The sequence below is a fragment of the Acipenser ruthenus genome, chromosome 44, assembly GCF_902713425.1.
Source record: "Acipenser ruthenus chromosome 44, fAciRut3.2 maternal haplotype, whole genome shotgun sequence".
Lineage (NCBI taxonomy): Eukaryota > Metazoa > Chordata > Actinopteri > Acipenseriformes > Acipenseridae > Acipenser > Acipenser ruthenus.
Window position 1 is genome coordinate 6,130,808 of NC_081232.1, and position 70,814 is coordinate 6,201,621.

At 56.2% G+C, this 70,814-nt stretch overlaps 1 protein-coding gene across 3 annotated transcripts; it reads right to left on the reverse strand.

Annotated features, from left to right (window-relative positions):
* Positions 1–44,707: 44,707 nt before the first annotated feature.
* sgf29 (SAGA complex associated factor 29) lies at positions 44,708–57,049 on the reverse strand. Of its 3 annotated transcripts, XM_033998216.2 has the most exons (10): positions 56,915–57,038; positions 56,337–56,423; positions 55,681–55,756; positions 55,357–55,429; positions 55,181–55,245; positions 54,917–55,046; positions 52,260–52,406; positions 51,801–51,836; positions 45,000–45,162; positions 44,708–44,922 (listed from the first exon to the last, which is right to left on the reverse strand). In XM_033998216.2, the coding sequence occupies exons 2-10, from the start codon at positions 56,409–56,411 to the stop codon at positions 44,806–44,808; spliced, it is 882 nt and encodes a 293-aa protein (XP_033854107.1). In that variant the 5' UTR covers positions 56,412–56,423; positions 56,915–57,038; the 3' UTR covers positions 44,708–44,805. The 3 variants fall into 3 exon arrangements, with proteins under 3 accessions (XP_033854107.1, XP_058868441.1, XP_058868442.1); XM_059012458.1 differs by having other exon boundaries at positions 55,181–55,429; positions 56,915–57,042; XM_059012459.1 differs by lacking the exon at positions 44,708–44,922 and having other exon boundaries at positions 45,026–45,162; positions 51,785–51,836; positions 55,181–55,429; positions 56,915–57,049.
* Positions 57,050–70,814: the final 13,765 nt, after the last annotated feature.

The following is a 70,814-nucleotide window of genomic DNA, read 5'->3' on the forward strand; positions in this document are numbered from 1 at the left end:
GACCCCGCGCGGGGTCCGAGCGGCTCGCCAAAGGGACCCTGGCACCTCCCCAGCGCACGCACAGGCACCAGCGACCCAGTGGAAGGTCCGAAGGGCTCGCCAAAATGTCCCTGGCACCTCTCAAGCCCGCGCAGGGGGCCTAGCGACCCCGCGTGGGGTCCCAGCGGCTCGCCAAACGGTCCCTGGCAGCTCCCCAGCGCGTGCACGGGCAACAGCGACTTCGCGTCGTGTCCCAGCGGCTCGCAAATGGTCCCTGGAACACCCCCAGCACGCGCACGTGCTCCAGCGACTTCGCGCGGGGTCACAGCGGCTCGCCAAAATGTCTCTGGCACCTCTCAAGCCCATGCACGGGGCCCAGCCACCCCGCACGGGGTCCAAGCGGCTCGCCAAATGGTCACTGGCACCTCCCCAGCACGCGCACGGGCCCCGGAGACCCCGCGCGGGGTCCGAGCGGCTCGCCAAAATGTCCCTGGCACCTACCCAGCGCGCATACTGGGCTCAGCGACCCCGCATGGGGTCCCAGCGGCTCGCCAAATGGTCCCTGGCACCTCCCAAGCACGCCCACAGGCCCCAGCGACCCAGCGTGGGGTCCCAGCGGTTAGCCAAAATGTCACTGGCACCTACCCAGCACGCGTACTGGGCCCGGCGACCCCGCATGGGGTCCCAGCGGCTCGCCAAATGGTCCCTTGCACCTCCCAATCGCGCGCACGGGCACCAGCGACTGTGTGTGCGGTCTAAGCGGCTCGCTAAATGGTCCCTGGCACCTCCCCAGCACAAGCACGGGCCCGAGTGACTTCGCGTGGTGTCCAAGCGGATCGCCAAACGGTCCCTGGCATCTCCCCAACGAGCGCAGGGGCCCAAGCGACCTCGCGCAGGGTCCCAGCAGCTCACCAAACGGTCCCTGGCATTTCCCCAGCACGCACACGTGGCCCAGCGTCCCCGCGCGGTGTCCCATCGACTCGCCAAATACTCCCTGGCACCTCCCCAGCACGTGCACAGGCCCCAGTGACCATGCAGGTTCCAAGCGGCTCGCCAAAATGTCCCTGGCATCTCCCCAGCATGCGCACTGGGGCCATCCACCGCATGCGGGGTCCCAGCGGCTCGGCAAATCGCCCCTGGCACCTCCCCAGTGAGCGCACAGGGCCCAGCGACCCACGCGGGGTCCCAGCGGCTCGGCAAATGATCCCTCCACCTCCCCGGTGCTAACACGGGCGCAAGGAACTTCTAGTAGGGTCCCAGCGTCTCGCCAAACGATCCCTGGCACCTCCGCAGCGCGCGCACAGGGCCCAGCGACCCCGCGCGGGGTCCAGGCTCGCCAAATGGTCCCTGGCACCTCCCAAGAGTGCGCACGGGCACCAGCGACCACATGCGGGGTCTGAGCGGCTTGCCAGATGGTCCCTGGCACCTCCCCAGCGCACGCACTGGGCCCAGCGACCGCGTGCGGCGTCTGTGCAACTCGCCAAATATTGCCTGGCTAGCCAAACGGTCCCTGGCACCTCCACTGCACGCTCACTGGGCCAGCGACTTCGCGCGGGGTCCCAGCGGGTCGCAAATGGTCCCTGGCCCCTCCCAGCGAGCGCACGGGGCCCAGCGAACACCCGCGGTGTCCCACCGACTTGCCAAACGGTCCCTGACACCTCCCCAGCGCGCGCACGGGCCCCGGAGACCCAGCGCGGGGTCCGAGCGGCTTGAGAAAGGGTACTCGCCCCAGCGACCCAGCGTGGGGTCCCAGCGGCTCGCCAAAATGTCCCTGGCACCTCCCCAGCGCGCGCACAGGGCCCAGCGACCCCGCGCGGGGTCCCAGCGGCTCGCCAAATGGTCCCTGGGACTTCCCAAGTGCGCGCACAGGCACCAGCGACCGTGCGTAGGGTCTGAGCGTCTCACCAAATGGTCCCTGGCACCTCCCCAGGACGAGCACGGGCCACGGCTACTTCGCGTGTGGTCCCAGCGGCTCGCTAAACAGTCTCTGGCACATCCCCACCGAGCGCAGGGGCCCCAGCGACCTTGCGCAGTCTCCCAGAGGCACACCAAACAGTGCCTGGCACCTCTGCAGCACGCGCATGGGCTCCAGCTACCCCGTGCGGGGTCCCAGAGGGCTCGCCAAATATTCCCTGGCACCACCCCAGCACGCGCACTAGGCCCAGTGACCCCGCGCGGGGTCCCAGCGGCTCGCCAAATGTACCCTGGCCCCTCCCCGGCGTGCGCAAAGGAGGCCCAGTGACGCTGCGACCCCTCGCGGGGTACCAGCGGTTCGCCAAAAGGTCCCGGGCACATCTACAGCGCGAGCACGGGCCCCAGAGACCCCGCGCGGGGTCCGAGCGGCTCGCCAATTGTTCCTTGGCACCTCCCCAGCACACGCACGGGCCCAAGCAACTTTGCGTGTGGTCCCAGTGGCACGCCAAAATCCCCCTGGCACCTCCCCAGCATGCGCACGGGCTCCAGCGACTGCACGCTGGGTCCCAGTGGCTCTCCAAATGGTCCCTGGCACCTCCCTAGTGCACGCACGGGGCCCAGCAACCCTGCACGGAGTCCCAGCGGCTCGCCAAAAGGTCCCTGGCACCTCCACTGTGCACGCACGGGCCCCAGCGACCCCGCACAGGGTCAAAGCTGCTCGCCAAATGTTCCATGGCCCCTCCCCAGCGCACGCACTGAGCCCAGCGACCCCGTGCGAGGTCCCAGCAACTCGCCAAATGGTCACTGACACCTCCCCAGTGCGCACACAAGGCCCAACGACCCCGCACAGGGTCCCAGTGGCTCACCAAATGGTCCCTGGCTCCGCTGCAGCACGCGCATGGGCACCAGCGACCCCACGCGGGATTCCAGCAGCTCGCCAAACTATCCCTGGCGGCTCCCCAACGCTCGCACAGGCCCCAGCGACCCCGCACGAGGTCCCAGCTGCTTGACAATTGGTCCCTGGCACACAAGCACGCGCACGGGCCCCAGCGACCGCATGCGGGGTCCCAGCGGCTCGCCAATCCGTCCCTGGCACCTCCCCAGAGTGCGCATGGGCCCCAGAGACCCTGCACGGGGTCCCAGCTGCTCGCCAAATGGTCTCTGGCACCTCCCCAGCATGCGCACGGGCCCCAGTGACCCCGTGTGGGGTCCCAACAGCTCGCCAAACGGTCCCTGCCACCTCCCCAGCGCACACACATGGGGACCAGCGACCCCGCACAGGGTACCAGTGGCTCAACAAATGTTCCCTGGCTCCGCTGCAGCACGCGCATGGGCACCAGCGATCCCACGCGGGGCTCCAGCAGATCGGCAAATTATACTTGACGGCTCCCCAACGCTCGCACAGGCCCCAGCGACCGCGCACGAGGTCCCAGCTGCTCGACAATTGGTCCCTGGCACACCAGCACGCGCACGGGCCCCAGTGACCCCATGCGGGGTCCCAGAGGGTTCGCCAAATGCTCGCTGGCACCTCCCCCGCAGGCGCACTGGGCCCAGCGACCCCATGCGAGGTCCCAGCTGCTCGCCAAATGGTCTCTGGCACCTCCCCAGCACGCACACGGGCCCCAGTGACCCCATGCGAGGTCCCAGCTGCTCGCCAAATGGTCTCTGGCACCTCCCCAGCATGCGCACGGGCCCCAGTGACCCCGTGCGGGGTCCCAAAAGCTTGCCAAACGGTCCCGGGCTCCGCTGCAGCAGATCGCCAGCAGATCGCCAAACTATCCTTTGCGGCTCCCCAACGTTCGCACAGGCCCCAGCGACCGCGCACGAGGTCCCAGCTGCTCGACAATTGGTCCCTGGCAGACCAGCACGCGCACGAGCCCCAGCGACCCCATGCGGGGTCCCAGCGGCTTGCCAATCAGTCCCTGGCACCTCCCCAGCATGCACATGGGCCCCAGAGACCCTGCACAGGGTCCCAGCTGCTTGCCAAATGGCCTCTGGCTCCTCCCCAGCACCCGCATGGGCTCCAGCGACCCCGCGCGGGGTCGCAGAGGGCTCGCCAGATGCTCGCTGGCACCTCCCCCGCAGGCGCACTGGACCCAGCGACACCGAGCGCGGTCCCAGCGGCACGCCAAACGGTCCCTGGCACCTCCCCAGCACGCGCATGGGGCCCAGCGACGCCGCGCGGGGTCCAAGAGGGATCGCCAAATACTCCCTGGCACCTCCCCAGCATGCGCACTGGGCTCAGAGACCCCGCGCGGGGTCCCAGCGGCTCGCCAAATGTTCCCTGGCACCTCCCCGGCACTCGCAGGGAGCCCAGCGACCCCGCGACCCCGCGACTCCGCGCGGGGTACCAGCGGTTCGCCAAATGGCTCCTGGCGCCTCCCCAGCGCAAGCACAGGCCCCAGAGACCCCGCGTGGGGTCCGAGCAGCTTGCCAATTGTTCCATGGCACCTCCCGGGCACGCGCACGGGCCTCAGCAACTTCGCGTAGGGTCCCAGTGGCTCGGCAAAATCTCCCTGGCACCTCCCTAGTGCACGCACGGGTCCCAGCGACCCCGCACGGGGTCCCAGCGGCTCGCCAAATGCTCCCTGTCACCTCCCCAGCACGCGCACAGGCCCCAGCAACTTCGCGCGTGGTCCAAGCGCCTTACCAAACTGTCATAAACTGCCAAACCGCCGGGTTTAAAAGGCATGTCATATGCAGACAGGCTAAAAGAATTTAATCTATTCAGTCTTGAACAAAGAAGACTACACAGCGATCTGATTCAAACATTCAAAATCCTAAAAGGTATAGACAATGTAGACCCAGGGGACTTCTTTGACCTGAAAAAAGAAACAAGGACCATGGGTCACAAATGGAGATTAGATTAAGGGGCATTCAGAACAGAAAAGAGGAGGCACTTTTTTACACAGAGAATTGAGAGGGTCTGGAACCAACTCCCCAATAATGTTGTTGAAGCTGACACCCTGGGATCCTTCAAGAAGCTGCTTGATGAGATTCTGGGATCAATAAGCTACTAACAACCAAACGAGCAAGATGGGCTGAATGGCCTCCTCTCGTTTGTAAACTTTCTTATGTTCTTATGTTCTTATGTTTTTATGTTCTTATGTCCCTGGCACTTCCCCAGTGAGCGTACAGCTACCAGCAACCACGCATGCGGTACCAGCAGCTCGCAAATGGTCCCTGGCACCTCCCCAGCGTGCGCACGGGGCCCCACGACCCCACACGGCTTCCCAGTGACACGACAAACATTCCCTGGCACCTCCCCATCACGCGCACAGGGTCCAGCGAACCCAGGTCCCTGGCACCTCCCCAGGAAGCGCACGGGCCCCAACGACCCCGCGTGGGGTCCCAGCGGCTCGCCAAACGGTCCTGGCACCTCCCCAGCACACGCACTGGGCCCAGCGACCCCACGCGGGGTCCCAGCGGCACGCCAAACCTTCCCTGGCACATCCCCAGCGCGCGCACAGGCCCCAGCGACCCCACTCCTGGTCCCAGCGGCACACCAAATGATCCCTGGCCCCTCCCCAGCACGCGCACTAGGCCCAGCGACTACGCGCGGGGTCCCAGCGGCTCGCAAATGGTCCCTGGCACATCCCCAGCACGTGCACAGACCCCAGTGGCCACACTCGGGGTCCCAGCGCTACACCTAATGTTCCGTGGCCCCTCCCCAGCGCGCGCACGGGGACCAGCGACCATGCGATGGGTCCCAGCGGCTCGACAAATGGTCCCTGGCACCTCCCCAGCTCGCGCACAAGCCCCAGCGCCACCATATGGGATCCCAGTGGCTCGGCAAAATGTCCCTTTCACCTCCACAGCGCGCGCACTGGACCCAGCGACCGCAGACGGAGTACGAGCAGTTCGCCAAATGGTCCCTGGCACCTCCCCAGCATGCGCACGGGCCCCAGCCACCCCACTCGGGGTCCCAGCAGCTCACCAAATGGTCCCTGGCCCCTCCCCAGTGCGTGCACTGGGCCAGTGACCCTGCGTGGGGTCCCAGCGGCTCGCCAAATGGTCCCTGGCACCTCCCCAGCGCGCGCACGGGGCCCCGCGACCCCACACGGCTTCCCAGTGGCTCGCCAAATGATCACTGGTACCTTCCCCAGAGCACGCACTGGGCCCAGCAACCCTGCGCGGGGTCCCAGTGACACGACAAACATTCCCTGGCACCTCCCCATCACGCGCACAGGGTCCAGCGAACCCAGGTCCCTGGCACCTCATCAGCATGCGCACGGGCCACACTGACTTCGCGCGGGGTCCCAGCGGCTCACCAAATGGACCGTGGCCCATCCACAACACGTGCACGGGCCTCTGCGAGCCCGCACGGGGTCCCAGCAGCACACCAAACGGTCCCTGTCACCTCCCCAAGACACACATGGGGCCCAGCGATACCGCGCGGCGTCCCACCGGCTCGCAAATAGTCCCTGACCCCTCCCCAGTGCGCGCACTTGGCCCAGTGACCCCATGCGGGGTCCCAACAGCTCGCCAAACGGTCCCTGGCACCTCCCCAGCACGCGCACAGGCCCCAGCAACCCCGTGCGTGCGCTGGGGATGTGCCAGGGAACAATTGGTGATACTCTGGGACCCTATGCAAAGTCGCTGGGGCATGTGCGATCCCTGGGGAGGTGCCAGGGACCATTCGGCGAGCCGCTGGGATCCTGCGCGGGGTCGCTGGGCCCCATGCACACACTGGGGTGGAGCCAGGTACCATTTAGCAAGCCGCTGGGACCCCGCGCGAAGTTGCTGGGGCCCGTGCGCGCGCTGGGGATGTGCCAGGGAACAATTGGTGAGACTCTGGGACCCTATGCAAGGTCGCTGGGGCCTGTACGATCACTGGGGAGGTGCCAGAGACCGTCTGGTTGGCCGCTGGAACCCCACACAGTCGCTTGGGCCTGTGCGTGTGCTGAGGAGGTGCCAGGGACCATTTGGCTAGCCGCTGGGAGCCCGCGCCGGGTCGTTGGGCCCTTGTGCGCACTCTGGGGAGTGGACAGGGACCATTTGGCGAGCCGCTGTGACCCCGCGTGACGTCACTGGGCCCTGTGCGCGTGCTAGGAGGGGCCAGGGACCATTTGACGAGCAGCTGGGACGCCGCGCGTGGTTGCTGGGCCCTGTGCGCGCGTTGGGTAGGAGCCAGGGACCAGTTGGCGAGACGCTGGGACCACGCGCGAAGTCGCTGGGGCCCGTGCGAGCGCTGTGGAGGGGCCAGGGACCGTTTGGCGAGCCACTGGGACAAAGCGCGGGGTCGTTGGGCCCCGTGCGCGTGCTGGGGGCGGGTAGGGTCCATTTGGCGAGCCGCTGAAACCCCGCGCAGGGTGGCTGGGCTCCCTGCGCGCGCTGGGGAGGAGCCAGGTACCATTTGGTGAGCCGCTGGGACCCTGCGCGATGTCACTGGGGCCCGTGTGCGCACTGAGGATGTGCCAGGGACCAATTGGCGAGCCTCTGGGACCCTGCGCAAGGCCGCTGGGCCACGTGCGGGCGCTGGGCAGGTGCCAGGGTCCATTTGGTGAGCCGCTGGGACCCCATGCAGGGTGGCTGGGCCCCGTGCGCACGCTGGGTAGGAGCCAGGGACCATTTGGCGAGCCGCTGGGACCCCGCGCGAAGTACCTGAGCCCCGTGCGCATGCTAGGGAGGGGCCAGGGATTATTTGGCGAACCGCTGGGACACTGTACGAAATCTCTGGGGCCCGTGCACTCGCTGGGGAGGGGCCAGGGACTATTTGGCAATCCGCTGGGACTCCGCGCGGGGTCGTTGGGCCCAGTGCGCGCGCTGGGGAGGGGCCAGGGACCAATTGGTGAGCCTCTGGTACCCTGCGCAAGGTCGCTGGGCCACGTGCGGGCCCTTGGTAGGTGCCAGGGGTCATTTGGCGTGCCGCTGGGACCCCGCGCGGGGTCGTTGGACCCCGTGCGAGTGCTGGGGACGGGCCAGGGACCATTTGGCGAGCATCTGGGACCCCACGCGAAGTCGCTGGGCCCCATGCGCGCGCTGGGGAGGGGCCAGGGACCATTTGGCAAGCCGCTAGGACCCTGCGCAAAGTTGCTGGGGCCAGTGCACGCACTGGGGATGTGCGAGGACTATTTGGTGAGCTGCTGGAACCCCGCACGGGGTCGCTGGGGCCCGTGCGCGCGCTGGGGATGTGCCAGGGACCAATTGGGCCACGTGCTGGCTCTGGGTAGGTGCCAGGGGCCATTTGGTGAGCCTCTGGGACCCCGTGCAGGGTCGCTGGGCCCTGTGCGCGCTGGGGAGGTGCCAGGGACCATTTGGCAAGCCGCTGGGACCCTGCGTGAAGTCGCTGGGGTGCGCGCACTAGGGATGTGCCTGGAACCACTTGGTGAGCCTCGGGGACCCTGCGCAAGGTCGCTGGACCCCGTGCGAGTGCTGGGGACGGGCCAGGGACTATTTGGCGAGCCGCTGGGACCCCACGCGAAGTCGCTGGGCCCCATGCGCGCGCTGGGGAGGGGCCAGGGACCATTTGGCAAGCCGCTGGGACCCTGCGCAAAGTTGCTGGGGCCAGTGCACGCACTGGGGATGTGCGAGGACTATTTGGTGAGCTGCTGGAACCCTGCACGGGGTCGCTGGGGCCCGTGCGCGCGCTGGGGATGTGCCAGGGACCAATTGGGCCACGTGCTGGCTCTGGGTAGGTGCCAGGGGCCATTTGGTGAGCCTCTGGGACCCCGTGCAGGGTCGCTGGGCCCTGTGCGCGCTGGGGAGGTGCCAGGGACCATTTGGCAAGCCGCTGGGACCCTGCGTGAAGTCGCTGGGGTGCGCGCACTAGGGATGTGCCTGGAACCACTTGGTGAGCCTCGGGGACCCTGCGCAAGGTCGCTGGGGCCTGTGCGATCGCTGGGGAGGTGACAGGGACTATTTGGCGAGCCGCTGGGACCCAGCACGTGGTCGCTGGGGCCCGTGCGCATGCTGGTGAGATGCCAGGGACCATTCGACGAGCCACTGGGACCCCACGCGGGGTCGCTGGGCCACTTGCGCGTGCTGGGTAGGGGCAGGGACCATTTGGCAAGCCGCTGGGACCCCGCGCAAAGTTGCTGGGGCCCGTGCGCACGCTGGGGATGTACCAGGGACCATTTGCTAACCACTGGGACCCTGCGCGCGGTGTCGCTAGTCCTCGTGCGCGCGCTGGGGAGGAGCCAGGTATCATTTGGCCAGGGACCACTTGGCGAGCCTTTTGGACCTTGCGCCGGGTCGTTGGGCCCCTGTGCGCACGCTGGGGAGGGGCAAGGGACCATTTGGTGAGCCGCTGGGACCCCGCGCGAAGTTCCTGAGCCCCGTGTGCATGCTAGGGAGGGGCCAGGGATTATTTGGCGAGCCGCTGGGACCCCGCGCGAAGTTCCTGGGCCCCGTGCGCATGCTAGGGAGGGGCCAGGGACTATTTGGCAATCCGCTGGGACTCCGCGCGGGGTCGTTGGGCCCAGTGCGCGCGCTGGGGAGGGGCCAGGGACCAATTGGTGAGCCTCTGGTACCCTGCGCAAGGTCGCTGGGCCACGTGCGGGCCATTGGTAGGTGCCAGGGGTCATTTGGCGTGCCGCTGGGACCCCGCGCGGGGTCGTTGGACCCCGTGCGAGTGCTGGGGACGGGCCAGGGACCATCTGGCGAGCATCTGGGACCCCGCACGAAGTCGCTGGGCCCCATGCGCGCGCTGGGGAGGGGCCAGGGACCATTTGGCAAGCCGCTGGGACCCTGCGCAAAGTTGCTGGGGCCAGTGCACGCACTGGGGATGTGCGAGGGACTATTTGGTGAGCTGCTGGAACCCCGCACGGGGTCGCTGGGGCCCGTGCGCGCGCTGGGGATGTGCCAGGGACCAATTGGGCCACGTGCTGGCTCTGGGTAGGTGCCAGGGGCCATTTGGTGAGCCTCTGGGACCCCGTGCAGGGTCGCTGGGCCCCGTGCGAGCTGGGCAGGTGCCAGGGACCATTTGGCAAGCCGGTGGGACCCTGGCCGGTGGGACCCTGCGTGAAGTCGCTGGGGCCTGTGCGCACGCTGGGGAGGGGCAAGGAACCATTTGGTGAGCCGCTGGGACCCCGCACGGGGTCACGGGGGCCTGTGAGCTTGCTGATGACGTGCCAGGGACCATTTGGCGAGCCGCTGGGACCCCTCGCGGGGTCGCTGGGCCCCGTGCGCGCTGGGGATGTGCCAGGGACCATTTGCGAGCCGCTGGGACCCCACGCGAAGTCGCTGGGGACCGTGCGCGCGCTGGGGATTTGCCAGGGACCATTTGCAAGCCGCTGGGACCTCGCGCATGGTTGCTGGGCCCTGTGTGCGCACTGGGTAGGAGCCAGAGACCATTTGCCGAGCCACTGGGACCCCGAACGGGGTCGCTGGGGCCAGTGCGTGTGCTGGTGAGGTGCCAGGGACAATTTGGCGAGCCGCTGGGACCCCGTGCAGGGTCGCTGGGTCCCGTGTTCACGCTGGGGAGGGGCCAGGGACCATTTGGCTAGTCGCTGGTACCCCGTGCGAAGTCACTGGGCCTTCGTGCGCATGCTAGGGAGTGGCCAGGGACCATTTGGCGAGCCGCTCGGACCCCGCGCGGTGTCGCTGGGGCCAGTGCGATCGCTGGGGAGGTGCCAGGGAGTATTTGGCGAGCCGCTGGAACCCCGTACGGGGTCGCTGGGTCCCGTGCGCACGCTGGGGAGGGGCCAGGGACCATTTGGCAAGCCGCTGGGACCCTGCGTGAAGTCGCTGGGGTGCGCGCACTAGGGATGTGCCTGGAACCACTTGGTGAGCCTCTGGGACCCTGCGCAAGGTCGCTGGGGCCTGTGCGATCGCTGGGGAGGTGACAGGGACTATTTGGCGAGCCGCTGGGACCCAGCACGTGGTCGCTGGGGCCCGTGCGCATGCTGGTGAGATGCCAGGGACCATTCGACGAGCCACTGGGACCCCACGCGGGGTCGCTGGGCCACTTGCGCGTGCTGGGGATGAGCCAGGTACCGTTTGGAGAGCGGCTGGGACCCCACGCGAAGTCGCTGGGCCCTGTGCGCGCTCTGGGTAGGGGCAGGGACCATTTGGCAAGCCGCTGGGACCCCGCGCGAAGTTGCTGGGGCCCGTGCGCACGCTGGGGATGTACCAGGAACCATTTGCTAACCACTGGGACCCCGCACAGTGTCGCTAGTCCTCGTGTGCGCGCTGGGGAGGAGCCAGGCATCATTTGACAAACCGCTGGGATCCGCGCGAAGTCGCTGGGGCCTGTCCGCCCGCTGGGGATGTGCCAGGGACCAATTCGTGAGCCTCTGGGACCCTGCCTAAGGTCGCTGGGCCCCGTGCGGACGCTGGGGAGGGGTCAGGGACCACTTGGCGAGCCTTTTGGACCTTGCGCCGGGTCGTTGGGCCCCTGTGCGCACGCTGGGGAGGGGCAAGGAACCATTTGGTGAGCCGCTGGGACCCAGCCCGAAGTCAGTGGGCCCCGTACGCGCTGATGACGTGCCAGGGACCATTTGCGAGCCGCTGGGACCCCACGCGAAGTCGCTGGGGACCGTGCGCGCGCTGGGGATTTGCCAGGGACCATTTGCACGCCGCTGGGACCTCGCGCATGGTTGCTGGGCCCTGTGTGCGCACTGGGTAGGAGCCAGAGACCATTTGCCGAGCCACTGGGACCCCGAACGGGGTCGCTGGGTCCCGTGTTCACGCTGGGGAGGGGCCAGGGACCATTTGGCTAGTCGCTGGTACCCCGTGCAAAGTCACTGGGCCTTCGTGCGCATGCTAGGGAGTGGCCAGGGACCATTTGGCGAGCCGCTCGGACCCCGCGCGGTGTCGCTGGGGCCAGTGCGATCGCTGGGGAGGTGCCAGGGACTATTTGGCGAGCCGCTGGAACCCCGTACGGGGTCGCTGGGTCCCGTGCGCACGCTGGGGAGGGGCCAGGGACCATTTGGCTAGTCGCTGGGACCCAACATGAAGTCACTGGGCCTTGTGCGCGTGCTAGGGAGAGGCCAGGGACCATTTGGTGAGCAGCTGGTATCCTGCGAAAGGTCGTTGGGCCCCGTGCGCTCGCTGTGGAGGGGCCAGGGACCATTCGGCGAGCTGCTGGGATCCCGCGCGGGGTCGCCGGGCACCGTGCGCATGCTGGGGAGGAGCCAGGTGCCATTTGGCAAGCCGCTGGGACCCCGCGCGAAGCCGCTGCGGCCCGTGCGCCCGCTGGGGATGTGCCAGGGACCAATTGAGGAGCCTCTGGGACCCTGCGCCAGGTCGCTGGGGCCTGTGCGATGGCTGGGGAGGTGCCAGGGACCATTCGGCGTGGCACTGGGACCCAACGCGAAGTCTCTGGGGCCCGTGTGCGTGCTGGGGATCTGCCAGGGACCATTTGCGAGCAGCTGGGACCCCGCGCGTGGTTGCTGGGCCCTGTGCGCGCGTTGGGTAGGAGCCAGGGACCATTTGGCGAGACGCTGGGACCACGCGCGAAGTCGCTGGGGCCCGTGTGAGCGCTGTGGAGGGGCCAGGGACCGTTTGGCGAGCCACTGGGACAAAGCGCTGGGTCGTTGGGCCCCGTGCGCTTGCTGGGGGCGGGCAGGGTCCATTTGGCGAGCCTCTGAAACCCCGCACAGGGTGGCTGGGCTCCCTGCGCGCGCTGGGGAGGAGCCAGGTACCATTTGGCGAGCCGCAGGGACCCCGCGCAAAGACGCTGCGGCCCGTGCGCCCGCTGGGGATGTGCCAGGGACCAATTGGTGAGCCGCTGGGACCCCATGCAGGGTCGCTGGGGCCTGTGCGATCACTGGGGAGGTGCCAGGGACCATTCTGCGTGGCACTGGGACCCCACGCGAAGTCTCTGGGGCCCGTGTGCGTGCTGGGGATCTGCCAGGGACCATTTGCGAGCCACTGGGACTCCGCGCGAAGTCGCTGGGCCCCATGCGCGCGCTGGGGAGGGGCCAGGGACCATTTGGCAAGCCGCTGGGACCCTGCGCAAAGTTGCTGGGGCCAGTGCACGCACTGGGGATGTGCGAGGGACTATTTGGTGAGCCGCTGGAACCCCGCACGGGGTCGCTGGGGCCCGTGCGCACGCTGGGGATGTGCCAGGGACCAATTGGGCTACGTGCTGGCTCTGGGTAGGTGCCAGGGGCCATTTGGTGAGCCTCTGGGACCCCGTGCAGGGTCGCTGGGCCCCGTGCGTGCTGGGGAGGTGCCAGGGACCATTTGGGCTACGTGCTGGCTCTAGGTAGGTGCCAGGGGCCATTTGGTGAGCCTCTGGGACCCCGTGCAGGGTCGCTGGGCCCCGTGCGCTCTGGGGAGGTGCCAGGGACCATTTGGCAAGCCGGTGGGACCCTGCGTGAAGTCGCTGGGGTGCGCGCACTAGGGATGTGCCTGGAACCACTTGGTGAGCCTCGGGGACCCTGCGCAAGGTCGCTGGGGCCTGTGCGATCGCTGGGGAGGTGACAGGGACTATTTGGCGAGCCGCTGGGACCCAGCACGTGGTCGCTGGGGCCCGTGCGCATGCTGGTGAGATGCCAGGGACCATTCGATGAGCCACTGGGACCCCACGCGGGGTCGCTGGGCCACTTGCGCGTGCTGGGGAGGAGCCAGGTACCGTTTGGAGAGCGGCTGGGACCCCACGCGAAGTCGCTGGGCCCCGTGCGCGCTCTGGGTAGGGGCAGGGACCATTTGGCAAGCCGCTGGGACCCCGCGCGAAGTTGCTGGGGCCCGTGCGCACGCTGGGGATGTACCAGGGACCATTTGCTAACCACTGGGACCCTGCGCGCGGTGTCGCTAGTCCTCGTGCGCGCGCTGGGGAGGAGCCAGGTATCATTTGGCCAGGGACCACTTGGCGAGCCTTTTGGACCTTGCGCCGGGTCGTTGGGCCCCTGTGCGCACGCTGGGGAGGGGCAAGGGACCATTTGGTGAGCCGCTGGGACCCCGCGCGAAGTTCCTGGGCCCCGTGCGCATGCTAGGGAGGGGCCAGGGATTATTTGGCGAGCCGCTGGGACCCCGCGCGAAGTTCCTGGGCCCCGTGCGCATGCTAGGGAGGGGCCAGGGACTATTTGGCAATCCACTGGGACTCCGCGCGGGGTCGTTGGGCCCAGTGCGGGCCCTTGGTAGGTGCCAGGGGTCATTTGGCGTGCCGCTGGGACCCCGCGCGTGGTTGCTGGGCCCTGTGCGCGCGCTGGGTAGAAGCCATGGACCATTTGGCGAGCCGCTGGAACCCCTCGCGGGGTCGCTGGGCCCCGTTCGCCCTGGGGAGGTGCCAGTGACCATTTGGCAAGCTGCTGGAACCCCGTACAGGGTCATTGGGCCCCATGCTCACGATGGTGATTTTGCGAACTGCTGAGACCCCGCGTGCGGTCGCCGGGCCCCGTGCGCGCGCTGGGGAGGAGCCAGGGACCAATTGGTGTGCCTCTGGGACCCTGCGCAAGGTCGCTGGGGCCTGTGCGATCGCTGGGGAGGTGCCAGGGATCATTCGGCGAGCCACTGGGACCCCGCGCGAAGTCGCAGGGGCCCATGCGCGCGCTGAGGAGGGGCCAGGGACTATTTGGCGAGCCGCTGGGACCCCGCACCGGGTCGTTGTGCCCCTGTGCGTGTGCTGTGGAGGGGCCAGGGACCATTTGGTGAGCCACTGGGACCCCGCACGAAGTCGCAGGGGCCCATGCGCGCGCTGAGGAGGGGCCAGGGACTATTTGGCGAGCCGCTGGGACCCCGCACCGGGTCGTTGTGCCCCTGTGCGTGTGCTGTGGAGGGGCCAGGGACCATTTGGTGAGCCGCTGGGACCCCGCACGAAGTCAGTCGGCCCCGTGCGTGCGCTGGGGATGTGCCAGACACCAATTGGTGAGCCTCTGGTTCCCCGCGCGATGTCCCTGGGGCCTGTGTGCGCGCTGGGGAGAAGCCAGGTACCATTTGGCAAGCCGCTGGGGCCCGTGCGCACGCTGGGGATGTACCAGGGATCATTTGCGAACCGCTCGGACCCCGCACGTGGTTGCTGGGTCCTGTGCGCGCACTGGGTAGGAGCCATGGACCATTTGGCGAGCCGCTGGGACCCAGCAAGGGGTCCCTGGGGCCTGTGAGCTTGCTGATGAGGTGCCAGGGACCATTTCACGAGCCGCTGGGACCCCTCGCGGGGTCGCTGGGCCCCGTGCACCCTGGGGAGGTGTCAGGGACCCTTTGGCAAGCCACTGGAACCCCGTACAGGGTCGATGGGCCGGTGCTCGCGCTGGGGATTTTGCGAGCTGCTGAGACCCCGCACGCGGTCACTGGTGCTCGTGCACGCGCTGGGGAGGTGCCAGGGACCAGTTGGCGAGCTGCTTGGACACCACACGAAATCGCTGGGGCCCTTGCGCGTGATGGGGAGGAGCCAGGGAACATTTAGCGAGCCGCTGGGACCCTGCGCGAGGTCGCTGAGGCCCCTGCGCTCGCAGCAGAGGTACCAGGGACCGTTTGTCATGTCGCTGGGAACCCACGAGAAGTCGCAGGGTCTCATGCTCGCGTTAGGGAGGTGCCAGGGATCATTTGGCGAGCCGCTCATACCCCGCACACGGTAGCTGGTGCCCGTGCGCGTGCTTGGGGAGGTGCCAGAGACCATTTGGCGAGCCGCTGGGACCACGTGCGGGGTCGGTGGGCCCAATGCGCACGCTGGGGAGGTGCAGGAACATTTTGGCGAGCCACTGGGACCCCACGCTGGTTCGCTGGGGCCTGTGCGCGTGCTGGGGAGGTGCCAGGGATCGTTTGGCGAGTCGATGGGACCCCGCGGGGGGGTCGCTGGGCCCCGTGCGCGTGCTGGGAGGGGCCAGGGACCATTTGGAGAGTTGCTGGGACCCCGCGCGAAGTCGCTGGGGCCCATGCGCTCGCTGGGAGGGGCCAGGGACCATTTGGTGAGCCGCTGGGACCACGACCGAAGTCGCTGTAGCCCGTGCGTGCGCTGGGGATGTGCCAGGGACCATTTGCGAGTCGCTAGGACCCCGGGCGGCGTCGGTGGGGCCCGTGCGTGCGCTGGGGATGTGCCAGGGACCATTTGCGAGTTGCTAGGACCCCGGGCGGGGTCGGTGGGGCCTGTGCGCGCACTGGGGAGGTGCCAGGGACCATTTGGCGAGCCGCTTGGACATTGCACAAGGTCGCTGTAGACCGTGCATTTGCTGGGGAGGTGTCAGGGACCCTTTGGCGAGCTGCTCAGACCCCGCCCTGGGTCTGGGGCCCGTGCGCGCGCTGGGGAGGTGCCTGGGACCATTTGGCTAGATGCTGGCACCCTGCGCGAGGTCGCTTGGGCCCCTGCACTCGCTGGGGAGGGGCCAGGGACAATTTGGTGAGCCGCTGGAACCCCGCGCGTAGTCACTGGGGCCCGTGCGCGTGCTGGAGAGTTGTCAGGTACCACTTGGCATGCTGCTCGGACTGCGCATGCGGTCGCTGGTGCTCGTGCGCGTGCTGGGGACTTGCCAGGGACCAGTTGGTTGGCCGCTGTGACCCCGCACAAAGTCAGTGGGCCCCGTGCGTGCGCTGGGCGAAGGTCGCTGAGGCCCCTGCGCTCGCAGCAGAGGTACCAGGGAAGTCGCTGGGGCCCGTGCGCACGCTGGGAGGCGCCAGGGACCATTTGGTGAGCCGCTGGGACCACGACCGAAGTCGCTGTAGCCCGTGCGTGCGCTGGGGATGTGCCAGGGACCATTTGCGAGTCGCTAGGACCCCGGGCGGCATCGGTGGGGCCCGTGCGTGCGCTGGGGATGTGCCAGGGACCATTTGCGAGTCGCTAGTAACCCGGGCGGGGTCGCTGGGGCCCGTGCGCGCACTGGGGAGGTGCCAGGAACCATTTGCAAGTCGCTAGGACCCCGGGCGGCGTCGGTGGGGCCCGTGCGTGCGCTGGGGATGTGCCAGGGACCATTTGTGAGTTGCTAGGACCCCGGGCAGCGTCGGTGGGGCCTGTGCGCGCACTGGGGAGGTGCCAGGGACCATTTGGCAAGCCGCTTGGACATTGCACAAGGTCGCTGTAGACCGTGCATTTGCTGGGGAGGTGTCAGGGACCCTTTGGCGAGCCGCTCAGACCCCGCCCTGGGTCTGGGGCCCGTGCGCGCGCTGGGGAGGTGCCTGGGACCTTTTGGCGAGCCGCTTGGACTCCGCGTGGGGTCGCTAGTGTCCGTGAGCGCCCTGGGGAGCTGCCAGGGACCGTTTGGCTAGATGCTGGCACCCTGCGCGAGGTCGCTTGGGCCCCTGCGCTCGCTGGGGAGGGGCCAGGGACAATTTGGTGAGCCGCTGGAACCCCTCGCGTAGTCACTGGGGCCCGTGCGCGTGCTGGAGAGTTGTCAGGTACCATTTGGCGTGCTGTTCGGACTGCGCATGCGGTCGCTGGTGCTCGTGCGCGCGCTGGGGACTTGCCAGGGACCAGTTGGTTGGCTGCTGGTACCCCGCGCAGCGTCGCTGGGCCCCATGCGTACTAGCGAGGTGCCAGGGACCGTTTGTCGAGCAGCTGGGACCCTGCGCGAGGTCGATGGGGCCCCTGCACTCGTTGGGGAAGTGCCAGGGACCATTTGGCGAGCCGCTTGGACACCGCGTTGGGTCCCTAGTGTCCGTGCGCTTCCTGGGTAGCTGCCAGGGACCGTTTGGCGAGATGCTGGCACCCTGCGCGAGGTCGCTTGGCCCCTGCGCTCATTAGCGCGATGCCAGGGAATATTTGGCGAGCAGCTGGGACCCCACGCAGGGTCGCTGGGGCATGTGCGCGCGCTGGTGAGGTGCCAGGGACAATTTGGCGAGCAGCTGGGACCTCGTGCAGGGTCGCTGGGCCCCTTGCGCATGCTGGGGAGGTGCACGGGACTGTTTGGAGAGCCACTGGGATGCCGCGCGGGGTTCGCTGGGGCCCGTACACGTGCTGGTGAGGTGCCAGGGACAATTTGGCGAGCAGCTGGGACCTCATGCGGGGTCGCTGGGCCCCTTGCACATGCTGGGGAGTTTCCAGGGACCATTTGGCGTGCCGCTGGGACTCCGCGCGGGGTCGCTGGGCCAAGTGCGCGTGCTGGGGAGGTGCCAAGGACCGTTTGGCGAGCCGCTGGGACCCCGCGCTGGGTCGCTGGGGCCCATCGGGGCTTTGGGGAGGTGCCAGGGATAATTTGGCGAGCAGCTCGGACACAGCACGCGGTCACTGGTGCCCGTGCGCGCTAGGGAGGTGCTAGGGACCATTTGGCGAGCCGCTGAGACCCCGCGAGTGGTCACTGGGCCCAGTGCGCGCTCTGGGGAGGTGCCAGGGACATTTTGGCGAGTCGCTGGGACCCCGCGCAGGGTAGTTAGGACATGTCCGCTTACTGGGGAGGTGCCAGATACCACTTGGCGATCCGCTGGAACCCTGTGCGAGGTCGCTGGGCCCAGTACTTTTGCTGAGGACGTACCAGGTACCATTTGGTGAGCCGCAGGGACCCAGTATGGGGTCGCTGGGGCCTGTGTGCATGCTGTGGAAGTTCCAGGGACCATTTGGCGAGCCGCTGGGACCCCGCACGGGGTCGCTGGTGCCCGTGCGTGCACTGGGGATCTGCCAGGGACTATTTGCGAGCCGCTGGGACCCCGTGTCGGGTCGCTGGGGCCTGTGTGCGTGCTGGGGTGGTGCCAGGGACCGTTTGCCTAGCCGCTGGGACCCTGTGTGGGGTAGCTGGGCCCCGTGCGCGCTCTGCGGAGGGGCCAGGGACCATTTGTGGAGCCGCTGGGACTCCGCACGAAGTTGCTGGTGCCCGTGCGTGCACTGGGGATCTGCCAGGGACTATTTGCGCCCTCACGCGGGGTCCCAGCGGCTTACCAAATGGTACCTGGATCTACCCCAGTGTGTGCACGGGGTCCAGCGACCCCGCGCAGGATCCCAGCAGCTCGCCAAATGGTCCGTGACACCTCACCAGCACACGCACGGGCCCCCGCGACGCTGTGCGGGGTCCCAGCGGCTCGCCAATGGTCCCTGGCTCCTACCCAGCGCACGCACAGGGCCCAGCAACTTTGCACGGGGTCCAGCTGCTCTTCAAATGGACCCTGGCACCTCACCAGCATGCGCACGGGCCCCAGCGACCCCGCGCTGGGTCCCAGCTGCTCGCCAAATGGTCCCTGGCCCCTTAGCACGTGTACGGTCCCCAGCGCCTTCGCGTGGGGTTCCAGCGGCTCGCCAAACGGTCCCTGGCACCTCCCCAGTGCGCGCTCGGGCCCCAGCGACCCCGCACGGGGTCCCAGCTGCTCGACAAACGGTCCCTGGCACCTCACCAGCATGCGCACTGACCCCAGCGACCGCACGCGGGGTCCCAGCAGCTTGCCAAATGGTCCCTGGTACCTCCCTTGTACGCACGGGGCCCAGCGACGCCGCGCATGGTCCCCGAGGCCAACCAACTGGTCCCTGGCAACTCCCTAGCACGCGCACGAGCACCAGCGACTGCGTGCGCAGTCCGAGTAGCTCGCCAAATGGTACCTGGCACCTCCCCAGCACGCGCACTGGCCCCAGCGACTACGCGTGTGGTCCCAGCGGCTCAACAAATTGTCCCTGGCCCCTCCCCAGCGAGTGCAGGGGTCCCAGCGACCTCGCACAGGGAGCCAGCATCTCGCCAAATGGTCCCTGGCAGCTCCCCAGGGCGCGCACGGACACTAGCGACCCCAAGCGGGGTCCAAGAGGCTCGCCAAATGGTCCGTGGCACCTCCCCAGAGCGCACACAGGGCTCAGTGACCGCGTGCGGGGTCCCAGAGGCTCGCCAAACGGTCCCTGGCAGCTCCCCAGCACGCGCACTGGGCCCAGCAACCCCGCGCGGAGTCCCAGCAGCTCACCATATGGTACTTGGCAGCTCCCCAGCACGCGCACAGTCCCCAGCGACTTCGCGCGTGGTCGAAGCGCCTTGCCAAACTGTCCCTGGCACGTCCCAAGCGAGAGCACGGGACCCATCGACCCCGCTTGGGGTCCCAGCGGCTCGCAAAATGCTCCCTGGCACCTCCCCAGCACGCGCACGGGCATCAGTGACTTCACGCGGGGTACCAACGGCTCGCCAAACGGTCATTGGCACCTTTCCAGCGCGCGCATGGGCTCCAGCGCCCTCACGCGGGGTCCCAGCTGCTCGTCAAATGGACCCTGGCACCTCACCAGCAGGCGCACTGGCCCCAGCCACCCCGCGAGTGGTCCCAGCGGCTCGCCAAATGGTCCCTGGCACCTCATCAGCAAGCTCACAGGCCACCGTGACCCCGTGCGGGGTCCCAGCGGCCCGCCAAATGGTCCCTGGCTCCTACCCAGCGCGCGAACGGGCCCCAGCGACTTCGCATGGGGTCTCAGCTGCTCGTGAAATGCACCCTGTCACCTCACCAGCAAGCGCACTGGCCCCAGCGACACCGCGCGGGGTCACAGCGGCTCGCCAAATGGTCCCTGGCACATCACCAGCTAGTGCACGGGCCCCAGCAACCCCGTTCGGGGTCCCAGCGGCTCACCAAATGGTCCCTGGCTCCTACCCAGCGGGCGCACGGTCCCCAGCAACTTTGCGCGGGGTCCCAGCTTCTTGCAAATGGTCCCTGGCACCTCCCAAGCACGCACGGGGCCCAGCGACCACACGAGTGGTCCCAGCGGCTCGCCAAATGGTCCCTGGCACCTCATCAGCAAGCTCACAGGGCCCCATGACCCCGTGCGGGGTCCCAGCGGCTCGCCAAATGGTCCCTGGCTCCTACCCAGCGCGCGCACAGGGCCCAGCAACCACGCGCGGGGTCCCAGCGGTTCGCAAATAGTGTCTGGCACATCCCCAGCGCACGCACTGGCCCCAGCGACTTCACGCGGGGTCCCAGCGGCTTGCTAATTGGTACCTGGCTCCTCCCCAGCGCGCACACAGGCCCCAGGGATTTCGCGCGGGGAACCAGCAGCTCACAAATGGTCCCTGGCCCCTCCCCAGCGCGCGCACAGGGGCCCAACGACCCAGCGCGGGGTCCCAAAGGCTCGCCAAGTTGTCCCTGGCCACTCCCCAGCGTGCACATGGAACCCAGCGACCCCGCACGGGGTCCCAGCGGCTCGCAGAATGGTCACTGGCACCTCACCAGCACGTGCACGAGCCCCAGCGACCACGTTCGGGATCCCAGCGGCTCGCAAATGGTCCCTGGCACCTCCCCAGCACGCACAGGGCCCAGCGACCCCGCGAGGGGTCCCAGCATCTCGCCAAATGGTCCATGGCACCTCATCAGCAAGCTCACAGGCCCCTGTGACCCCGTGCGGGGTCCCAGCAGCTCGCCAAATGGTCCCTGGCTCCTACCCAGCATGCACAGGGCCCAGCAACCACGCGCGGGGTCCCAGCAGTTCGCAAAAAGTCCCTGGCTCCACCCCAGCGCGCACACAGACCCCAGAGACTTTGCGCGGGGAACCAGCAGCTTGCAAATAGTCCCTGGCACATCCCCAGCACGCGCACGGGGCCCACTGACTTCGCGAGGGGTCCCAGCGGCTCTCCAAATGGTCCCTGGCTCCTACCCAGTGCGCGCACAGGGCCCAGCAACCACACGCGGGGTCTCAACGTCTCGCAAATGGTCCCTTGCACATCCCCAGCGCATGCACGGGCCCTAGCGACTTCGCACGGGGTCTCAGCTGCTCGTCAAATGGACCCTGGCACCTCACCAGCAGGCGCACTGGCCCCAGCGACACCGCGTGGGGTCCCAGCAGCTCAGAAATGGTCCCTGGCACATCCCCAGCACGCGCACGGGGCCCACTGACTTCGCGAGGGGTCCCAGCAGCTCACCAAATGGTCCCTGGCCCCTCCCCAGAGCGCGCACAAGGGCCCAACGACCCGGCGCGCGGTCCCAGCGGCTCTCCAAATGGTCCCTGGCACCTCCCCAGCGCGCGGACGTGCCCCAACGACCTCGAGCAGGGTGCCAGAGGCTCGCCAAATGGTCCCTGGCACATCCACAGCATGCACACGGGCCCCAGCGACTTTGCACGGGGTCCCAGCGGCTCGCGAAATGGTTCCTGGCACCTACCCAGCTCGCACACACAGCCCAGCAACCATGCGCGGGGTCCCAGTGGCTCACAAATGGTCACTGGCACATCCCCAGCCCGCACGGGCCCCAGCGATTTCTCGTGGGGTCCCAGCAGCTTGCAAATGATCCCTGGCACATCCCTAGAGTGCACACGGGCCCCATCGACTTCGCGTGGGGTCCCAGCGGCTCGCCAAATGGTCTCTGGCAACTTCCGAGAACGCGCACGAGGCCCAGCGACTGCGCAGGGTTCCAGCGGCTCGCCAAACGGTCCCTGGCAACTCCACAGCGATTGCACAGGCCCCAGTGACCTTGCGCATGGTGCCAGAGGCTCGCCAGATGGTCCCTGTCCCCTCCCCAGCGCACAAACGGGGCCCAGCGACCCCGCGCTGGGTCTCAGCAGCTCGCCAAATTATCCCTGGCACCTCCCCAGCACACGCACGGGCCCCAGCAACATCGCGCGGGGTCGCAGTGGCTCGCAAATGGTCCCTGGCACATCCCCAGAATGCACACGGGCCCCAGAGACTTCGCTCGGGGTCCCAGCGGCTCGCCAAATGGTCCCTGGCCCCTCCCCACCGCTCACACGGGGCCCAGCGACTTCGTGTGGGTTTCCAGCGGACCACGAGACGGTCCCTGCGGGATCGCGCAGGGATCCCAGCGACTCGCGAAATGGTCCCTGGCACCTCTCCAGCGCGTGCTCAGGGCCCAGCAACACCGAGCAGTGTCCCGGCAGTTTCCCAAATGATCCCTGGCCCCTCCCTAGCGCGTGCACAGGGCCCAGCGACTTCGCGTGGTGTTCTGGCGGCTCGCCAAATGGTCCCTGGCACCTCCCCAGCACGCGCAGGGGCCCCAGCGACATCGCATGGTGTTCCTGCGGCTCGCCAAATTGTCCCTGGCACCTCGCCAGCGAGCGCAAGAGCTCCAGCAAACGCCCGCAGGGTCCCAGAGGCTCGACAAATGGTCCCTGGCAAATCCCCATCGCGCGCACGGGCCCCAGCGACATTGCGCGGGATCCCAGCGGATCTCAAATGGACACTGGCACATCCCCAGCGCGTGCACTGGCCCCAGCGACTTCGCGCGTGGTCCCAGCGGCTTGCCAAATGGTCCCTAGCACCTCCCCAGCACACACACGTGCCCCAAATACCTCGCCCGGGGTCTGAGCGGCTCGCCAGATGTTCCCTGGCACATCCCCAGAGCGCACACGGGTCCCAGCGTCTTTGCGCGGGTTCCCAGCGGCTCGCAAATGGTCCCTGGCCCCTTTCCAGTGCACCCACAGGGCCCAGCGACACCGCACGGGGTCCCAGTGGCACGCCAAATGATCCCTGGCACCTCCCCAGCATGCACACGGACCCCAGAGATCACGCGCGGGGTCCGATTGGCTTGCCAGATTGTCCCTGGCAACTCCCCAGCATGCGCACGGGCCCCAGTGACTTCAAGCCAGGTCCCAGCGGCTCTCAAATGGTCCCTGACAAATCCCCAGCACGCACAGGGGCCCCAGCGACTTCGCGCAGGGTCCCAGCAGCTTCCCAAATGGTCCCTGGCCTCTCCCCAGCATGTGTACGGGTTCCAGCGACCCAGCGCGGGGTGCCAGCGGCTCGCCAAATGGTCCCTGGCCCCTCCCCAGCGTGTGTACGGGGCCCAACGACAACGCGCGGGTTCCCAGCGTCTCGCAAATGGTCCCTGGCACATCCCCAGCGCGCGCACGGGCCCCAGCAACTTCGTGCAGTGTTCCAGTGGCTCGCAAATGATCCCCGGCACATCCCCAGCGCACGTACAGGCCCCAGCCACTTCGCGCGGGGTCCCAGCTGCTTGCCAAATGGTCCCTGGCCCATCCCTAGCATGCACACGGGGCCCAGTGACTTCGCGCGGTGTTCCAGCGGCTCACCAAATGGTCCCTGGCTCATCTGCAGTGCGCGCACGGGCCCCAGCGACTTCGCACGGGGTCTCAGCTGCTCGTCAAATGGACCCTGGCACCTCACCAGCAGGCGCACTGGCCCCAGCCACCCCGCGAGTGGTCCCAGCGGCTCGCCAAATGGTCCCTGGCACCTCATCAGCAAGCTCACAGGCCAGCGTGACCCCGTGCGGGGTCCCAGCGGCCCGCCAAATGGTCCCTGGCTCCTACCCAGCGCGCGAACGGGCCCCAGCGACTTCACATGGGGTCTCAGCTGCTCGTGAAATGCACCCTGTCACCTCACCAGCAAGCGCACTGGCCCCAGCGACACCGCGCGGGGTCACAGCGGCTCGCCAAATGGTCCCTGGCACATCACCAGCTAGTGCACGGGCCCCAGCAACCCCGTTCGGGGTCCCAGCGGCTCACCAAATGGTCCCTGGCTCCTACCCAGCGGGCGCACGGTCCCCAGCAACTTTGCGCGGGGTCCCAGCTTCTTGCAAATGGTCCCTGGCACCTCCCAAGCATGCACGGGGCCCAGCGACCACGCGAGTGGTCCCAGCGGCTCGCCAAATGGTCCCTGGCACCTCATCAGCAAGCTCACAGGGCCCCGCGACCACGCGAGTGGTCCCAGCGGCTCGCCAAATGGTCCCTGGCACCTCATCAGCAAGCTCACAGGGCCCCGTGACCCCGTGCGGGGTCCCAGCGGCTCGCCAAATGGTCCCTGGCTCCTACCCAGCACGCGCACAGGGCCCAGCAACCACGCGCGGGGTCCCAGCGGTTCGCAAATAGTGTCTGGCACATCCCCAGCGCACGCACTGGCCCCAGCGACTTCATGCGGGGTCCCAGCGGCTTGCTAATTGGTACCTGGCTCCTCCCCAGCGCGCACACAGGCCCCAGGGACTTCGCGCGGGGAACCAGCAGCTCACAAATGGTCCCTGGCCCCTCCCCAGCGCGCGTACAGGGGCCCAACGACCCAGCGCGGGGTCCCAAAGGCTCGCCAAGTTGTCCCTGGCCACTCCCCAGCGTGCACATGGAACCCAGCGACCCCGCACGGGGTCCCAGCGGCTCGCAGAATGGTCACTGGCACCTCACCAGCACGTGCACGAGCCCCAGCGACCACGTTCGGGATCCCAGCGGCTCGCCAAATGGTCCCTGGCTCCTACCCAGCGTGCGCATGGTTCCCAGCGACTTCGCGCGGGGTCCCAGCAGCTCGCAAATGGTCCCTGGCACCTCCCCAGCACGCACAGGGCCCAGCGACCCCGCGAGGGGTCCCAGCATCTCGCCAAATGGTCCATGGCACCTCATCAGCAAGCTCACAGGCCCCTGTGACCCCGTGCGGGGTCCCAGCAGCTCGCCAAATGGTCCCTGGCTCCTACCCAGCATGCACAGGGCCCAGCAACCACGCGCGGGGTCCCAGCAGTTCGCAAAAAGTCCCTGGCTCCTCCCCAGCGCACACACAGACCCCAGAGACTTTGCGCGGGGAACCAGCAGCTTGCAAATAGTCCCTGGCACATCCCCAGCACGCGCACGGGGCCCACTGACTTCGCGAGGGGTCCCAGCGGCTCTCCAAATGGTCCCTGGCTCCTACCCAGTGCGCGCACAGGGCCCAGCAACCACACGCGGGGTCTCAACGTCTCGCAAATGGTCCCTTGCACATCCCCAGCGCATGCACGGGCCCTAGCGACTTCGCACGGGGTCTCAGCTGCTCGTCAAATGGACCCTGGCACCTCACCAGCAGGCGCACTGGCCCCAGCGACACCGCGTGGGGTTCCAGCAGCTCACAAATAGTCCCTGGCACATCCCCAGCACGCGCACGGGGCCCACTGACTTCGCGAGGGGTCCCAGCAGCTCACCAAATGGTCCCTGGCCCCTCCCCAGAGCGCGCACAAGGGCCCAACGACCCGGCGCGCGGTCCCAGCGGCTCTCCAAATGGTCCCTGGCACCTCCCCAGCGCGCGGACGTGCCCCAACGACCTCGAGCAGGGTGCCAGAGGCTCGCCAAATGGTCCCTGGCACATCCACAGCACGCACACGGGCCCCAGCGACTTTGCACGGGGTCCCAGCGGCTCGCCAAATGGACCCTGGCACTTTGCCAGCATGCGCATGGCCCCCAGCGACCCCATGCGGGGTCCCAGGGGCTTGTCAAATGGTCCCTGGCACCTCCTCACCACATGCACAGGCCCCAGCGACTTCGTGTGGGTTTCCAGCGGACAACCAGACGGTCCCTGCGGGATCGCGCAGGGATCCCAGCGACTCGCGAAATGGTTCCTGGCACCTACCCAGCTCGCACACACAGCCCAGCAACCATGCGCGGGGTCCCAGTGGCTCACAAATGGTCACTGGCACATCCCCAGCCCGCACGGGCCCCAGCGACTTCTCGTGGGGTCCCAGCAGCTTGCAAATGATCCCTGGCACATCCCTAGAGTGCACACGGGCCCCATCGACTTCGCGTGGGGTCCCAGCGGCTCGCCAAATGGTCTCTGGCAACTTCCGAGAACGCGCACGAGGCCCAGCGACTGCGCAGGGTTCCAGCGGCTCACCAAACGGTCCCTGGCAACTCCACAGCGATTGCACAGGCCCCAGTGACCTTGCGCATGGTGCCAGAGGCTCGCCAGATGGTCCCTGTCCCCTCCCCAGCGCACAAACGGGGCCCAGCGACCCCGCGCTGGGTCTCAGCAGCTCGCCAAATTATCCCTGGCACCTCCCCAGCACACGCACGGGCCCCAGCAACATCGCGCGGGGTCGCAGTGGCTCGCAAATGGTCCCTGGCACATCCCCAGAATGCACCCGGGCCCCAGAGACTTCGCTCGGGGTCCCAGCTGCTCGCCAAATGGTCCCTGGCACCTCCCCAGCGCGTGCTCAGGGCCCAGCAACACCGAGCAGTGTCCCGGCAGTTTCCCAAATGATCCCTGACCCCTCCCTAGCGCGTGCACAGGGCCCAGCGACTTCGCGTGGTGTTCCGGCGGCTCGCCAAATGGTCCCTGGCACCTCCCCAGCACGCGCAGGGGCCCCAGCGACATCGCATGGTGTTCCTGCGGCTCGCCAAATTGTCCCTGGCACCTCGCCAGCGAGCGCAAGAGCTCCAGCAAACGCCCGCAGGGTCCCAGAGGCTCGACAAATGGTCCCTGGCAAATCCCCATCGCGCGCACGGGCCCCAGCGACATTGCGCGGGATCCCAGCGGATCTCAAATGGACCCTGGCACATCCCCAGCGCGTGCACTGGCCCCAGCGACTTCGCGCGTGGTCCCAGTGGCTTGCCAAATGGTCCCTGGCACCTCCCCAGCACACACACGTGCCCCAAATACCTCGCCCGGGGTCCGAGCGGCTCGCCAGATGTTCCCTGGCACATCCCCAGAGCGCGCACGGGTCCCAGCGTCTTTGCGCGGGTTCCCAGCGGCTTGCAAATGGTCCCTGGCCCCTTTCCAGTGCACCCACAGGGCCCAGCGACACCGCACGGGGTCCCAGTGGCACGCCAAATGATCCCTGGCACCTCCCCAGCATGCACACGGACCCCAGAGATCACGCGCGGGGTCCGATTGGCTTGCCAGATTGTCCCTGGTAACTCCCCAGCATGCGCACGGGCCCCAGTGACTTCAAGCCAGGTCCCAGCGGCTCTCAAATGGTCCCTGACAAATCCCCAGCACGCACAGGGGCCCCAGCGACTTCGCGCAGGGTCCCAGCAGCTTCCCAAATGGTCCCTGGCCTCTCCCCAGCATGTGTACGGGTTCCAGCGGCCCGGCGCGGGGTGCCAGCGGCTCGCCAAATGGTCCCTGGCCCCTCCCCAGCGTGTGTACGGGGCCCAACGACAACGCGCGGGTTCCCAGCGTCTCGCAAATGGTCCCTGGCACATCCCCAGCGCGCGCACGGGCCCCAGCAACTTCGTGCGGTGTTCCAGTGGCTCGCAAATGATCCCCGGCACATCCCCAGCGCACGCACGGGCCCCAGCCACTTCGTGCGGGGTCCCAGCCGCTTGCCAAATGGTCCCTGGCCCATCCCTAGCATGCGCACGGGGTCCAGTGACTTTGCACGGTGTTCCAGCGGCTCACCAAACGGTCCCTGGCTCATCTGCAGTGCGCGCACAGGCCCCAGCAACTTCGTGCGGGGTCCCAGCGGCTCTCCAAATGGTACCTGGCTCCTCCCCAGCGCACGCACGGGGCCCAGCGACCCCGTGCGGGGTCCCAGCGGTTCGTGAAATTGTCCCTGGCACCTCCCCAGCGATCGCACGGGCCCCAGCGACCTCGCGCAGGTCGTTGGGCCGTGCGGGGTCCCAGCGGCTCACAAAATGGTACCTGGCTCTGCCTCAGGGTGCGCACGGGGGACAGCGACGCTGCGCGGGGTCCCAGTGGCTCGCCAAATGGTCCCTGTCACCTCCCCAGCGCGCGTAGGGGGCCCAACGATCCCGTGCGGGGTTCCAGCGGCTCGCCAAATGGTCCCTGGCACCTCCCATGCGGGCGAATGGTGCACAGCGACCCCGCGCGTGGTCCGAGTGACTCGCCAAATGGTCCCTGGTACCTCGTTAGCGCACGCACTGGGCGCAGCGAACCCACGCGGGGGTCCCAGCGGTTCGTGAAATTGTCCCTGGCACCTCCCCAGCGATCGCACGGGCCCCAGCGACCTCACGCAGGTCGCTGGGCCGTGTGGGGTCCCAGCGGCTCACAAAATGGTTCCTGGCTCCGCCTCAGGGTGCGCACGGGGGCCAGCGACGCTGCGCGGGGTCCCAGTGGCTCGCCAAATGGTCCCTGTCACCTCCCCAGCACGCGTTTGGGGCACAGCCACCCCGCGCGGGGTCCCAGCAGCTCGTCAAATGGTCCCTGGCCCTTCCCCAGCATGCGCACCGGCCCCAGCGACTTTGCGCGGGGTCCCAGCGGCTCGCCAAATGGTCCCTGGCCCCTCCCCAGCGTGCACACGGGCCTCAGCTACCAGGCGTAGAGTCCCAGCGGCTCCCCAACAGGTCCCTGGCACCTCCTCAGCACGCGCACGGGGCAGCGACTTCGTGCGAGGTCCCAGCGGCTTGCCAAATGGTCCCTGGCACATCAGCAGGGTGCGCACGGGCCCCAGCAACTTCGCGTGTGGACCCAGCAGCTCTCCAAATGGTACCTGGCTCCTCCCCAGCGTGCACACAGGGCCCAGCGACACCGTGCGGGATTCCATCGGCTCGCCAAAAGGTCCCTGGCACATCTCCAGCGCGCGCACATGGCCCAACGACCTCACGCAGGGTCCCAGAGGCTCGCCAAATGGTCCCTGGCACATCCCAAGCGCGCACGGGCCCCAGCGACTTCGCGCGGGGTCCCAGCGGCTCGCCAAATGGTACTTGGCCCCTCCCCAGCACGTGCACGGGCCCCAGCAACCACGCGCGGGGTCCCAGCAGCTCGCAAATAATAGCTCACACATTCCCAGCGCGCGCACAGGCTACAGCGACTTCGCGCAGGGTCCCAGCCACTTGCCAAATGGTACCTGGCCTCTCCCCAGCATGTGTACGGGTTCCAGCGGCCCGGCGTGGGGTGCCAGCGGCTTGCCAAATGGTCCCTGGCCCCTCCCCAGCGTGTGTACGGGGCCCAACGACAACGCGCGGGTTCCCAGCGGCTCGCAAATGGTCCCTGGCACATCCCCAGCGCCCGCACGGGCCCCAGCGACTTCGTGCGGTGTCCCAATGGCTCGCAAATGATCCCCGGCACATCCCCAGCGCACGTATGGGCCCCAGCCACTTCGCGCGGGGTCCCAGCTGCTTGCCAAATGGTCCCTGGCACATCCCTAGCACGCGCACGGGGCCCAGTGACTTCGCGCGGTGTTCCAGCGGCTCACCAAACGGTCCCTGGCACATCTGCAGGGCGCGCACGGGCCCCAGCAACTTCGTGCGGGGTCCCAGCGGCTCTCCAAATGGTACCTGGCTCCTCCCCAGCGCGCGCACGGGGCCCAACGATCCCGTGCGGGGTTCCAGCGGCTCGCCAAATGGTCCCTGGCACCTCCCATGCGGGCGAATGGTGCACAGCGACCCCGCGCGTGGTCCGAGTGACTCGCCAAATGGTCCCTGGTACCTCGTTAGCGCACGCACTGGGCGCAGCGAACCCAAGCGGGGGTCCCAGCGGTTCGTGAAATGGTACCTAGCTCCTCCCCAGGGTGCGCACGGGGGCCAGCGACGCTGCGCGGGGTCCCAGTGGCTCGCCAAATGGTCCCTGTCACCTCCCCAGCACGCGTGGGGGGCACAGCCACCCCGTGCGGGGTCCCAGCGGCTCGTCAAATGGTCCCTGGCCCTTCCCCAGCATGCGCACCGGCCCCAGCGACTTTGTGCGAGGTCCCAGCGGCTTGCAAAATGGTCCCTGGCCCCTCCCCAGCGACCCCACACGGGTCCCAGCAGCTCGCCAAATGGTCCCTGGCACCTCCCCAACTCGCTCTCGGGCCCCAGCGACCCCGCACGGGGTCCCAGCTGCTCATCAAATGATCCCTGGCACCTCACCAGTGAGCGCTCGGGCCCCAGCGACTCCGCCGGGGTGCCAGCGGTTCGCAAATAATAGCTGGTGCATTCCCAGAGCACACACGGTCTTCAGCGAGTTTGCGCGGGGGTACCAGAGGCCCGCAAATGGTACTTGGCCTCTCCCCAGCACGTGCACGGGCCACAGCAACCATGCGCGAGGACCCAGCGGCTCGCAAATAATAGCTCGCACATTCCCAGCGGGCGCACGGGCTTCAGCGACTTCGCGCAGGGTCGCAGCGGCTCGCAAATGGTACCTGGCCTTTCCCCAGCATGTGTACAGGGCCCAGCGGTCCCGCGCGGGGTGCCAGCGGCTAGCCAAATGGTCCCTGGCCCCTCCCCAGCGTGTGTACGGGGCCAAACGACCATGCGCGGGGTCCCAGCGGCTCGCCAAATGGTCCCTGGCACCTCCCCAGCACGCGCAGGGGCCCCAGCGACATCGCATGGTGTTCCTGCGGCTCGCCAAATTGTCCCTGGCACCTAGCCAGCGAGCGCAAGAGCTCCAGCAAACGCCCGCAGGGTCCTAGAGGCTCAACAAATGGTCCCTGGCACCTCCCCATCGCGCGCACGGGCCCCAGCGACATTGCGCGGGATCCCAGCGGATCTCAAATGGACCCTGGCACATCCTCAGCGCGTGCACTGGCCCCAGCGACTTCGCGCGTGGTCCCAGCGGCTTGCCAAATGGTCCCTAGCACCTCCCCAGCACACACACGTGCCCCAAATACCTCGCCCGGTGTCCGAGCAGCTCGCCAGATGTTCCCTGGCACATCCCCAGAGCGCGCACGGGTCCCAGCGTCTTTGCGCGGGTTCCCAGCGGCTCGCAAATGGTCCCTGGCCCCTTTCCAGCGCACCCACAGGGCCCAGCGACACCGCACGGGGTCCCAGTGGCAAGCCAAATGATCCCTGGCACCTCCCCAGCATGCACACGGACCCCAGAGATCACGCGCGGGGTCCGATTGGCTTGCCAGATTGTCCCTGGCAACTCCCCAGCACGCGCACGGGCCCCAGCGACTTCAAGCCAGGTCCCAGCGGCTCTCAAATGGTCCCTGACAAATCCCCAGCACGCGCACGGGCCCCAGCGACTTCGCGCGGGGTCCCAGCAGCTTCCCAAATGGTCCCTGGCCTCTCCCCAGCATGTGTACGGGTTCCAGCGGCCCGGCGCGGGGTGCCAGCGGCTCGCCAAATGGTCCCTGGCCCCTCCCCAGCGTGTGTACGGGGCCCAACGACAACGCGCGGGTTCCCAGCGTCTCGCAAATGGTCCCTGGCACATCCCCAGCGCGCGCACGGGCCCCAGCAACTTCGTGCAGTGTTCCAGTGGCTCGCAAATGATCCCCGGCACATCCCCAGCGCACGTACGGGCCCCAGCCACTTCGTGCGGGGTCCCAGCCGCTTGCCAAATGGTCCCTGGCCCATCCCTAGCATGCGCACGGGGCCCAGTGACTTCGCGCGGTGTTCCAGCGGCTCACCAAACGGTCCCTGGCTCATCTGCAGTGCGCGCACGGGCCCCAGCAACTTCGTGCGGGGTCCCAGCGGCTCTCCAAATGGTACCTGGCTCCTCCCCAGCGCACACACGGGGCCCAGCGACCCCGTGCGGGGTTCCAGCGGCTCGCCAAATGGTCCCTGGTACCTCGTCAGCGCACGCACTGGGCGCAGCGACCCCACGCGGGGTCCCAGCGGTTCGTGAAATTGTCCCTGGCACCTCCCCAGCGATCGCACGGGCCCCAGCGACCCCACGCGGGGTCCCAGCGGTTCGTGAAATTGTCCCTGGCACCTCCCCAGCGATCGCACGGGCCCCAGCGACCTCGCGCAGGTCGTTGGGCCATGCGGGGTCCCAGCGGTTCGTGAAATGGTTCCTGGCTCCGCCTCAGGGCGCGTACGGGGGCCAGCGACGCTGCGCGGGGTCCCAGTGGCTCGCCAAATGGTCCCTGTCACCTCCCCAGCACGCGTGGGGGGCACAGCCACCCCGCGCGGGGTCCCAGCGGCTCGTCAAATTGTCCCTGGCCCTTCCCCAGCATGCGCACCGGCCCCAGCGACTTTGCGCTGGGTCCCATCGGCTCGCCAAATGGTCCCTGGCCCCTCCCCAGCGTGCACACGGGCCTCAGCTACCAGGCATAGAGTCCCAGCGGCTCCCCAACAGGTCCCTGGCACCTCCTCAGCACGCGCACGGAGCAGCGACTTCGTGCGAGGTCCCAGCGGCTTGCCAAATGGTCCCTGGCACATCAGCAGGGTGCGCACGGGCCCCAGCAACTTCGCGCGTGGTCCCATCGGCTCGCCAAAAGGTCCCTGGCACATCCCCAGCGTGCGCACATGGCCCAACGACCTCACGCAGGGTCCCAGAGGCTCGCCAAATGGTCCCTGGCACATCCCAAGCGCGTACGGGCCCCAGTGACTTCGCGCGGGGTCCCAGCGGCTCGCCAAATGGTACTTGGCCCCTCCCCAGCACGTGCACGGGCCCCAGCAACCACGCGCGGGGTCCCAGCGGCTCGCAAATAATAGCTTGCACATTCCCAGCGCGCGCACAGGCTACAGCGACTTCGCGCAGGGTCCCAGCCACTTGCCAAATGGTACCTGGCCTCTCCCCAGCATGTGTACGGGTTCCAGCGGCTCGGCGTGGGGTGCCAGCGGCTCGCCAAATGGTCCCTGGCCCCTCCCCAGCGTGTGTACAGGGCCCAACGACAACGCGCGGGTTCCCAGCGGCTCGCAAATGGTCCCTGGCACATCCCCAGCGCGCGCACGGGCCCCAGCAACTTCGTGCAGTGTTCCAGTGGCTCGCAAATGATCCCCGGCACATCCCCAGCGCACGTACGGGCCCCAGCCACTTCGTGCGGGGTCCCAGCCGCTTGCCAAATGGTCCCTGGCCCATCCCTAGCATGCGCACGGGGCCCAGTGACTTCGCGCGGTGTTCCAGCGGCTCACCAAACGGTCCCTGGCTCATCTGCAGTGCGCGCACGGGCCCCAGCAACTTCGTGCTGGGTCCCAGCGGCTCTCCAAATGGTACCTGGCTCCTCCCCAGCGCGCGCACGGGGCCCAACGATCCCGTGCGGGGTTCCAGCGGCTCGCCAAATGGTCCCTGGCACCTCCCATGCGGGCGAATGGTGCACAGCGACCCCGCGCGTGGTCCGAGTGACTCGCCAAATGGTCCCTGGTACCTCGTTAGCGCACGCACTGGGCGCAGCGAACCCACGCGGGGGTCCCAGCGGTTCGTGAAATGGTTCCTGGCTCCGCCTCAGGGCGCGCACGGGGGCCAGTGACGCTGCGCGGGGTCCCAGTGGATCGCCAAATGGTCCCTGTCACCTCCCCAGCACGCGTGGGGGGCACAGCCACCCCGCGCGGGGTCCCAGCGGCTCGTCAAATGGTCCCTGGCCCTTCCCCAGCATGCGCACCGGCCCCAGCGACTTTGCGCGGGGTCCCAGCGGCTCCCCAACAGGTCCCTGGCACCTCCTCAGCACGCGCACGGGGCAGCGACTTCGTGCGAGGTCCCAGCGGCTTGCCAAATGGTCCCTGGCACATCAGCAGGGTTCGCACGGGCCCCAGCAACTTCGCGCGTGGACCCAGCAGCTCTCCAAATGGTACCTGGCTCCTCCCCAGCGTGCACACAGGGCCCAGCGACACCGTGCGGGATTCCATCGGCTCGCCAAAAGGTCCCTGGCACATCCCCAGCGCGCGCACATGGCCCAACGACCTCACGCAGGGTCCCAGAGGCTCGCCAAATGGTCCCTGGCACATCCCAAGCGTGCACGGGCCCCAGCGACTTCGCGCGGGGTCCCAGCGGCTCGCCAAATGGTACTTGGCCCCTCCCCAGCACGTGCACGGGCCCCAGCAACCACGCGCGGGGTCCCAGCAGCTCGCAAATAATAGCTTGCACATTCCCAGCGCGCGCACAGGCTACAGCGACTTCGCGCAGGGTCCCAGCCACTTGCCAAATGGTACCTGGCCTCTCCCCAGCATGTGTACGGGTTCCAGCGGCCCGGCGTGGGGTGCCAGCGGCTCGCCAAATGGTCCCTGGCCCCTCCCCAGCGTGTGTACGGGGCCCAACGACAACGCGCGGGTTCCCAGCGGCTCGCAAATGGTCCCTGGCACATCCCCAGCGCCCGCACGGGCCCCAGCGACTTCGTGCGGTGTCCCAATGGCTCGCAAATGATCCCCGGCACATCCCTAGCATGTGCACGGGGCCCAGTGACTTCGCGCGGTGTTCCAGCGGCTCACCAAACGGTCCCTGGCACATCTGCAGGGCGCGCACGGGCCCCAGCAACTTCGTGCGGGGTCCCAGCGGCTCTCCAAATGGTACCTGGCTCCTCCCCAGCGCGCGCACACGGGGCCCAACGATCCCGTGCGGGGTTCCAGCGGCTCGCCAAATGGTCCCTGGCACCTCCCATGCGTGCGAATGGTGCACAGCGACCCCGCGCGTGGTCCGAGTGACTCGCCAAATGGTCCCTGGTACCTCGTTAGCGCACGCACTGGGCGCAGCGAACCCACGCGGGGGTCCCAGCGGTTCGTGAAATGGTACCTAGCTCCTCCGCAGGGTGTGCACGGGGGCCAGCGACGCTGCGCGGGGTCCCATTGGCTCACCAAATGGTCCCTGTCACCTCCCCAGTGCGCATAGGGGGCCCAGCCACCCCGTGCGGGGTCCCATCGGCTCGCCAAATGGTCCCTGGCCCCTCCCCAGCATGCACACGGGCCCCAGCTACCAGTCGTAGAGTCCCAGCGGCTCCCCAACAGGTCCCTGGCACCTCCCCAGCACGCGCACGGGGCAGCGACTTCATGCGAGGTCCCAGCGGCTTGCAAAATGGTCCCTGGCCCCTCCCCAGCGACCCCACACGGGTCCCAGCAGCTCGCCAAATGGTCCCTGGCACCTCCCCAACTCGCTCTCGGGCCCCAGCGACCCCGCACGGGGTCCCAGCTGCTCATCAAATGATCCCTGGCACCTCACCAGTGAGCGCTCGGGCCCCAGCGTCTCCGCCGGGGTGCCAGCGGTTCGCAAATAATAGCTGGCGCATTCCCAGAGCGCATACGGTCTTCAGCGAGTTTGCGCGGGGTATCAGAGGCCCGCAAATGGTACTTGGCCTCTCCCCAGCACGTGCACGGGCCACAGCAACCATGCGCGAGGACCCAGCGGCTCGCAAATAATAGCTCGCACATTCCCAGCGGGCGCACGGGCTTCAGCGACTTCGCGCAGGGTCCCAGCGGCTCGCAAATGGTACCTGGCCTCTCCCCAGCATGTGTACGGGGCCCAGCGGTCCCGCGCGGGGTGCCAGCGGCTAGCCAAATGGTCCCTGGCCCCTCCCCAGCGTGTGTACGGGGCCAAACGACCATGCGCGGGGTCCCAGCGGCTCGCCAAATGGTCCCTGGCACCTCCCCAGCACGCGCAGGGGCCCCAGCGACATCGCATGGTGTTCCTGCGGCTCGCCAAATTGTCCCTGGCACCTCGCCAGCGAGCGCAAGAGCTCCAGCAAACGCCCGCAGGGTCCCAGAGGCTCGACAAATGGTCCCTGGCAAATCCCCATCGCGCGCACGGGCCCCAGCGACATTGCGCGGGATCCCAGCGGATCTCAAATGGACCCTGGCACATCCTCAGCGCGTGCACTGGCTCCAGCGACTTCGCGCGTGGTCCCAGCGGCTTGCCAAATGGTCCCTGGCACCTCCCCAGCACGCGCAGGGGCCCCAGCGACATCGCATGGTGTTCCTGCGGCTCGCCAAATTGTCCCTGGCATCTCGCCAGTGAGCGCAAGAGCTCCAGCAAACGCCCGCAGGGTCCCAGAGGCTCGACAAATGGTCCCTGGCACATCCCCAGCGCGCGCACGGGCCCCAGCAACTTCGTGCAGTGTTCCAGTGGCTCGCAAATGATCCCCGGCACATCCCCAGCGCACGTACGGGCCCCAGCCACTTCGTGCAGGGTCCCAGCCGCTTGCCAAATGGTCCCCGGCACATCCCTAGCATGCGCACGGGGCCCAGTGACTTCGCGCGGTGTTCCAGCGGCTCACCAAACGGTCCCTGGCACATCTGCAGGGCGCGCACGGGCCCCAGCAACTTCGTGCGGGGTCCCAGCGGCTCTCCAAATGGTACCTGGCTCCTCCCCAGCGCGCGCACACGGGGCCCAACGATCCCGTGCGGGGTTCCAGCGGCTCGCCAAATGGTCCCTGGCACATCCCATGCGTGCGAATGGTGCACAGCGACCCCGCGCGTGGTCCGAGTGACTCGCCAAATGGTCCCTGGTACCTCGTTAGCGCACGCACTGGGCGCAGCGAACCCACGCGGGGGTCCCAGCGGTTCGTGAAATGGTACCTAGCTCCTCCCCAGGGTGTGCACGGGGGCCAGCGACGCTGCGCGGGGTCCCATTGGCTCACCAAATGGTCCCTGTCACCTCCCCAGTGCGCATAGGGGGCCCAGCCACCCCGTGCGGGGTCCCATCGGCTCGCCAAATGGTCCCTGGCCCCTCCCCAGCATGCACACGGGCCCCAGCTACCAGTCGTAGAGTCCCAGCGGCTCCCCAACAGGTCCCTGGCACCTCCCCAGCACGCGCACGGGGCAGCGACTTCATGCGAGGTCCCAGCGGCTTGCAAAATGGTCCCTGGCCCCTCCCCAGCGACCCCACACGGGTCCCAGCAGCTCGCCAAATGGTCCCTGGCACCTCCCCAACTCGCTCTCAGGCCCCAGCGACCCCGCACGGGGTCCCAGCTGCTCATCAAATGATCCCTGGCACCTCACCAGTGAGCGCTCGGGCCCCAGCGTCTCCGCCGGGGTGCCAGCGGTTCGCAAATAATAGCTGGCGCATTCCCAGAGCGCACACGGTCTTCAGCGAGTTTGCGCGGGGTATCAGAGGCCCGCAAATGGTACTTGGCCTCTCCCCAGCACGTGCACGGGCCACAGCAACCATGCGCGAGGACCCAGCGGCTCGCAAATAATAGCTCGCACATTCCCAGCGGGCGCACGGGCTTCAGCGACTTCGCGCAGGGTCCCAGCGGCTCGCAAATGGTACCTGGCCTCTCCCCAGCATGTGTACGGGGCCCAGCGGTCCCGCGCGGGGTGCCAGCGGCTAGCCAAATGGTCCCTGGCCCCTCCCCAGCGTGTGTACGGGGCCAAATAGAGAGGAGGGACAATTTGGCGAGCCGCAGGAACACCATGCGATGTCGCTGGGGCCCCTGCGCGTGCTGGGGAGGTGCCAGGGACCATTTGGCAAGCCGCTGGGACCACGCGCGAAGTCGCTGGAGCCAGTGCACGCGCTGAGGATGTGCCAGGGTCCATTTGAGATCCGCTGGGATCCCGCGCAATGTCGCTGGGGCCCGTGCGCGCGATGGGGATTTGCCAGGGACCATTTGTCGAGCCTCTGGGACCCTGCGGGCGTTTGCTGGAGCTCTTGCGCTCGCTGGCGAGGTGCCAGGGACAATTTGGCGAGCCGCAGGAACACCATGCGATGTCGCTGGGGCCCCTGCGCGTGCTGGGGAGGTCCCTGGCACCTCCTCAGCACGCGCACGGGGCAGCGACTTCGTGCGAGGTCCCAGCGGCTTGCCAAATGGTCCCTGGCACATCAGCAGGGTGCGCACGGGCCCCAGCAACTTCGCGCGTGGTCCCAGCAGCTCTCCAAATGGTACCTGGCTCCTCCCCAGTGTGCACACAGGGCCCAGCGACACCGTGCGGGATTCCATCGGCTCGCCAAAAGGTCCCTGGCACATCCCCAGCGCGCGCACATGGCCCAACGACCTCACGCAGGGTCCCAGAGGCTCGCCAAATGGTCCCTGGCACATCCCAAGCGCGCACGGGCCCCAGCGACTTCGCGCGGGGTCCCAGCGGCTCTCCAAATGGTACCTGGCTCCTCCCCAGCGCGCGCACGGGGCCCAACGACCCCGTGCGGGGTTCCAGCAGCTCGCCAAACGGTCCCTGGCGCTTCCCCAGTGCGCCCACGGGGCCCAGAGACTCCACATGGGGTCCGAGCGGTACGCCAAATAATCCCTGGCACCTCCCCAGGACGTGCAAGGGGCAGTGACTTCGCGCGAGGTCCCAGCGGCTTGCCAAATGGTCCCTGGCCCCTCCCCAGCGACCCCACGTTGGTCCTAGTTGCTCGCCAAATGGTCGCTGGCACCTCACTAGAGCGCGCTCGGGCCCCAGCGACCTCGCCCGGGGTCCCAGCGGCTTGCAAATAATAACTGGCACATTCCCAGCGCACACACGGGCTTCAGAGGCTCAGAAAGGGTCCCTGGCACATCTCCAGCGCGCGCACAGGCCCCTGCGACTTTGCGTGTGGTCCCAGTGGCTTGCCAAATGGTTCCTGGCCCCTCCGCACCGCGTGCACGGGGCCAAGCGACCCCATGCAGTGTCCCAGCGGCTCGCCAAATGGTCCCTGGCACCTCCCCAGCGCGCACACGGGGCGCAGCGACCGTGGTCCCAGCGGCTCGCTAAATGGTCCCTGGCACCTCACCAGCACGCGCACGGGCCCCATCGACCCCGTGCGGGGTCCCAGTGGCTCGCCAAATGGTCCCTGGCTTCTACCTACCATTTGTGACCCCTGGTCCTTGTTTCTTTTTTCAGGTCAAAGAAGTCCCCTGGGTTGACATTGTCTATACCTTTTAGGATTTTGAATGTTTGAATCAGATCGCCGCGTAGTCTTCTTTGTTCAGGACTGAATAGATTCAATTCTTTTAGCCTGTCTGCATACGACATGCCTTTTAAACCCGGGATAATTCTGGTTGCTCTTCTTTGCACTCTTTCTAGAGCAGCAATATCCTTTTTGTAACGAGGTGACCAGAACTGAACACAATATTCTAGGTGAGGTCTTACTAATGCATTGTAGAGTTTTAACATTACTTCCCTTGATTTAAATTCAACACTTCTCACAATATATCCAAGCATCTTGTTAGCCTTTTTTATAGCTTCCCCACATTGTCTAGATGAAGACATTTCTGAGTCAACATAAACTCCTAGGTCTTTTTCATAGTTCCCTTCTTCAATTTCACTATCTCCCATATGATATTTATAATGAACATTTTTATTGCCCGCATGCAATACTTTACACTTTTCTCTATTAAATTTCATTTGCCATGTGTCTGCCCAATTTTGAATGCGGTCTAGATCATTTTGAATGACCTTTGCTGCTTCAACAGTGTCTGCCACTCCTCCTATTTTTGTGACGTCTGAAAATTTAACGAGTTTGCTTACTATATCAGAGTCTAAATCATTAATGTAGATTAGGAATAGCAGAGGACCTCGCTCCATTTTGAGGTTTCTCCTCTAATCAGTACTTTCTGTTTTCTACATGTTAACCACTCCCTAATCCATGTAGTTATCCAATTTAGTTATTCTGTCTTCATTATTTGAAAAGACTAAATCAAGGCATGCCTCCCCTCTAGTCGGTGCCTTGACAAATTGCGTTAGGAAGCAGTCATTTGTCATTTCCACCATTTCAATTTTGTCCGTCGTGCCCCCTATCGGGTTTTCCCATTTTATATGGGGGAAGTTGAAATCCCCCATTAGTATGGCCTCTCCTTTTCTACACGCATTTCGAATGTCATTGTATAACAGATTATTTTGCTCAGCGTCTGAATTTGGCGGTCTATAGCATGCTCCTATTATTATGCGCTTTGAATTTGTGTCCATTATTCTGACCCATATTGATTCTGCATTGTTTTCTTTGTCCAGATTTAACACCTGGGCTTCAAGACTATTTCTTATGTATAGCGCTACCCCTCCGCCTCTTCTGTCCTGCCTGTCTTTCCTATACAGTGTGTACCCACTAATATTATATTCGTCTCCATCACTCTCAGACAACCAAGTTTCTGTAACACCTATCACATCGTAGTTACTTGTTAGTGCAGTAGCTTCAAGTTCTAACATTTTGTTTCTGAGACTTCTAGCATTAAGATAAATACATTTAATAGTCTTACCTGAGTTGTTGCCCTTGTTTAGATGTGGTCTCCCTTCTGTTTTTTTGTTTTCTCCCTTCCTTTCTAGTTTAAATGCTTCTGGACCTCCTCAAGGATCCTTTCTCCGAGTAGATTGGTTACCTTTCTGTTTAAGTACAGTCCGTCCCACCTATATACAGTAGATAGTCCTTGTTGTAGAATGTGCTCCAATGTTCAAGAAAGGTGAAGCCTTCCTGTGTGCACCACGATTTCAGCCATGCATTTTGATTTTGTATTTCCAGCTGTCCATATGGTCCTTTGCAAGGTGCCGGCAGTATCCCAGAAAATACCACAGTTTTGGTCTTGTCTTTTAATTTCCTTCCTAGCTCTCTGAATTTGTTTTGCAGAGATCTTGGTCTGTCTCTTCCAATGTTGTTTGTACCGATGTGGATGACTACTACCGGGTCGTCTCCTGTTCGTTCTCGCAAAACGACGCCAAAAATGAAAGGTCTGCGCATTTCTGAACGCAGCTGCGTATGTACAGCAGCTCGGCTAAAACTACGCAGCTACACATGCAATCGCCGTTCAAAACTACATTTTACAATTTATATGCGCAAAACGACACCAAAAATGAAATGTCTGCGCATTTCTGAACGCAGCTGTGCATGCGCAGCACCTTGGCTAAAACTATGCAGCTGCGCATGCGTATGCGTTCGCCGTTCAAAACTGCATTTTAGAATTTATATGCGCAAAACGACACCAAACGACACCAAAAATGAAAGGCCTGCTCAGTCCTGATTCCTAACTCTAACCCTAACCCTAAGGGACCGTTTACCAAGCTGCTGGGACCCCGTGCAAAGTCACAGGAGAGGTGCCAGGGACCATTTGGCGAGCTGCTGGGACCCCGTGTGGGGTCTCTGGGCCCCGTGCATGCACTGGGGAGATACCAGGGAACATTAGGCGAGCTGCTGGAACCCGGCGCAGTGTCGCTGGGCCCCGTGCGCACGCTAGGGAGGTGCCAGGGACCATTTGGTGAGCCGCTGGGACCCCGCGTGGGGTCGCTAGTGTCCATGCGCGCACTGGGGTGTTGCCAGGGATCATTTGGTGAGCAGCTGGGACCCTGCGCGGAGTCGCTGGGTCCACTGCGTGCACTGGAGAGGTACCAGGGACCATTTGGCGAGCCCCTGGGACCCCGCACGAAGTCGCTGGGGCCCGTGCTCTCGCTAGGGAGGTGCCAGGGACCATTTAATGAGCCGCTGGGACCCCGCGTGGGGTCTCTGGGCCCCGTGGGCGCACTGGGGAGGTGCCAGTGACCGTTTGGCGAGCCACTGGGAGCCCTCTGGGGTCGCTAGTGTCCGTGTGCGTGCTGGGGAGGTGCCAGGGACCATTTGGTGAGCCGCTGGGACCCCGGGCGGAGTCGCTGGGGAAGTACCAGGGACCATTTGGCGAGCCGCTGTGTCCCCGCGCGAAGTCGCTGGGACCCGTGTGCGCTCTGGGGATGTGCCAGGGACCATTTGCGAGTCGCTGGGACCACGCGCGGGGTCGCTGGGCCCCTTGCACGTGCTAGGGAGGTGCCAGGGACCATTTGGCGAGCCGCTGGGACCCCGCGCAAAGTCTCTAGGTCCAGTGAGTGCGCTGAGGAGGTGCCAGGGACTATTTGGCGAGCTGATGGGGCCACGCGTGGGGATGTTGTGCCGTGTGCACGCTCTGGGGATGTGCCAGGGACTATTTGGCGAGCCGCTGGGACCCCGCGCGGGGTCGCTGGGCCCAGTGCCTGCGGGCGCTGGGGAGGCACCAGGGACCATTTGGCGAGCTGCTGGGACCCCGCTCGGGGTCGGTGGGCCCGATGAGCACGCTTGGGAGGTGCCTGGGGCCTTTTGGCAAGCCGCTTGGACCACGCGCGAAGTCGCTGGTGTTCGTGCTCTCGCTGGGGAGGTGCCAGGGAGCGTTTGGCGAGCCGTTGGGACCAAGTGCGGGGTCGCTGGGTCCCGTGAGCGCACTGGGTAGGTGCCACGGACCATTTGGCGAGCCGCTTGGACCCCGCGCGGAGTCGCTGGGCCTTGTGCGCGTGCTGGGGAGGTGCTGCAGCTCCCACCTTCCCCACCAGAGGAGACTACTTGCAGCTCCCACTACCGTGTCAGCACGGGAAATGCACAAATTAGTTCAACTATATATATATATATATATATATATATATATATATATATATATATATATATATATATATATATATATATATATATATAGAGGTGCACGTTTCACTCACTCGGGTTGTGTGCGTTCGAGAGTGGAGAATGGGAGAGAAGGACAGTCAAAATAAGAATATAACAATTGCTATAGTGTTGGAGGGCCAGCGTGGTACTTGTCTGGTATCGTTTCGTGTTTTTTGTCTGTATTTATTTTGGCTAACGCGTCATTTCTTTTGTGTACAGTGTTCTGTGTGCAGCTACCACCTTCACCACAAGAGGGAGATCACCTGCAGCTACAACCTTCACCACCAGAGGGAGACTGTCTGTAGCTCCCACCTTCACCACAAGAGGAAGGACCAGGACGTGATGCTGGCACAGCACCCATTGCATAGGCATCTGATGAGAGCATGAGGGAAAACAGCCCAGCCGCAGCAGCCACTGTCAGGATGGCCAACCCCAGCACCACGACTGGTCCTCACTCCATCACTAGGGAGAAAAGTGGAGCTCCCACCATCTCGGTCAGGTGCTCCTCTCCCAGCTTCATGCACCACCTGGGGAGGCCAGCTCGCCATCGCCTGGGAATGCCCGTGTGCTATTGCTGGGAAATCCTTGCCCTGAAGATAATTTGTTGCTGACCTCTGCGGATTGGAGGAGCCAAGCCTTGGCACTGTCAGCATGTCTGTGACATCCTTATTGTTGCCAGTATTTCCGCTGCCAACAATGAAACAAGCAGCTTTTCCGCTGCCAGAATTGCCATGGCGTTGTCAGCTGACAGCCTGGCCGTTGGCAGCATTTCCGCTGCCAGTAGTGCAACGGGAGGAAGGATTGCCCCGGTGCTGTCAACACATCTGCATAAATTAGTTCACACGTGCTGGGATTCAAGTGAATAATTAATTAGTAATTGAATCCCGGTACAACTGTATATATTTATAGGTGCACGTTTCACTCACTGGGTTGTCTGTGTTTGAGAGTGGAGAACAGGAGAGCAGGACAGTAAAATAATAAGAAAATATCAATTGCTAACGTGCTAGAGGGCCAGCATTCTACTTGTTTGGTTTCGTTTCGTCTGTTTTGTCTGTCTATTTTGGCCAACGCGCCATTTCTTTTGTGTGCAGCTACCACCTTCACCACTAGAGGGAGATCACCTGCAGCTACCACCTTCACCACCAGAGGGAGACTGCCTGCAGCTCTCACCTTCACCACCAGGGGAGACTGCCTGCAGTTCCCACCTTTGGGGATTTGCTGGGAGTTGGAGGAGCCAAGCCTTGGCACTGTCAGCATGTCATGCCTTATTGTTGCCAGCATTTCCGCTGCCAACGTTAGAAAAAGCAGCCTTTCCCTGCCAGAATTGCCCCGGCTGAAGGAGTCAGCCATGGCGTTGTCAGCACGTCTGCTGACAGCCTGGCCGTTGGCAGCATTTCCGCTGTCAGTAGTGCAACGGGAGGAAAGATTGCCCCGATGCTATCAGCACATCTGCTGCCAGCATTTCTGCTGCCGGTAGTACAGCGGGAAGAGTAACTCGCCCTGCTGTCAGCATGCCTGCATGAACCCCTTGAAGTCTCTGTTCGTGGCCTGAGACTTTGAGCAAGACTTTGGGGATTTTAAGGGGGGAGGTCGCCGTTAAGGCCATGTGTGCTGCGCACAAAGGGGGAGATATGTGGCACTGTGCCCCACCCGTGTGTATTTTGTGTTAATGTTGGTGTATAGGTATCAGTGCACGGGATATAATGAGGCTATGTGGAGCAGGAGTGATTTAAAATAAGAACATAAGAACATTTACAAATGAGAGGAGGCCATTCAGCCCATCTTGCTCGTTTGGTTGTTAGTAGCTTATTGATCCCAGAATCTCATCAAGCAGCTTCTTGAAGGATCCCAGGGTGTCAGCTTCAACAACATTACTGGGAAGTTGGTTCCAGACCCTCACAATTCTGTGTAAAAAAGTGCCTCCTCTTTTCTGTTCTGAATGCCCCTTTATCTAATCTCCATTTGTGACCACTGTTCCTTGTTTCTTTTTTCAGATTGAAAAAGTCCCCTGGGTCGACATTGTCAATACCTTTAGAATTTTGAATGGTTGAATCAGATCACTCCGTAGTCTTCTTTGTTCAAGACTGAACAGATTCAATTCTTTTAGCCTGTCTGCATACGACATGCCTTTTAAACCCGGGATAATTCTGGTTGCTCTTCTTTGCACTCTTTCTAGAGCAGCAATATCCTTTTTGTAACGAGGTGACCAGAACTGAACACAATATTCTAGATGAGATCTTACTAATGCATTGTAAAGTTTTAACATTACTTCCTTTGATTTAAATTCAACACTTTTCACTATATATCCGAGCATTTTGTTGGCCTTTTTTATAGCTTCCCCACATTGACTAGATGAAGACATTTCTCAGTCAACATAAACTCCTAAGTCTTCTTCATAGATTCCTTCTTCAATTTCAGTACCTCCCATATGATATTTATAATGCACATTTTTATTGTCTGCGTGCAGTAACTTACGCTTTTCTATATTAAATGTCATTTGCCATGTGTCTGCAACAACGCATGGAAACAGAGAGACTCTCAAAAAAAAAACAATATACAATTCCTCATTCTTTATTTTTTCACAAAAATGCACACAAAAAATATTTATAAAAATGTTATCTCCCAAGTATGTTGTCTCTCCTCTGCCTCTCATTCATTTCTTCTTGTTCTCTTTGCACGCCACCACGTATCTCTGGGCCACGTTGAGCGGGGGGGAGTATCCATCAGCGTATGAGGTGTCTTCAAACAACACAGAGTAATCATCCTGAGGCTAGAGAAGAATAATCAACACCCAATACACACACAGTGACACACACAGCATTATTATGTGGTACCCCTCTCTCTTACCCTCTGCGGGGGTGCGTGGATCAGTGCTCGGTAGAAGCAGGTGGTTTGGGGGTACAGCGCCAGCACCAGCTGCTCCTTGTGGAACAGAGCCTCGGGGTCAGTCTCGGGGTTCGCCTTCCACTGGGGGAGCGGAATGATACGCCTTCGACTGAGTGTGTGGCGCCTGGTGGAGGAGAAGAGAGACTTTTTTGTACTTTTAACAAAACCTTATTTAAATCTAGTCAAATATGCAAGAAAAATTGAACAGAACGTAAAAGACAATTTTCTGAAATCAAAACATTCTACCCCTACAACATATCATATCAATAAATAAACAACAAACCACAAGAAAGTGCAAAACTGCAAAAGTAGTGTGCATTTTTCTAAAAGCAGTGTGCATTTTTTATATAAAGCACGCACCTTTTTAAAAAACGAGTGTCTTCAAAACGTAGGTGCATCTTTTAAAATGCATTTAACTGGGTTTAACTGAAAGTACTCATTTTCAAAATAAAATGCTCCATCAAACTTAAACTTAAATTTGCTACTGACAGCTTGGTTTTAACCACTACACAAGTTTGGTCGAAGGGACTGCATCACATCCATTTAAAAAGTTATTTCAGGCACACATTTTTCTTGGGCTGCATTTTAAAAGATGCATGCTTTAAAAAACAAACAAACAAAAAAAACAAAACACCACTACATTTTTGAAGACACTCATTTTATTGGCATGCATTAAAAAAGGTGTGTGCTTTATACAAAAAATACACAATGCTTTTTAGAAGACACTTTTTTTGGCATACTTTTTTTTTTCGTTTTGCACTTCAGGGCCACTGTAGCATTGTCTACACACCACACAAATTCAAATGTATCTATATTGTTCATCATTTTAAATAAACTTAATGGCCAGCAATAATCTAAAAATACTGAGCAGATTAAATGTTATCATTGCCAGCCACTTTCCTTTTTCTGCCCTTTAAAACTGACAATTTGATCTGTCCCAAAATAAAATTTGCAATCTGACATGCTGTGAACAGGTAGATTGCAGGCTCAGGAATAACACACACACACGACAGTGAAAGTTCAATGAAACAGCTCCTTTATTTGGCTGGGTTGCAGGCTCGCAATTCTTAAATAATAAGTACCCACCTCTACACAACGTTGTGTTTCGCACAAGTAATACCAAGAGGTACAGTCCCGAAATAATAAACAACACGAATAATACACGAAACACAAACACAGTGACAAGTCCAGAGTGAGTGCTTATTAGTGTATGTGGTGAAGGACAGTGAATGGTAAACAGTGGTGACGTTTTGTCCGCGTGTAGAGCTGGCCTTGTAGCGACAGCTCCGTGATGAGCTGAATAACAATTATTAGACAGACAGAATACAGCACGTAAACTCACGGTTCGCTTTTACTCCTTCCTGGTCCTTTCGTAAAACCATAACAACGGAACAGATTGCTTCATCACATCCCCTGAAATAACCTGTGTCACGCCCCCTTCGGTAGCGAGTGCAATCACGTATCCTCCAATGACTTCTGGTATTGTAGCTCCGCCTCCTTTCTGGATGGCCGACTTCCGACTGACCCTGGAATGAACTGCCAAACCATCCAGTATGGGGCACACTGATCCTGTTATACAGCGCCCTCACAGATTGGGAGGGAGACCTGTTGACTAGGATTCATTTGCTATCTGTCACACATGCACATCCCCTGTTCTGCCTGTATTGCACTCCCCATTATAGAAAATGCTTCACAGGCCATATAGGCATGGAACACAGTCTTCTTCAACCCACAAAAAGGACAAATGTGTGGTGCTCCAGGGGTTATTATACCGATAAAGGAATTGCAGGCAATGATGGTATGGAGTATCCTCTATTGCAAATCTCTTAGGATGAGGGTGCTTGTACAGAGCCCTCCATGCCAGCTGCACATCCTCCCCACCCCCAGCTGCTCCCTTCAGTTGCTGCAGGGTCGGAGCATGCCTCACCTTCACACACACCACATATAGGCCTCAGCCACAGAGGAGAAACTGACGAGCCTAGCAGGGTCCAGCAGCGCCCCTGGTCTGGGCTGAGTATCTAATGTGGGAGTTACCATCAGTGAGGGGAAAGGTTCCTCTGAAGCACAACACCCCGTACCTGTGGATTATTAGCCTGGGGTTACTCCAGGCTCCAGGCACGCAGCAAGCCACTGTAGAACTGCGGGAGCTGGGAGAGGTCCAGTTTTGTTGTGTCCAGCAGGAACATGTATCTGTCATACCCCAGCCCCCCCCATTTGTCTCAAAAAAGCAAAAGGCCCAGGGCCTCCAACTCAGCGGCTCTGTGGAGAACAGTAACTTCTGCAGGGTGCAGCCTGAAAACTGCCACCCTGCTGGCCAGATCAATCAGGCCCTGCCCCACCCATCCTCCAGGGGCAGGTACAGTACACCCTGCCGGAGCCAGTGCAGCCCATCCCAAAAGAACCTCACCAACCTACTCTGTAGCTCCCCGAGTAGCGCCGCAGGCGGCTCCATAGGCCATACAGTGCCACAGCCAGGGGTCCACCAGGTTATTAATGATTAGAGCCCTGTGTTTTTAGCAAATATGAAATAACATGAAATAAAACGAAATGCAACATACAAAACGAAAAATCTTTATAAAGCGAACATAGCATGACATTTTTAAATTGGGAGGTTTATACAATTTTTTTTTTTTATTATTAGTTTATTTTGCAGACACCTTATCCAAGGCGACTTAGAGACTAGGGTGTGTGAACTATGCATCAGCTGCATAGTTGTCAGAGTCACTTATAACAACGTCTCACCCAGAAGACACAAGGAGGTTAAGTGACTTGCTCAAGGTTACCCAGTGAGTCAGTGAGTGAGCCTGGATTTGAACCAGGGACCTCCTGGTTACAAGCCCTTTTCTTTACTGTTGACAAAACTGTCTGATCTGAACTTTGCCAACATCCCACCACTGCTAACGATCTAACCAGGCACAGGATAAAATAGAGGTGCTAGCTCTCACCCATGTATATTGTCTAGTTCTAGTTATTTTATTTCACCACACATCAACTATGTCAAAACTATTTACAACAGCACAGAGCTCTCTGGCAGACTGGGGGTGTGGTTCTGTACGATTCCTGCTATGGAGTAATTTACAGTGCAGTTAAAATCCGCCCCCAGAAATAAAAACTCATCCGATTGACACTCAGTTAACATCTGAAAAAACACCCTGTCTCACCTTTCAGTGGGGGCATAACGTTTTATAAAGCCAACATGACGCTTATTCATGAACAGCCCTCCACTCCTTGTGCCAGTTGATTTCATTATTTACATTACTGTGTGTTTCTTGAATAAAAGAAATGTATTATATATTTCAAACACACACCGTTTATGCACATCTAACACCATTTACATTAAAAGTGCTTTTTTGAGGTTATCCATGAAAAAGGATGAAAACAAACCCAGTAACAGAGAGAAAGACGCGAAAGGTTTTACAGCCATTACATTTTCTCATTTCTTACTGTCTGCGTACTTTTGAGATCAATTTCTTTAATTTATACTGCTCAGGATTGTCAAGTTCACAAAGCAAAGAATGACACAGTATTGACTGTGTGGTACTCACACAGCTCAAGGTCTGGAAAGAAATCCTCTATTTTAATACCTCTTCTACCTTTCGTGTTGTGTAAAAAATGTTTAATCCACTCTGGAGCATATCCCCCCCACCAACTCCAGGCTGACGGAGAGTGGGCTCAGAAATCAACGAGCAGTCCATGACAGAACCCTACCCATCGCTCTCATACTCTACGCTTTCTTTCTATCAGCGGTTCAGCCGTGCAAGGCCGACGAGCTAAGCTCCCCGACCTACTGCCGACCACTCTCTCGGCCCACTGTGTTCCCCTTTTTATTGGTTACTGTAAATAGTCCTTCATTATTTGTTTGACTAATATTTCCTTCATTACTTGTGTTACTAACCTCACTCATTTCACTTATCGGAGCTGGCTTTTGCCCCTGCTGTTCTCCGGTTACATTCTTTTTCTCCACACTCTCTCCTCGGGCTCAGCCTCCCTATTTGCTCCATCTATTTGCTTCATCCTCACTATTTGCTCCATCAGCTGGTTTCTCCTGCTCACCGGCTTTATCTGGATATTCCCTTCTAATGTGTCCCCCTTTACCACACACAAAAATATTTCATGTCTTCAGATGTGTCAAAAACATTGTAAATGCTTCCGTCGATATTAAACTTCATAATAGTATTTATGGTTGATTGGGGCTCATTCAACCATTTAATAGCCGGTGAAGAGAGCGGCAGGACGGAGATGAAAGTGCCTTTAACAACGATCCCCTCCTCTACCACTCTATTCACCAGAGTCTCGTCACTGAGAAAAATCACCACGGCGAGATGGCAACACCCTCTTCACTCTGAGCAACACCACACTTGAGCACAGCACCAGCTACACGTACCTGGGTCTGGCCATCAGCGCGCCAGGGAGTTTTAACCTGGCAATGAATGCATTAAAAGACAAGGCACGCAGGGCTTTCTATGTCAAAGAATCAACTTAACAAAATGAAACCACCAGTAAAAATGTGGCTTAAAATTGTTGACAGTATTATTGAACCGATTCTTCTCTATAGCAGTAAAGTGTGGGGTCCACTCAAACCCTGACTATAAAACATGGGACAAAAGCCCAACTGAATTATTACACCTGGAAATTGCAAACGCTATTTTACAGCTAAACAGAAACGGCAATGCTTGCAGGGCTAAATCCCCTCAGCCAACTGGTACTGAAGCTCATCCAACTGAGCCCAATGAACCCCTGTGAGCTTCAGAACACCAAGAAAAAACAACTCCCAAACTCAATAATTACAAAAATTTACAAATTAAAAAAACACATAGAAGTCATACTGGAAAGGAATTAAAAACACAGAACAAACTAGAGTGCTAAAAAGAGATTTTACCCTGGCTGAATAGTGTTGTGTCTTTGACACTGACCAGGTAAACCAAATCCTGACCAAGTACGTTATTTCGTCTGCCGTCATGCATTGTCTCGCTCAACTTGGGTCAAAGCATGTTGACCCACACCCTGAGGTGGGTTGCTGGGACCCAGGTTAACCCAGGTACGACCCAGGTACGTGGTTTCACTCTACGTGGGACTGTAACCCGGGTAGGAGTGCCAGTGTGAAAGGGGCTCTTGTGTTACTGTAAATATGAGGGGGAATGGAAGGTGGGGGAGGGGGAGTACAGGGAGTGGGGTTGGGGTTGTATACAGGATGAAGAGGCGTATAAGGGGTTGGTGGGAGGGGGGTACGAGTGTTGATGTTTGTTGTTTAAATGCTTTGGCAAAACTTCATTTATTTTGTCATGCCATCAAAGCCTCTTGAATTTTGAATAATTCTCTGAATCTCACCTGTCTTGCACTTCCATTCGATACACAGCTCTCAAATGTGCAGTTTTGACAAAAATACACTGTTACAGCAAACTTGTATTTTCATTTCAAAACATGCTATCTGGTTCTACACTGGGTTAAAAGGAGCTCTCATTTTGCTTGCCCTGTCTTGTTTTCCAGGAAGTCTGTAACAGCTTCACTTTCTAGGTCATTGAAGGCCATGACTAAAACCGAGGGGACGCTAGTCTACGTTGCCAGAAAACTGTAGAAAGGGGGATTTGTTTTCAAATCAAAACCAACAGAAAACAACAGTTCATAAAACAAACTAGTGCATTAAAAAACCCCAGGAAAAAACAGCAAAACAGTAAAAAAAATAATAATAATGATTAAAACAGAAACAATAGATAGAAACAGGTTTCTAAAATAGGTAAATAAAAATAGGGTTTTCGATCTTGACTTAAAATTGCAATGGTTGAGGCCTCTCATCTACAAGTTTCAGGCAACTTTGTTGCAAACAACTTTATCAACGGAGAGTTGATTTTGTAGAAAGCAACATTACATAATAGGGTTTGTCAGCCAATGAAAAGTCATGTGACTGGCTATCTCGCTAGTGAAAGGCAGTGTGGAATGTTGTCAGGGAAAGTCTCCTATCCGATTGTTTCCAAGCTGGTATTGTAGATATGTATGTACAGATATAAAAGTTATAACTAACTAATATGCACTTTGCTGGTCTCCATGAACAACAACATGAAATAACTTAAACAATTTATATTGTAGCTCTAAATGCACTGTGGTTCAAATAATTGAAGGTAAATAAAAAAAAACCTGATCAGACAAGAGTATGTCTCAAAGGATATGAGAAAACATTCATTTAAAAGTACGACACAGAGAGAAAATATTTATATTTCTGTTCCAGTAGAAATCAGTAAAAAATGAACACAGATGGAGAATAGGATTATCTGCAGCTTGACATGCTGTGTCATAATAAACTACAACTATTTTGAGTTAATAAAGGCTTCCGTTTGATAAATACATTTTCTCCTCTTCTAGTGGTAGTAAATAGATCCCAATATTGGGTCTCATAAATACAAATATCATGACATAACATGATATTGCCTTGGGGTTCATAAATAAATACACAATTAGCTAGTACAACTTTATTTACATAATTGTAATATTAATAATTTGTTGTGTCTAGTACTGTAGGAAGGGGCAGTCAGTATTTATGTGATATTTTTTTATGTTTCCTGTCTGAATGCTGTTTTTCCACATTGGTTGACTTCAAAATGAAGTAGAAAGGTGTTCCATGAAAGTAGAATCAACACTGTAGAAGCAACAGATGTCATTCTACTTTTTCTGGCAACTTGCAGACTAGTGTCCCCTCGGCTTTATTTTAACAATGTGTACGGAACAGTGAAGAATAAGAGAAAGAATGATACCGAATAGGAGACTTACTCCTTGCCCTCTTCATCGATGTCATCAACTTCATACCTAAAAACAAAACAAAACAGCAATTTCCAGATTTAGGAAAAAATGACTACAGCTTCCAGAAACCCTATGTTCTCTACAGCAGTGCATTAAAGGCATTCCAATATAATAATAATAATAATAATAATAATAATAATAATAATAATAATAATAATAATAAATTCAGTATTTTATAAAAAGAACTAAAGGTTTTCCTTTAAAATAAAATTATAGTATAACAAAAAAAAAACATAAAAAACAGCTCCTAGAATCCACTGCTGTGCTGCAGACTGTCTCCCTATGACATGCACATCATGGGGGCTGTAGTATTAAAGGTTTTCAATTATAATACAGTATTTATAAAAAATAACTACAGCTCCCAGAACCCCCTGATGCTGTACATTATGGGGGATGCGGTACATTAAGTTCCTGGTAGTTCGCCCTCACTTGTTGGCTGCATGGCTGTAGCTGACCACCTCAGCCAGGATCCACTGCTCATCTCCGTCCACAGCCTTCACCCGTGCCGCCACTTTATCCCCAGGCTTTGCCACATAGTCGCTGGAGGCCGGGATAGCGCCACACAGGGGCGGAGGGCTGCAACAGCAAGCAGAGGCAAATACTACCAAACCAGAGAATCAAGGAAATCAAGGGTTTAGTTTATATTTATAAGTAAGGCGACAAATTTATTTTATTTTCACCAATTTATATTTGTATGTTGTTAATAATAACAACAACAACAATAGTTGAGGTGAATCTGCCAGTATCTACAAAGACTGTGGACCATACATTTAAATCCCGGGTAATTAATACTTCAACTGCTGTTTAGCTTTCTGATGTATTGAGGTCATTACCACTCCGAGTCCTCATCAGTAGATGAGCTGGTTAATACCTACAACACCATCTTGGTATCTTAGATACTGTAGCGCCAATGAAAACTCAGACAGTGACTTTTAAAAAAAGCTCACCGTGGTTCAATTATACAACGGCGTGAATCTAAATTGCATGTTCATTACATCGCATGGAAGGGCCACCTGGCTAAATATAGGAAGGCTCTGGCATTGGCTAGATCATCATATTATTCTAATTTAATTGAAACAAATACAAATAATCCTAGATTTATTTTTGCTGCCCTAGATAAATTAATTAATCCTTCCCCTAATAGTCCTACCCTTGACATTGGCTCCTCTCACAGCTGCCATTACATTTCTTTAAAAAAAAAATACTGGACCTCAGAATTGAGATTCCACAGACACCTTCTATTATTGAGAACTCCTACAGAATTTTACCAGCTACACCTATTATGGGGGCTTTTTCTTTGATTACCTTGCAGGAACTGACAGAGCTAGCTCAACATATGAGAGCTACTACATGCTCTCTTGATCTTATTCCTACAAAACTATTAAAAGATGTTTGTGGTGTGAATAATACCCACATTTTAAAAATTATAAATGGTTCACTTTCCTCCAGTATAGTTCCCTCAGCACTTAAGGTAGCTGTCGTAAAGCCTATGCTTAAGAAACACAATTTGGAACCTAAAGTCCTCAATAACTATAGGCCAATCTCCAACCTACCATTCTTAGATAAGGTTCTAGAAAGATTTGTTGCAATTCAATTACAAAAATTTCTAACTCTTAATGGTACATTCAGTTTCAGTCTGGTTTTCGGCATTATTGAAGATGTCTGGGCTCACAGAACCAACTAAAAGGAAATGTGGGATTACATGAGCTCGACCCTTGCAGTCTCTAATCAAAACTTAAACTAGAAATTAAGAGTTTGGGGGTCACCTTTGAATCTGATCTCTCATCTGAGACTCATATTATGTAAGTTATAAAGTACCTTTTTACCATTTGAGAAACATAGCCAAACTTAGACCAATGATTTCTGTATCTGATGCCGAGAGACTAATGCATGCCTTTGTTTCATCTAGAATTGATTATTGTAATGTACTTTCTTCTGGTGTCCCAAAACATGTGGTATCCCACTTGCAGCTTGTTCAGAATACCACCGCTAGAATTCTGATTAAAACCAGAAGTGGTGAACATATTACCCATTTTGGCCTCATTACACTGGCTCCCTGTGCAGTATAGAATTAATTTTAATATTTTGCTGTTAACTTAAAAGGCCCTGAATGGATTAGCACCTAGTTATTTGCAGGAGTTACTGACCCCATATCTTCCAAACTGCACTCTGAGATCACAGGATGTGGGGCTGCTGCTTATTCCTAGGGTCAACAAAAGCAACATGGGAGGTAGGGCTTTTTCTTGTAGAGCTCCGAAATTATGGAATGCTCTACATTAATTTGGCAGGGATGCTGGGACCGTTAGAGTTTTCAAATCAACACTAAAAACACACTTTTATAAAACGGCTTTCTTATCTCAGTGGGTTTTAATATATCTTTAAAATTGGTATTTTTGTATTATGTGTATACTGTTATTTAAATATTGTTTACATGGTCTGATTATGGCAGTTGTATGTGTGACATGCTACACAAACGTATTGTGGTTTGTTCTTTTTATCTGCTATGTACTGTACAGTGCTTTGCGATACTTTTGTATAATAAGCGCTATATAAATGCAATAAATAAATAAGTAATTGTAGTAATTGTAAATAACAACATCAATAATAAAATATTAATGGTATCCTGTTCTCTCATGTGTCTCCTGGCTTGACTATCATTACTAATAATAGCAATAATAATAATAATTACAATAATAACAGTATTTATATTAGTAGCAATGTTATTATTCTCACGTCCCCTGGCTTAAATATCATTATTAATAATAATAATGACATTAATAACAATAACAGTATGAGTATTTATATTAGCAATAATGCTATTATTCTCTCACATATCTCCCGGCTTGCCTATCATTATGAATAGTAATATTAATAATAACAGTAAGAGTATGTATATTAATGCTATTATTCTCTCACATATCTCCCGGCTTGCCTATCATTATGAATAGTAATATTAATAATAACAGTAAGAGTATGTATATTAATGCTATTATTCTCTCACATATCTCCCGGCTTGCCTATCATTATGAATAGTAATATTAATAATAACAGTAAGAGTATGTATATTAATGTTATTATTCTCTCACGTGTCTCCTGGCTTCCCGATCCACAGCGGCAGAGTCATGGCTGATTGCTGCAGTAGGGTCATCAGCACCCCCCTTCGCATGGTCTTCCGGGGGGGGTCAGCATCGCTATACAAGCCAGACATCTTCACAGCTGGGGGGGGGGGGGGGGGAGGAGAGAGCGAGATAAGAGAGAGGGAAGCATCGCTATACAAGCCAGACATCTGGCACAGCTGGGGGGTGGGGTGAAGAGAGCAGAAACACACACACACACACACACACACACACCTATTCTGCGCTCCTCCAGCAGTGATTTGATCTCTGCGATCTTGTCCAGGGCTCTGCGCAGGATTCTGCAACACAGAGAGAGAGAGAGAGAGAGATCGGGACTCGCTGACACTCTGGTTTGTTTATACCCCAATCCAAACAAACAGAGAGACAGACAGATACACAGACCGACTGACCCGCACTCTGCCTCTGCATCAGCCTTGGCTGTGGTGTAGAGACCTCTCAGCTTCGTCCGGTAGTATGGAGAGACTGCAAGAGGGGAGAGAAAGGAGTGAGTGGGAGAAAGAGAGACACAGACACACAAACAGAAATACAGACTCAGAAGGTAGAGAGGGAAGGAGAGGTGGTGGAGAGAGAGGGATGGAGGTGTGTGTTCACTCCTGTTGAAGGATGGAGGGATGGAGGAGAGGGAGGTGTGTGCTCACTCTTGTTAAAGGATGGAGGAGAGGGAGGTTTGTGCTCACTCTTGTTGAAGGATGGAGGAGGAGGTGTGTACTTACTCTTGTTCTCAGTCTGCATTCTCTCGTGAGTTTTCTGAATGTTGAGCAGATTGTGTTCACTGCGAGATCTCTCCTCCTGCAGAGATAGCAACAGATCAACGACAGCCAGACAGACATCCCCTTAATCTGATATTCTCAATAGTTTCTGCTGAATAATGTTGATACCAAGTTTTATGACAATCGGTTCTCCAGATATATGCAGAAATGTAGTGTGACACACAGACACAGGGATGGAAATAAGACTCCTATTGCACAGCAGTTTAACCCATTCCAGGTTTTACTACAAACTTGATTAGCCACAGTGTGTATAAGTTCAGGTGTGTTATTAGTGAAACCAGGAATGGATCAAACTGCTGTGCAAAGGGAGTCTTATTTCCATTCCTGCATTGTAACTGCAGTTTAATATTACTATATTATACAGTACTGGAATTACATTGCAGGGATGGAAATAAGACTCCCGTTGCATTGCATTTATACCCTGACCTTTGCTGGTTTCACAGAGTTAAATAATAATAAGACACACCTGAGCTTGTTACCTATACACACTATGGCTAACCAAGCTTGTAGTAAAACCTGGAATGGGTGCAACTACTATGCAATAGGTGTCTTTTTTTCCATCCGTGTAATCGCAGCGATGTAAAAACACGCATGGATACCTGAGTCTGCTTGATGAGTTGATGAAGTTCACTGAGGAGCTCTGAGATCTGTGTGTCGGCGGAGACGAGCGCCATGGCGGGGAATATCTGCAAAGAAAGCGCGGACAAGGAGCTGATAACATCGGGTCGGGTTCAATTCATGTTTCTTAATTCCAATTCATTCTGAGGATGTGGTGGAATTTATATTTTAGAGACATAATAATCATTGTTGCGATTGTTCAACTGTTTGATATGAAGCCAATTTAATTGACGAACAGTAATTTGTGACACGCTCGTTTTAACAGAATGCTGCTGTTGCAATTGTGATCAATTATGTGTTGGAAATTATTAAAATGGAATGGAATTGGAACTGAAAAACAACAATTGACGCCAACCCTTTAAACAACACTACACTGTGCTCTGCGATGTGTGCTGGATAAAACACGATTAAGATATAAACCCGCTTTTGAAACCAAGCTGTGGCAGTGCAATCGGTCACAAATATCCCGGGCTCACTAAAAGTTTAATTTATTCTTGAGTTTTTGTTTTATTTTTATTTATTTGATTATTTTTTTGTTATATTTCAATCCGGGCCTTACCTTTTTTATTATTGTGTTGTGGGGCTGCCTCGGCTACGGAGCGCACAGAGGAATAAAAAGAGTCTCGCTCCTCGTATCTGGTTGCCAGGAGACGGCGCAGCGACAGAATTATCGAACCGCGTTTCTCAAACAGTGGTTCGGTTTCAAGACAATTCACACAACAGAACTACAAGTTACTTGTACCTGTTAAGTCATTTTGATGGTCACTTGTATATTTTACTTTTCAAACCCATAAGATTCTTTCAAAACCCTTAAGAAAAAAGCAAAATGACTGGAAAATCATCGATTTCTACTGTAAGTAATTAACAAACTGTTTAATAAATTAACATTAAAACTGTTTAATAGATTAACATTCAAAGCTAGTTTTGTTTTTTTTTATTGAAAAACTAAATGCAAATCCGAATACTTTCTCTACCAAAACTAAACATACTTGATTAAATATTCCAAATGCATTTGAAATACTTTTCCTACAACATTAATGTATTGATTAATCAACACCAACATTAGTGCACGTTATGTTTTATTAAAATTGTTAATGTATTTGCCTGATGCCTTCATCCAATGCAACATACAGTTTATACAATAGTAATATAAACACAGTATATTACGTTTTATAATCCAGGGCTGGCAATGTGATTGGTCGAGCAAGGTTCCAGCTGTCCGTATATTGCCCCCACACACAAATGACTGTACATACTGGACATAGGAACGCTAAATTAATCATGGAAATGCACTCATTATGACTGCAGTCAACGACGCCGGAGCCTTTCTAAGTGTGTGTGGGGTGTGGGGGGCAAGATCCAGGGATGAGGGGGTTGGAGAATAGCAAACGGTTTTCAGGAATAAATCATTTTTATTTTTGGCTTATATAAAATACACTTATTTCGACCAAACATCTGTACTGTAAAACAAATAACCAGGTTATAAATGAAACCACGGCATAATATTAGACCCACAGAGGCGGAAGTGTTTAAATCAACAGCAAGCCTGTCATTTGTGTTTCTGCTTCAAGATGGTTGTTCTGTGTGAATTAAGATTTAATTTTGCCGTCAGAAATGGAACGAAGCATATAAGAACATAAGAACATAAGAAAGTTTACAAACGAGAGGAGGCCATTCAGCCCATCTTGCTCGTTTGGTTGTTAGTTAATCTCATCAAGCAGCTTCTGGAAGGATCTCAGGGTGTCAGCTTCAACAACATTACTGGGGAGTTGGTTCCAGACCCTCACAATTCTCTGTGTAAAAAAAGTGCCTCCTATTTTCTGTTCTGAATGCCCCTTTATCTAATCTCCATTTATGACCCCTGGTCCTTGTTTCTTTTTTCAGGTCAAAAAAGTCCCCTGGGTCGACATTGTCTATACCTTTAAGGATTTTGAATGTTTGAATCAGATCACCGCGTAGTCTTCTTTGTTCAAGACTGAATAGATTCAATTCTTTTAGCCTGCATACGACATGCCTTTTAAACTCAGGATAATTCTGGTCGCTCTTCTTTGCACTCTTTCTAGAGCAGCAACGAAGTGACCAGAACTGAACACAATATTCTAGGGAGGTCTTACTAATGCATTGTAAAGTTTTAACATTACTTCCCTTGATTTAAATTCTTGATTTATGATTTAAACACTTCTCACAATATATCCGAGCATCTTGGCCTTTTTTATAGCTTCCCCACATTGTCTAGATGAAGACATTTCCAAGTCAACATAAACTCCTAGGTCTTTTTCATAGATTCCTTCTTCATTTTCAGTATCTCCCATATGATATTTATAATGCACATTTGTATTGCCTGCGTGCAGTACCTTACGCTTTTCTCTATTAAATGTCATTTGCCATGTGTCTGCCCAGTTCTGAAGGGAATCATTATTATTATTGTGCATACAGTACATTTTAAACACGTTCCCGCTAGCCGCTCGCCACGTCGCCGCACAAGCAAAACGTTTTCCCTTGTGGCTCAACTACGGTATTTTTCACCAAGTTCGCCACGGTGGCGAAGGCTTTGAAAAATGTACTTGTGTAAGACTGCCAGCACGGTTACTTTCAACGTGTGCTGGTAGATGAATCAATACAGACTTTTAGTTTCAAGGTCAATGAAAGCCCTTTACTTTAGCTTGTTCAGGTAAAATGTATGCCACAAATGTTGTGTTTGGCGGGAGGACAGAGGTTCTAATTAGAAAGAGTCAGCGGACGGCGCTGCTTATAAAAAAATAAAAAAAACATGGCAGCCAAACGGAAATTTGGCTACAGACAAATATCAGAATTATGTTCCAAAAGATGTAGCCGAAGGAATACCAACAATGTACACAAAACTGAAATATGACCATGACAGTCACAGGGAGGTGAAGCAGTCATGGTTTCAAACTCTGGTCCCAAAAGAACATTTTCACAGACGGCAAGCCAGAAACACACAGCTTCAAAAGATCACAGCTTTCGTTGTTTGCTATCTCTATGTGTAGAAATATATTTATAAGTATATATATAAGTTTATTTTTTTAAACACAGTAGTGGCTGTACAATCCAACTAATATTATTAATCATTTTAGTACAATCTTGTCTAACAGCAGCTGCGGTTGGGTCAGGGAGGCATTAATATTAACACACACTAATAGCACGGTCCTGTAGTGGAAAGAAAACCGCGTCACGGTCAAAATAATGTCAAGGATTATTGAGTACATGAATATCTCTGCAAGCCTATTCAGAATTTAGGACATCTGTAATGAGTTTTTTTCATGTGGGACTAAGTTTGGCATTTATTTCAATGGTAATTGGAGTTATAGCACTCTTTAAATACACTGTTTATGTGTATTGTAAAGGGTAGTGTCTGGCATTTAAACATGTGCTTTCAGAAAATTGTGACTTTTTGGCTTTTTTTCTTTTTTTTTTTTTTTAATGCAGTCTCTAGTGTTTGGTCCCAAAATGTTTTACTACCCCTAGAGTACATGGAACTGAAGTTGCCATGCTCCCACCAAAATTGTGTTGCTATGGCAACAAGATAAACATTGTGGTCCCTCAAGAAATGTCAACTTGGTCACACAAAAGCATTAAAAAAAATGTTAATACAAATTATTATTCAAACCATTTTATAGTGTTTGTGAAGACTTTACCATCTGATCTTGTTAATGATGCAAAAAAACAATATATTTTTTTTCTATTTTCTGCCTAGAAATGTACACAATTAAATGGAGACAAGTACAATACATTGGTATTTTTTGTTTGATTTTACAAAAATAATATATTTTTCAATTTTTTTTTTTTTTAAACTATGCTACTGATGATCTTTAGTATAGTGGATAAACATAACATTGAACAATTAAAAAATATATATATATATTTTGCAATTTAATCTTGTGACAATACTGTGACCAAGTTGACAAGAATAAGAATTATAAGACTAGTGACTAGTATTCTTTGAAATTGTTTAATGATTTTTAAATAAACAATATAGAATTTTAAAAAAAAATGAAAATATGTATTTATCAAATAGAATATTTTTAAACTGTAACAGTACGAACAAGTGCAATATTTCAACAAGAAAAAAATAAAACAATCTAATATATATTGATATTTTATCAAAATAATTACACAATGCAAACAAGAATTTAACTTTTCAAGTATTATTTAAAATTAACATTAAAATATTATAGGGTAATAACTTTCATAATGTAATAACTGATTAATGTGGGGCTCCCGAGTGGCGCATCCAGTAAAGGCGCACCGTGTGGAGTGCAGGATGTGCCCTATAGTGTGGAGGTCGCTGGTTCGAGCCGACCGAGGATGGGAGCTTCCAGGGGGCGGCGCTCAATTGGCTGAGCGCCGCCCAGGGGGAGGGAGGGTTAGGTCGGCCAGGATGTCCTCGGCTCATCGTGCACCAACGACCCCTGTAGTCTGGCCAGGCGCCTGCGGGCTTGCCTGTAAGCTGCCCGAGAGCTGCGTTGTCCTCCGATGCTGTAGCTCTTGGGTGGCTGCATGGTGAGTCCGCAGTGTGAAAAAAAGCGGTTGGATGACGGCACACGCTTCGGAGGACAGCATGTGTTCGTCTTCGCCCTCCCGAGTCAGCGTGGGGGTGGTAGCGGTGAGCTGAGCCTAAAAATAATTGGCCATTCCAAATTGGGAGAAAATAATAAAAAATAATTGGCAATGACTAAATTTTTATTAAAAAAAAATTTTTTTTAAAAAAGATTAATGTATTATAAAATTTCGGTGGGTGTGTTTCAGTGTGCATGCCTACAAAATTGCACTATCTACAGAAAACAAAATATACCCCCCTTAAAAAAAATAAAAATAAAGGCATCAGCTATGTCTAAATAATAATTATCCATCCATTATCATAAGCGCTTAATCCTTTAGAGGGTCACGGTAAGCCAGAGCCTAACCCGGCAGACACAGGGGCGCAAGGCAGGACTACACCCTAGGCAGGACGCCAGTCCATTGCAGGGAACCACACACACACACTCACACAGAGGGCAATTTAGAGTGACCAATCAACCTTGGACTGTGGAAGAAAACACACACAAACACGGGGAGAACATGCAAACTCCACACAGACAGACCTCTAGGCCGGGTTCAAACCTAGGACCCTGGAGCTGTGAGGCAGCAGCGCTAACCACCACACCACCGTGCCACCCTAAATAATAATAATACTAACTCCACTACTAATAATAACAACACTAAAAAGTAGTTTGCAGCCCTAGTCACAAGCCATGTCAACTTGGTCACACAGATTTGTATGGTAAACTGTGACCAAGTTGACTGTGACCAAGTTGACAGTTGACAAGTTTCACGCCAAAAAATGACAGTTACAGAAAAGCCCCATCTAACTGTAATGTTAGACCAAGATATACAAATAACCTTTGCCTTTTCTGTACAGTTTGAATATTTTAAACAACTTTTGTCAAATTGAGACAAAGGATCAAGTTGACATGTTATGGTTATCAATTCTACATACGTTACATACATATGAAAAAATGAAATAAAAGATAATAACTTACCAAGCCTCTCTTATCTTCTTCCTATCAGCATTGAGGTAGGACCCCTCTGAGGACCCCAACATTGTAGCTGTCTTTTTAAATTCCTTACTTAAATTGGCGAAATCCATAAACTGTGACCAAGTTTACTAACAGAAGTAGAGTGGAGTAAAATAGAGAAAACATCCACAGAAAAAGGATGGCTGTTTTTTAAAAATGTAGTACTAGAGGCGCAAAACAATTACATCCCAAAAGTAGACAAATCTAAATCTAAAACAAAATGGCCAAAATGGTTTAATAGATCAATTAAAAAAAATATTCAGCAAAAAAAGGCACTTTACAGAGCGTTTAAAAGGGACCAAAAACAAAGTACACAGAAAGAGTACTTGGAACTGCAAACACAAGTCAAAAACCAATGGAGGTTAAATGTCTAAGAGACACAAATGGCAAAATCATAGATGAAGAAAAAAAAATAGCAAATATATTAAATGATTATTTTTCACAGATTTTTACAAAGGAGGACACGGACAACATGCCCCACATGTCGACCTGTTCATATCCAACTTTAGCATTACAGAAGTGTTAAAGGGACAAGGAGCTCTTAAAATAAACAAATCCCCTGGGCCAGATGAGATCCTCCCAATAGTACTCAAAGAAATTAAAGAAGTTATTTACAAACCGCTAACCAAGATCACGCAACAGTCTCTTGACACAGGGGTTGTACCGACAGACTGGAAAATAGCAAACGTAATACCGATCCACAAAAAGGGAGACAAAACCGAACCAGGTAACTACAGACCAATAAGCCTGACTTCCATTATATGTAAACTTATGGAAACTATAATAAGATCTAAAATGGAAAATTACCTATATGGTAACAGTATCCTGGGAGACAGTCAGCATGGTTTTAGGAAAGGGAGATCGTGTCTAACTAACCTGCTTGACTTTTTTGAGGATGCAACATTGACAATGGATAAATGCAAAGCATACGACATGGTTTATTTAGATTTCCAAAAATCTTTTGACAAAGTCCCGCATAAAAGATTAATTTTCAAACTGAACGTAGTAGGGATTCAAGGAAATGCATGCACATGGATTAGGGAGTGGTTAACATGTAGAAAACAGAAAGTACTGATTAGAGGAGAGAGGGTGGACATCTGCCACACGGTTCCTTGGTGGCATGAGGCCAGATGCCATGAATAATAAGGTCAGTGATGATGAACCACAAACTGCAGACACCTTAAGTTTGGTGAATTATGGAGCCAGTAATGAAACTCCTGAACCAAGTCCTACTAATAGTGATGACAGTGATAATAATGACCATGACAGTTACAGTGTGGAATGGAGCTGGGATACAGATGACCACCATGTTACTCTGTCATAAGACACAGAAAATGAAATGGAGTGTGCAGATGGTACAACTTTAACAGAGAGTTTAGCAACATGGGTAAATGAGAACCAAGTAAAACATAATGCAGTGGACAGTCTTCTGAAGTTTTTAAAGCAACACAGTCATTTTAACTTGCCTGCTACTGCTCGTACATTGCTGAAAACAACAAGAGAAACCACACAGAGGTCAAATCAGGCATGCAATTCATCAATTTTTCAGCCTGGGTGATGAAATGATAACAAATCTCAACAACTACCCTGCAGAGATAAGAGAAAATGTGAGTGTTCTTGAAACATCTTTGAATATTGATGGCCTTCCCTTTTTTTGAAGCTCAACAAAAACTGTATGGCCAGTTTTATGTGCAATGCATTTAGAACCAATCAATGTGTTTCCATTAACACTTACATTTGGTGATTCCAGGCAAGCTGATTTAGATTTTTTACAGGAAACAGTAAGAGATTTAGACCAACTCCTATATCACAGATTGCAGTACAATTACAAAATTATTCAAGTCAGTCTCAGATGCATCATTTGCGATGCTCCTGCCAAGGCCATGGTTAAGGCAAGCAAGCTTTATTCAGGCTATTATGGCTGTGACAAGTGTGCTCAGAAAGGTGTCTGGATGGGCAGAATCACATATCATGACGTGAGTAATGTAGAACTGAGAACAGATTAATCATTTAGAATCCAGACCAATGAAGAACACCACCATGGTGTGTCCCCATTCTGCAACCTAGAAATTGACATGATTAATAAATTTCCAGTTGATTATATGTACCAAGTTTGTCTAGGGGTGATGAAAAAATGAATTATAGCATGGATAAGAGGAAAAAAAGAACTGAGAATGACAGCCTGTAATGTTAATGAAGTGAGCAGAAAACTAGTTGAACTCCAGAGGTCTGTGCCGAACAACTTTGCCTGCAAGCCAAGAAGTTTGGCAGAGCTAGATCACTGGAAGGCAACTGAATACAGACATTTTCTCCTGTACACAGGAAAACTTGTACTGAAAGGCATACTGAAACCAGAATTGTATGATCATTTTATGACATTCAGCATTGCCATGTCAATTCTCATCAGCCCCTACCTCTCCGAGCTTCACAATGATTATGCACATCAGCTTTTATTGTATTTTGTTGAACAAGGGCATACCTTATATGTAGGGCTTCTGATTTTCGTTTTTAAGTGATAAAACCTGATAAAACAACCCCGATACAAAAAAATGAAATTGGTGGATAGCCAATGAACACCAGAAAACACCGGAAAAACTGTGGAAATGGTTAATCAATTCACGTTGACTTACCCCATTCCCATTAAAAAATAAAACCTACTACAAAATAATAATAAATACATTTCCCAGGGCTGCTGGGCAATGTCCTGCCTTCCTGACTTGCATCTATCATTGATTCGTTCTCAATACTTTAAACCTGCCCCAACTACTGAGTGACAGCACATTCCTACATTTCTATTGGAGACTCCGCTTGAGAGATTTAAAACAAGATTACAATCAGGATGGAGGCTTGTTAGCGGGATTTAAAGCTGTATTACAGTTAAAATATGGAGGATTTAAAACAGAATTGTGGCGAAATGTACAAAAATGACTCCACAAAAAACCCCAGAAGAATGTGCCCATGACCGCAGGGATTTCACTGTGGAAGACAGCAAAGGAAAGAAGGAACAGCTTAAGTGTGCAAGTACTGTCAAGTTACTACTATACATGTTTTGACAGAAAAAAAAATGCTCAAGCATTTTATAACTGAAAACACTCATTTCATACAGTGTATCAAAAGCGAAAGCCCCGAAAAAAAAACCAATTTACATAAAACTCGAAAATAGCTAAAAATAAGCACTGAAAAATACAATTAACAAAACCCGAAAACAGAAGCCCTACTTATATGATACTGGATATCTTGTGTACAGCGTGCACAGTTTAATCCATATTGCTGCAGAAGCAAAACAATATAGAAGTTTGGATAGGTGCAGGTCTTTTCTGTTCGAGAACTATATGCAGCATTTTAAGAGAATGGTTTGATCAGGAAACAACCCACTGTCTCAAATAGTGAAAAGATTAAGTGAATCAGTAAATGTTGGAACTACCCTCAGCCGTGCCAATCCATTTCAATCAAGAAGTCAAGTAATGTCTACATAATTAACAATTCGTCTTGTTGCGAAGTTGTCAGAATTGCAAATAAAGAAGATGAAAATGTTAATAATAGGTTAACTTTAGGCTACGTAGTGTACAAAGATTACATTTCATCGCTGGCTACTTTATATTATAGGTTTTCTTCGTACATGTACTTGCAATATATTTGCAAATATTAGCAAAAGAGAAATACATACAATTCATGCATTATTTTGTATATGGGTTATGATATTAGCAGAAATAATTTGTCGTGCGATTTTTATGTGCAATTATATTTGTGTTTAAAATGTAATAATAGTTTATAATACGATATATTATCTATTATTTAATAATAGGTGTTAAGTTGAATCCCCAGTTTACAAAGACGTGGCAAACTCTCACCAGAGTTATCATTTTAAATTTGTAATCGGCAGTTTTGTGCACTGGGGGGAACGCCGTGCCAACAAGCGCTCGGGCTGGACCTGCAGCTGCCAAACTCTGTCCACTGGTTCGGACGGAAGGGGCTTAGGTGGCATTTTTTAGTTTTGATTATGATTTATTTTTTAATTCCCCTTCGCTGGATGCCCACGCTGGAGGCAATGATTTGGGTAAATTGAAAAGTGTGGAATTAGTTAGAAAAATGAAAAAAGATTTAATAAATTTGCATGAGCTATTTCCAAATACAAAAATAATTTTGTCGTGCATCACCCAGCGACGTCTTTAAGTGACAGCATGGAATTAAACCACACCTGTGATTTGATTTACATTACACGAGAGTAGATGTTAAAACTTCATGCTGATTTGAACTCGGCTCTCGCCAAGATAAGCACCAACTAAGACGTAGCTTTACAGTAAACTAATGTGATCCATCTGTGTCTAGTCCATTTGCGTTTCCTTCCATATGATGATGCTGATCTCCTTCTATCTGATGTTGATGGCTGAAGTGTAATGCTGGCTCCAGGGATCAGCTTATTTTGCCTCCCTGGCGCATCAGCACACACAACGGCTGTGATGCTGGCTCCGGGGATCAACCATAGTGCGGCCTCCCCAGCGCATCAGCATGACAACCGTCTGAATTGAGCAAAGTAGGGTACGTCTCTGAGAAACCGGGTTGTAGAGTGTGCCACAAATCCTTGACAACCCACCTCCACTGGGTAAACCCGGATTCTCCATCCTCGCTGTTCCGCTTCAGAGGCTAGTTGAGCATACCGCAGTTTCTTCCTCTCATACGCCTCATCTACAGCATCCTCCCATGGCACTGTTAACTCTACCAGGTGGACAAGGCGTGCTGATCCAGACCACAAGACAATATCTGGTTGAAGGTTTAGTGGTGGCAATCTCAGGTGGAAAAATAAGCCGTTGACCAACATCTACCAGCATTTTCCAGTCTCTAGCAGCTTCCTGGGCGAGGATTGGTTTTAACACCTTTTCTTGGTGGTTGCTCTCCTGGGCGGAGGAATGTTGTCTTTTGTGTGTAATGTTTTGATGGACCTGGTGGCAACTTATTGGTCATGTTACGCTTGTCTTCCAATGCTAAGGCCAAACATCGCCGCACCTGGTCATGGCGCCAAGTAAACCGTCCTTGGCTAAGAGCCACCTTACATCCTGTCAAAATGTGCCTTAATGTTGCAGGTGATGAACACAAAGGACATGAGGGATCCTCTCCTACCCAGAGGTTTAGGTTCTGTGGTGATGGGAGAACATTATATGTTGACCTGATGAGGAAACTGATCCTGCTCTGTTCCACTGACCATAGGTCTTGCCAGCCAATCTTGCGTTGTTCCACACTCTCCCATCTCATCCATTCTCCCTGCTTAGCCTGGGAAACGGCCTTTACACACCTCATCCTCTCCTCCTGCTTTTGCACCTCGTTGACTACCAGCTTCCTCCGTTTAGCTGGGGCTGCCTTGTGCCATGTAGGAGGAACTGAACTGAGACTCTTCCATGCTGAACTATGATATGATATCACCAATTCGATGGGCAGCATTTGCATCCTCCACAGCTTTCTTTGCTGCCCACTTTCTTCCCTTCCCATACCCACACTCACACCTTTGTTTTTATTGTATATATTGTTTTGATTGTATATTTTGAATTGTGTACATGTATTGTGTATATTGTTTTGTTTTAATAAAAGCGTATTTTTAAACATCTTTGTTTTTAAGAAATGTATATAGACATAAGTATTACTGTATGGTATGCAATGAATGCTGTATGATATCTTTATATTATATTCATAATATCTTTATATTTCATTCATGAGATCTGGTGTAAAACATAATTAAAACAAATCAGATAACGTTATGAGCGAGTTCTCACATGAAGCTTCACATAATAATCTAAAAAGTAAAAAGTATTATTAAAAAGTTTTATCTTTCCTGAAATACAGCGACTGGTGAGTGTGGACCACTGTAGAAGTGAGGATCAGAGATTTGCACAGGGTACTACATTAAACTGGAGAGCTCTCTGAATTATTAGTACAGTATTTGATGCTGTGCGAGTACATCCACCATGTCAACCAGGATTACAGATGCTCATATAAATAATTTAACTGCACTTTAGGGCAGTATGCACAGGAAGCCAATCGTTTTGTGCGTTTCTCAAATTATATATAAACCTAAAATACCACCTTCCACTAAAAACGTGTACGTTTTCTATATTAAAACAGGTTTCGATATCCAACAGACTTGATTAAAACTTCAAAAACAGTATTCTCTACATGAAGAGAAGTGTTTGTACCCACTTTACCACTCAATTTATTGAAAAGGTTCAAAGTCACCAAGCAATTTACCGTGAAAATAATATAACTTTGTTAAAGTGAGCCTACATAAAGACTTAATGAACACTTATTTGCTTACGCCACAGTATGACATGTCCACGAACGACATTTTTGGAAGGAAATACACATTTGGCAAGCAGTGATTTTAACTATACATAGACAGACATAAATTATACTGACAAAATACGTGTTTTAAAATATTTATTTATGTTAAAAAAAAAATACAGCGAGCAATTTCCTGAAGATAAAATGTATTTATAATACAAATTAAACGTAAATATACATTACGATAAATGTCACCTTTTTTTAAAAAAAAAATGCTGTCTGCAATACACTTCGACAAATAAGATGACAACACATTTAAACAAAAATTACTGTCTGCAATGCAATACCTGTTTTCGTTTCTCAAAAAAATACAAACGGCGTCCTGTAATTTTGGATGAATCTCCACAGAGAGCCTTGCCTTTAAGTTCTAAGATTCGTGCATAAGTAGAAAGGCTCAAAAAGGCAAACGCTAACACCGGTGTAAAACAGTACTTCCTTGGATTTTTTTTCTCTAACAAAAACATTAGGAAAACAACTTTTTTTTTTAAACTGCTGTTGCCAAACAGTGAATTTATAAATAGAATTACCTCCAATTCTTCTAGGCAATGGCATCAAATACATACATGAAAAGTACTAAAAACGAACAGCTATGAATCGTTATATCGGGGGAGGGGGAAGGCGTTGACATTGCGCAAGAAAAACACCGATTTATGAAAACGTATCGCAGCTAACATCACATTGGCCAGCATATCAGCCTGCCAACTACCGTGTCAGCCAGCAAGCCTGCCAGCCAGTCAGCCTAGCCGCCCGCCAACCTGCAGTCAAGACTCACAGCTACCACGCTGGTCCGAAGACCAGGTGCCGACCCCGGCCAGCTGCCTGTCCGCCAACACATTCATCTGCCAGCTGCCCTACTCACCCACAAGCCAGCAGGTCGCCCAGCCCCACAGCGTGTTCAGCCGCTGACCAGGCTGAGGGCTCAGCTCAGAATATCAGAAGCAATTGGAGGAGCTGGGCCGGAAATACCAGGACTGCTTTGCGGCCAAAGCAAAGGACTGTACCCGCACCAACACCACATCGACATTGGGGACACCAGGCCCAGCCGTGAGAGAGCCCGTCGTCTGCCCCTGGCCAAGCGAGACGAAACCGAGGCCCTCATCTCACCGCTAACAATGTAATTGAGTGCTTGGAAAGCCCATGGGTTGCCCCGGTCATCTTGAAAGTGAAGAAGGATGGCAGCTTGTGCCTCTGCATGGACTACCACCAGCTCAACGCAGACACCCGCAAGGACGCATACCCCCTCCCGAGGACGAGGAGGTGCTGTACAAGATTACTGGCTCCCCTCTCCAAGGAGGTAAAGTGCCTTGTAGGACAGTGGGACAAGCTGAGCCTACATGACGGAACCCTCTGCCATCTGTGGCGCCACCCGGCCTCATCTGCGAACCACTCGCAGGTGGTGGTTCCTGCCATCCTGAGGGAGTGTGTGTTACAGGCTGTGCATGGGGCTTCGGTAGAGGGACACTTCGGGGTGACAGAGACCCTGCAGAGGTTATTATTATTATTATTATTTATTTCTTAGCAGACGCCCTTATCCAGGGCGACTTACAATGGTTACAAGATATCACATTATTTTTACATACAATTACCCATTTATACAGTTGGGTTTTTACTGGAGCAATCTAGGTAAAGTACCTTGCTCAAGGGTACAACAGCAGTGTCCCCCACTGGGGATTGAACCCACAACCCTCAAGTCAAGAGTCCAGAGCCCTAACCACTACTCCACACTGCTGCCCTGTAGAGGGCCTTCTGGTTGAGGGCCTTCTGCTTGGGGCCACTGCCAGAGGGACGTGGAGATGCACGTCCGGAGGTGTGATGGCTGTACTGCTCGGAAAGGCCCGTCTAGACAGTCATCATTCCAGTGGAGTGCCTACTTGGTAGCACTGAAGATGGGCGCGCCACTGGAACAGGTGGCCATTGATGTGTTCAGCCCCTTTCCCAAGTCCACAGCAGGAAACAAGTTTGTCCTGTTCACCATGGATTACTCCTCCGTGCCCTGAGGCCTACATAGCGACCAAGGCCACAACTTTGAGTCGCGGTATTTGGGGAGCTGTGCAAGAGGCTGGGGATCTACAAGACCCGCACCACCCCCCTTCACCATTACTAATATCGGCTGCGACACCGGCAGTTTATCATCGTTGTGTGATTCTCCCCCTGGGACCTTACTGAAGGAAGTGAGGAAGAAAGGGAGAAGACGGACAGCTACTTTGGGCTGAGTGAGTGATGGAAAACAAAGAAGGGAGGCCGAACAGGAGTCAGAGAGACGAGTGCCGAGGAGCTGCGGTTTCAGTTGAGTGTGTGTGTGTGTGTGTGTGTGTGTGTGTGTGTGTGTGTGTGTGTGTGTGTTGATCCTTTCCTTCCCTCCATCCTTCTGCCTACCCTGTGCTCTTTTCCTTCTTTTGTTATTCTAAATAAACACGGGCTGTCTGAATCATTGCTGGAGCCACAGTCCAGTATAATATATAAAACTATGGCTATTGAAACTCAGGGGGGCTGTCTGAATCATTGCTGGAGCCACAGTCCAGTATAATATATAAAACTATGGCTATTGAAACT

Coding starts and splice junctions, on each gene's coding strand:
- sgf29 (XM_059012458.1), bottom strand. CDS start 56,411: ATGGCGCTCGTCTCCGCCGACACACAGATCTCAGAGCTCCTCAGTGAA. Junction 55,757..56,336: donor AACTCATCAAGCAGACTCAG/GTATCCATGCGT, acceptor CTATCTCTGCAG/GAGGAGAGATCTCGCAGTGA. Junction 44,923..44,999: donor TCCACGCACCCCCGCAGAGG/GTAAGAGAGAGG, acceptor ATTCTTCTCTAG/CCTCAGGATGATTACTCTGT.